The sequence below is a fragment of the Chenopodium quinoa genome, unplaced genomic scaffold (assembly GCF_001683475.1).
Source record: "Chenopodium quinoa cultivar QQ74 unplaced genomic scaffold, ASM168347v1, whole genome shotgun sequence".
NCBI classification, from domain to species: domain Eukaryota; kingdom Viridiplantae; phylum Streptophyta; class Magnoliopsida; order Caryophyllales; family Amaranthaceae; genus Chenopodium; species Chenopodium quinoa.
Genome location: NW_018743332.1, coordinates 114,927 through 187,015, shown reverse-complemented (window position 1 = coordinate 187,015; position 72,089 = coordinate 114,927). Strand labels below are relative to the sequence as shown.

At 36.1% G+C, this 72,089-nt stretch overlaps 2 protein-coding genes across 2 annotated transcripts; one reads left to right on the top strand and one right to left on the bottom strand.

Moving 5' to 3' along the window:
• Positions 1–32,080: 32,080 nt before the first annotated feature.
• Positions 32,081–36,447, bottom strand: LOC110737959 (multiple organellar RNA editing factor 1, mitochondrial-like). The gene is made up of 6 exons (XM_021918303.1): positions 36,244–36,447; positions 35,924–36,190; positions 34,293–34,390; positions 34,153–34,218; positions 33,182–33,957; positions 32,081–32,373 (listed from the first exon to the last, which is right to left on the bottom strand). The coding sequence occupies exons 1-6, from the start codon at positions 36,297–36,299 to the stop codon at positions 32,359–32,361; spliced, it is 1,278 nt and encodes a 425-aa protein (XP_021773995.1). The 5' UTR covers positions 36,300–36,447; the 3' UTR covers positions 32,081–32,358.
• Positions 36,448–52,118: 15,671 nt separating this feature from the next.
• LOC110737949 lies at positions 52,119–54,329 on the top strand. Its single transcript, XM_021918295.1, has 4 exons — positions 52,119–52,419; positions 52,633–53,301; positions 53,521–53,856; positions 53,959–54,329. The coding sequence occupies exons 1-4, from the start codon at positions 52,119–52,121 to the stop codon at positions 54,327–54,329; spliced, it is 1,677 nt and encodes a 558-aa protein (XP_021773987.1).
• Positions 54,330–72,089: the final 17,760 nt, after the last annotated feature.

The following is a 72,089-nucleotide window of genomic DNA, read 5'->3' as shown; positions in this document are numbered from 1 at the left end:
TTAAATGAGAAAAAAATGTTTGTTGCTCTAAGTGGTGTCTTTCTAGAAAGTAACACATTTTCAAAATGACAAGTGGGAGGAAAATGAACTCGATAACCATCGAGATTAGCAACAAACTAGAACTGAGAATCTCGAAATACCTTAAAAGGGATTCGTAAGAATTCTTGATCAAGAATACTCAAAAGGACTTTACAAGTGCCTTAAAAGAGAATTCATTACTCACAAAACTTTTGAAAAGTTGGAGTAAGATCAAGACAGTCAAAGGGATTTGGAAGCGCCTTGAAACTCAGTGTTTGATGCAATAACCCCGCATAGGTATAGAATTCACCAGAGGCTTGGATTGAATCCTATAAATTTTCTATTAGGTTAGAAATAAACCTAAGACTTACAAGAATACCATTTACTATTAGATAGTAAGGGAATAATGTCTTGTAAGATAGCTACAACAAATCCAAATTCCAAATAATTGTTAGAGGCCAGAAGATCCGAAATAGACTCCATGTTTGAAAATCATGTTTAAAACTTGATTAATTTGCATGAAGGGTGAAAGACCCATCGATTGCAACTAAGCTTTCAGGAGAAAACTAACAAATGTGGAAATGTATATGCGTACATAGCTAGATTGGTTGAAAAGGATATAATTAAATTCACGGAGTTGATTTTAATAAAAAACTACTCACCAATCGGAATGCTCAAATCTTTTTGTGGTTATTCTAGCAAAATTGCATATATGAAATATGGCAAAATAGATACCAAAACCGCCTTCCTAAAATGGGATTTTGGAAGTGACTATGAAAATAGTCTAAGAGTTTTTAAAATCTAAATAATGCTAGATTTGAAAGCAAGCTCAAGAAATCCATTATGGGATTGAAGGAGGCATTGCATAAAGGAATTGGAACATATTTTCTCATAAAGTGAATAATAGGATTGACTTATGAAGAAACATAAAAATTCTTATGAACAAGAAGTTTAGCGGGAGCTAGAGTCAATCTTGTAAGGTCCAACAAGAAGTTTACGAACTCTGTTGTAAATTAACTATCAAATTTTAAATTCTTAGATTTGAAAGTATTTTCGACAATGGACCAAGCAAAAGACGATACTTAGTACATATTGGGTATAAAGATCTATTGTATAGACTTAATAAAATATTTGAACGTGTAAAGGAATTACCGTATTAAACATGAATTGTAGAACTTTGAAAGACTTTTGACCTATATGTATAAAACTAATTAAATGTTTGAACTAAGTATGAGCTAGGCTAGATACTAAGTCAAACAAGAAAGACTCTAGCAGAAACTTTCAACCATATCACACATCAAACAGTTTAGCAAGACTCTGTGAAACTGGATGAGCTAAAACGTAACGTGGGTTGAAAAGGTTGAGAATCATTCTACAATTAAATCCATCATGTTCGCTACGATATGGAATCGTCACACAACTTACTTGCTTAGATCATGTGAAGTATGTATATAGTACTAATCAACCTAAATCTATGTAACAGATCGTTAGATTATGGCGAAGAACATCAAAAGTACTTGGATAAGTAACAGGATGAGTTCTTGACATGTGGAAACAAATACAATTTGAGAGTTGATGTCTTAAGCACAAACCCTAACAAGGAAGCCTTTTATAAGCACGAGCTAACAATAAGTCGTGGCTTGAGAATGGTAACATGGACGTGCATCCATGTGTAATGTGCGGGAATTTAAAGTAAATTTCCATGATCACAAGTGATTAGGGTATCCCAAATCATTGTGAGTCGCTTGGAGTGAAACCCAAGCAAAGCATCATTAGGAAGTCTACTAAAATATATGTTGAGAATATTATTGCCTTAAAGGCAATAATAAAGAAAATGTTTTATGGAAAGTTCGTTGTTGAACGTTAATATTGTAGGTTGTCAAGTTGAAAATATCAATCATGAAAATGAGTGGGAGCCATCACTTGAACAATAAAACCTAAATCACCTATAACCCATGTCTTATTATGAAAGTGATCATTAGCAAAGTAATTATAACTAAACCTATGCAATAAATGAACGACAACATTCACAATTGCACGAAAGAAATCAAGCATATTAGATATTAGTGTGATTTCTATAAATGTTTTATAAAGAGTGTTACTCTTACACCATTCGGAAAAACCATTTATCATAAGATGAACCATTCATTGGAGTAATTTAAAATTTCATGCAACTTTATCACTCCATTTGCTATTTAATTATGGTTTAGGATTTAATAATGAGTCCATTCAATTACGAGAATATTGAAAATAGGGTATCAAGACCAGTCTTGATAAGGAAATACCTATTAAGTGAACGTTGAATATTATAATCGAAAATTATCGCTAATCAAGGTCATTAAAACGATGGACGATTAATGACCGCTTGAGATTAGTGTGTAGTTTGATTTGTAGCACCGTTTCTTATGCTACAAGGACATGATTGTCATAAATCATTTTCATAGGTATTGATTTAAAACCATACTGGATCGACCTATGAGAATATTTTATGATATTAAAAATCGTCATAAGTATACTTCTCCTTATGGCTATCGGAACCTATTTCCTCAACCACGAGTATTGTGAGTTCTCTTGTTTGAGTACTAGTCCACTTTGATGTTGTCAAATGTCTTCCGTAATATGGGATTATAATGGCAACACTCCGATGGCTAGGTCCTCTCAATAAGAGAAGCAACATTACAAGAGTGGGAATGTCCCCCTACTAAAATAGGGAAGATGTCTTTGTTGTTTACAAAGCCTCTCGAAGAGTGAGACTATAAAATGCATGGCCGTGCTCGGATGGATTTTAGAAATCATCTATTTATTGACAGTCGGACTCGAGATCGAGAAAAACTTCTGGACATAATAAGAATGACAAATAAATCTTACCTTATAGTTCATGAAGAGACATTAAGTGACATAGGAAAAAGGCTATACACTAAATGTGCACTTGTTCGGAAGGACAAGTGGGAGATTGAAAGGAATGGTGTCCTTCAAACAAGTGTAAATTCCAATAGAGGGTTTGGAATTATTAGAAAGCTAATTATTCAATAAGATCAAGTGATCGGAATGCCTGGGTGAAGGTAGTTTCCGATCAGTAATATTAATGTATAATTAATATTACAGCTTAATCTTACTGAACCCTTCGGGTCACACCCAAGCAACTAACGAACCAAAGAGACAATTTAATTTGGAAGGAATTAATGACTCACCCGAGTAATTAATATTTAGACTTCGTAAATTCGAGCTTGGAGCTTCGAAACCAAGCGTCGGAAGTCGAGTCGAAAAAGATAAAAAGTCGAGACGAGAAAAACTAATGAATCAACGTAATGAAAAAAATACCCCTAGCACCGGAAAGCCGAGTGCTAGGGGCATGGCCGAGCTAGAAACCCGCACCAAGTGCGGGGCTTGCTAGCAAGTTGCGGTTAGCATCCCGCACTTTGTGCGAGGGCTTGCTAGCAGCATCCCACGGCTACAGCAGCCCGCACGCAAGTGCTGGGCCTGCTGGCCGTGGGTGGCAGCAGCCATGGCAGCCCACTTGGGTTGCGTTAGTGCCCAAATGGGGCTGCCATGTAGCGCAAGCAAAGAGGGGAATAAGGTGGTGTGTTGGCCGATTTTTAGAAGGGGAGTGGGGAGCAAGTTTGGTCCCCCCCCCCTTCTCCAAATGGTCCTCACTTTACTTCTTATGTGAGCTTGACACTTGTTGATTTATTAGTAGCTTGATTATTTATTTTATTTTAGATTTAAAATAAAATGAAAAAAATCAAATATCCCACATGGAAAGATTATAGGAATTTTTGTGAGCCTTTGCCTATAAATACCAACCTTGGGTGTTGGGATTCTTCACTTAAGTAAGTGTTGAAAATGGCATCATTGTAATACTCCATATTTTTAATGTATTTTTATATATTATTTATTTATTTTTAAAATACATTTTGGGTCAAACTATTTTAATTATGGAATTTAAATAATACAAGATTTAATTTTTGGATTAATAAGTATTCAATCCGAATATAGTCCATTTTCATAATATACCTAATCATTCTATTTTTACAATTAGGCTACTTATTTTATTATTCAAGACCACAATTTTTATAAAGCCTAAACCTACCCTAAACAACCCTACACTATAAATACTCATTGAATCCCCAAAATTTTACCACCGAAAGGTCAAATGGTCAAGGTAAACAACTTTCCCCTTTTCTTTTTCTCTTTTTCCATTCTTTTTCTTTTTTTCCCCTTTCTTTTCCTTTTCTTCTTTGTTTCACGCAGCAGCAGCTAGGACCACCGCCGCTGCCACCACCCTGCTGCTCCACCGCAGCCGTCCGATGGCGCCGCTATAGTCTCCAGCCGGCAGCGTCAGGCCGCCAGCCACCCCCATTGGCTTGGTTCCTTTCTTCCTCCTCGTTTTCCTATTTTTTATTTATTAGTTTAGTTTTGATTTTTATTGGTTATTAATTTAGTATCAAATCATGTTTTAATTGATTTAAAGATATAATTTCATATTATTATTATGATTATTATTTTCAGATTTTGAAATGTTTAAAGTTAGGGATTCTAAAATTATTAAAGCCTTGATTTTTGGGGTTCTTTTATAAATTGATTTGGGGGTTTTGAATACCCATTAATTTTGAGTATTACCGAAGTATAAAGATATGATTTTGATGAGTTTTTAAGGGACTTTTAATCAAATAATGTTGCTGGAGTTTTATTTAAAGTAGTAAAATTGCGATTTTAATAAAAGGGTTTAATAACCCATTAAAGAGGGGATTATTTAGGGGATTTTAAATAATTTTTAGATTATTATAAGTTATTTAAAGTGAGTTTAAGTTTCTGGAAATTATGTATACAAGGGTAATTAATTTAGTATTATTGTCCCATTATGTAGGAGACTTGGTTCGGGAATTGTTGTAGTGTGTTTGGCTACTTTAAGGGCTTATTTTGAGGTACGTACGCGTACTCAGAAATTTACTAAGCATGTAGAAACATACTAGGATTTATTTAATTGATTCCAAGCAGTGTCATGCTAGGAATTGGTTGGAATGGTTGAATTGAAATAAGATTAGTGATTGGAATTGGATTGATTGAATTGAGAATGGTTTTGGTGAATTATTTGTGAAGCATGATTGGTTGAAATAAATTATTTAATGGAATTGGTGATATTGAAAAATTGTCATTGAACCATATTTTTATTATTGGCATGTTTAAAGGTTTATTTAATTAAACTAAATATTTAATTTGGTTGGAATATAGAAAAGGAATTTTATTATGGTTCATATAGTTTTATTAATGCTATAAGCATGAGAAAGGATCTATTTAAGTGTCTTTGTACATGAGGATTAAATTATATTTTGGTGCCTTAGTGCACTTAAAGTGTTTCTAACACCGAGGGATAGGATTTATGGCGCAATATGCGTTTTAGGTGTCTTTGACACCGCGGTAGATTTAAAACGGGTTCAACATTAAATATTATGTGGTCACTAACTATTCAAGAATTAAATTGATATATTTGATTGTTTGAATAATTATTGTTGAATGAAATATTACGGTTTGAGAGTCATCACCAAGTTTAATAATCTGTAAACAACGTAAAGTGAAAGAGATTACGCACCAATACTCTTGGAACGTATATACCTTCAATATGAACATATGGGGGGAGTTATGGGGATTTATATTTAACCATAACTTCTACTGGAGTAACAATTTACATTCTTTTTATTATTATTTTTATGCGCAGGAATTTCGCTACCTATGAGTGGTTATTGATGTTGGCACGGTTAGCTCCCGTGTCAGTAACCTCAATTTATTTGGAAGAGGTTAGGGGGAAACCCGTTCGATCTGCAATCAACGCTAAATAAATTATGTAGTTGTCTAGTTGAGAAGTTTTGTGGAAAGTTGTATGCTTTAAAAACAGATGCAACAAGGTGAGTTCTGTGTTGATAAGTAAATGCATGTTAGTGTGTTAATTACGCTTATATACTCAGCTTTGCTGATTGTGTGTCTTGTGTGTTTGTTCACCTTGTCTTTATCTTGGCCCTATGATGACCCATTTTTAATGGAGAGTAGTGGAAATAAGTAGGGAGAAGCTTTTCAAGTGATGAAGCATATTAATGAATAGGCATGAGTGAAAAGCGAATCATGCTAGTTCCCAAAAGTATATGATGTGTTTAATGTTTTAATTATTTATGATATTATTTTGCATGACTAACGCAAAATTTTTGAAGTTGGTTTGGTTTTAATAAGGGCCTACAATGATTCCAAGTTGTAGGATGGTTTTATTTTACTTCGTTTAACTTTGGTTTTGACTTTACTTTCGTTAGTTGACTTTTCAAGTTTACTATTTTTGAATGGTTTTGAAATTAGTCTTCCGTTGTGTGTCTTTGATAGTTACCTTAGCCATTTTCACAGTGGCGGTAATATCTTAGATATTCCTATTTAAAGTTTTAAATAGGGCAAAACAGGTATTTTTAAGAAAGGAATTTCTAGGGTGTTACAAAGTGGTATTAGAGCTTTGGTTGAGATTTTTATTACCACTAAAGCCAAAAATGTATTTTAAAATGTTTTGTTTTAAAACTTGGTCAAGTGTTTATTTAATTAAGCGGTGTTAAACTAAGTTGTTTAAAATTTTATTTTTGTTTTTATTTTAGGAAGGACTAATTTTTTATTTTTATGAAGAACATTCGATTTTTTTTATATTTATTAAGGATGTCTGAAATTATTTTAAGAAAGCCGAAAATTTTTCAGTCTTTTTCGAAGCTTATTTTTGAATTTCTTTTTTTTTTTTTTTAAAAAAAAAAAAAAAAGAGGAGTCAAAAATATTTTTAGTTTGTTGATTTTGCAAGAAAGCAAGGATTAAGGTAAGAACTATGTGTTAAAGCTTTATAAGCATGATGGTGAGCTTGGGTAGGAGAAGAAAGGGCATAAAGGCTAGAATTTAATTTCTTTCCTATGTGCATATTTTTGTATGAGATGTTCAAGCATGTTGTATGAATAAATGGTTATTGATGGAAGCATGCAATATGTGAATTATTATATGTGAGCTATCAAGATTTTATGATTGAACACCGAACTTAAATTTTTGCAAGAACTGTCTTATACTGTTATGGGAAGGGTTTACTATTTGTAGTTCAGCCCATTTTCTTGCAGGATCCCTAAATCTATACCTTGTGAGTTTCTATGATGAGAATTTTTAGGAATGTTAAGGATTTTGAGAGTTCAATTGCTTATGTTAGGATGGTTCGCTTCAATAATAGTCTTATTTGAGATGTATTTTTGAAGAAATCTTGGGATACACATCCTCACATGGGTGTGAGTATTGTGTTTTGGGATAGTTTGTTGTTGTGACACCTTGTCTAGTTATTGAAAATGAGTGCTTGAGTTTTGTGCACTTGTGTATCGAGACACAAAGGTATGAGAATTAATATATTGATACTAATGATTAAAGAGCTTGTAATTGAAGAATTTTGATTCCATATCCATTTTGAGGAATATGTTTTGTCTGTGAGCACCAGTTTGAATTGGAATCGAAATTTACCAGGAGCCCAAGAGAGGTGAGCATAGGAATTGATTAGAGGTGAGTAATGATGAAAGTTATTATATGAGCTGAGGGATACTCAATGCGACTAAATTGAAGTTTGACATTGTAAGCTTAGTGACTTATCATTTCTTATGATTAAAGTTATTTATTTTGGGATGGAGAATTGAGCATATATATTTTAATATATGATTAGAGTTTTGAGAAGTCATGATTTTGTTGGAATATTGAGGACCCTGTTCTGTTGAACCTTGAGAACATTGTCACGTGTTAAACCTTGAGAATTTTGTCACATATTATTTAGGAGTTATGAGTATTTATTCTTTCACCTTGGGATATGAGGATAATTATGTTACTTCAAGGAGTCATTATATTCAGCAATACTATCATTTTGGAGAGAGTTCTTGAATTTATTCACCTACTCTTTTAGAGTTCAACAACCCTTATGATTCGTATTGTTTTTCCAAGTGCTACTCATTTCTTTATTTCCTTTTTGAGTAACAGTTCATTGGATATTTTTATTTTAATTGCTTGTTTAATTATATGAAATATGGTTGTTTATCAATCATGATTTTATGCATTTTAATTATTGGGAATGAGGACAAAAATATTTTACCTCAACCCTTAATTCGAATTAAATAATAATTGTTTCTTAATTAAGTTTATTGGTTGGTGTTAGTTGATTAGAATAAGAGGAAGCTAAGTGTTTCAACCCAAACTTATAGCAACCAGTTTTATCATCAAGAAAGTATGGTGACAAGAAACAATTCCAGTCATGGAAATGATTTGAACAAGGTAGTAAGGCAAACTTGATAGATTGCCAAGGATGATATAACCACCAATAATCCTGTAGTGGATAAAGGTGTAACTAGATAGTGTTAAAGAGTGAACCATCTAAACACCAGAGGGAGATCAACTCCCAAAGTTTTGACGGTTGAGTTAAAGAGCTATGCAAGTTGTTTAAAAACAATTTGTGTCTTGAGAATTTGAGCGTGAATAAAAGTTTGTATGATAAGTACCGGAGAGAGTAGCTTTTTACCATGTTAGTGGGAACGAACAAGTTGTGAATTCATCTGATCTTAATTGGAGACGTTTGAGATAACAAACCCGAAACAAGTTTTACCAGTTTTTCATGCAGATAGAAAGAAAAGATAGTGAGGTTTAATTAAGTAAAAATGAAAAGATTGCTTGCTTTCAAGTAGTACTCCAAGTTAAGATCTTGTAGTTTTCAAGGAAGTGGTGTTGTTGAACGAGTTAAAGGATGGTGAATGAAGAGTTCTAATGGTAATTGTCAAGACATAAAATTTTTGTGAGTTGGATTGATTAGTATAAAGAATGATTAGTTCATGTATTCAATAAAAGAAAGGTAAGACCAACGATGAAGATAAGGGATCAAAGCAAGAAAGAATGTAGGAAAAATGTCAACAATATGGCTAAAGAAGCTTTACAAGAATATTTTGGAAATGAGAAAAAGCAGGAAGGTGGCTTGAGTAACTCTTGAAAGTTAAGGAAATTTGAACTATGAAGATGCAGTATACTTGAAAGTATCGAGAATATTGAACTATGGATATGAAAATGTCATAAAAGAGAAAAGTTTATGACAAGATTTATGAATTTGATTGAGAAGTGTTGATATAAATTGAGTAAAGATTGTATATGAGGTGATTGAAGTTGAAATTATTTAGGGATCACGAGATTTATTCAAGGGATGCTAGAATAAAAATTATGGATTGATTGGAGGAGAATTGTAAGCAAGGAAAATATAAGCAAAGGATATAAAGGTTTAGTGAAGTTGGAGGTATTATATGGACATATTTGCATGTGGGGAAACGATTAATGTTGCATTGTTTAAAAAAGGGGTTGAAAGATATTAACGTAAGTCAGTAAGGAAAGGGTTATATCGCCTTGGGGAGCGCACGTAATTATTAAAGAGGAAGGATTAAAGTGTCTGTATAGTGCCTATAGGGGATTGATCAAAGTGACAGTGAAGAATAATTATCTTTTAATTTAAGTCGACAATTTGTTTGATCAAATGAAAGGAGCAAATATAATTTCGAGGTTAGACTTGAGGATAGGAACTACGAAGAAAGAATATTCGAAAGACGACATTTCAAAATTGGCATTTATGACAAGATTTGGATGATTTGAGTTTTCATTTTGCCTTTTGGGATAATGAATCACCTATAATTTCTACGGACTTATAGAATCCAGTGTTTTCATTGAAGGTATTTTGGTGAATTCTAAGAATGGGAAGGATAGGACGACGTGAACATCTGTAATAAAGTGTATTGATGCTGAGAGAAAAGCGAATGCATGCAATTTTTTCCTAAGTGTGAGTTGTAATTTAGAAAGGACCATTTTGGGAAACTTTGTGATAAGAGGAAATGTTGATGTAGAAGGGATAGAAGCGGTGAATTATGGACTATGTAATAAATTAATTGTTGTTTGAAGTTTTTAAGTTGGATGGATATGGTGTAGAAGATTTTGATATATTAGAAGATTATTGACAAGTGAATGCTCTGGCAAAGAATAATGGAAGTTCATGGAAGTAATAAGTTGGGACTTACTTTTGTATGGATTCATGACTATTTGTGAATGACGTTTAAAGTTTGAGATACACTCTCACACATAAGGATTTATATATGTAACAAGAAATGATTGGAGTTGATAAAGGACCATGGAAGAGACATTCAATATCATTGAAAGGGAAGCAATGTATTGGGTGGATACATTGCTAATAATGATAAAGTTAAGGGGGAATAAGGAAATTAACCTTCCTCGAAAGTGTTGGAAAAGAAAAGTTAAGAAAATGTTGGGGTAACTAGAGTGTGAGACCAACTATATTCGTGGAAATGAAGGAAAAATCAAGTAGAGAATGTGAATTTGATCGAATTTATAAGAGGATATGTCATTTTAATATTCATGGAGATATAAGCTTGAGTATACTTTGTAAGAGTAAGAAGTTGAAGGGAAATATAATGGAAGGAAAGTGAAATACAACCAGGAAAGGACAAGATGCAAAAAGGATTTGATAAAGGTGTATTGAAGTTTTAGAGTGATTGTTTCATTCGGGTTGTGGTGGATAGATTGTCTGAGTCCATAATGTTTAAAAAACCGATGAAGGAGACTTGGAGGATGGAACAACTTGCGAAAGCTTACATCAAATTCGTTGTGAGATTACATGGAGTTCCTGAGAATATTATTTCAAATAAAGATTCCTAGTTTCTTTCAAGATCTTGGAAGGTGTACAGGAGAACTTTGGTAATATATTGAGGACGATTACAACATCCACCCATTGGTATAATAACGAAATAACATTTGACGTGGGAATTTATGCAGAGAATTCAATTTCAGTAAATATGTAACAAAGTCACCATACAAGCCAGCATTGGCATGGCAACATTTTGAGTTTGGTATAGAAAGAACCATTAAAGTTCACTATGTCATGAAACATTAGCGAGAGGATTGTTTTGAACTCCAAACGAGTAATGTTATAGAGAAGCAAGAAAATTATCCATGAATGGATATGAGTGGTGCAAGGGACAAGTGTTATTGATAGTGTAACCCATAAAACAAAGGATAAATTTTGGTAAGAAAGAAAAGACGAGCCAAAGTATATAAACCATGTGTGTTTGTGCAAAATTTGACAAGTGACAATGAAAGCCTTATCATTGGACCTTGGTAAGGTATAAGACATTTTTTCATAAATCATTGTGAAAGAACGTGGATTAAAGGTACGAGTTGCAAATGAAACTTTTGAGTGAAACCAATTTGATCAAGAGAAAGCTAGACAAAATCAAGGTTTTGAATAGCAAAGTTCTTCATACTTTTACTAGAGGATTGGTAAAAGATGGTATACATGGAAATTGCTTATTTTAGTACTCGCAACAAGGAATGTATATAAAGAAGCATCATGATTTTATCAATGATGGAATGAGAAAAAGAACAACATAACTATAGGGTTAAGTTAAGTGGAGTTACGAGGGCGTAACTCGTTTTCTTTAAGGGGGGGTGCGCTTTTTCCCCTAATTTTGGCATTTTAAGTGTTTTTTCCGTCAGTCTTACACTGATTGAGTTGATAAGTTTGATTATTTTACACACTAAGATGTGCAAGTTTATTACCAAGATTGAATCTTACACGTATAGTAGTGTGAGTTTGTTAAATAGTCTAATAGTTTACACATTATTTTGTGTAAGTTTGTTAGTAAAGTTGTTATCTTACACACTAGTTTGTGTAAGTTGGTTAGTAAGTTGGTTACTTTACACACTAGTTTGTGTGTGAATGAATAGATGAGGTAGAAAGTAAGTATCACAAAAGTAAAGAAGCTAAAAATATTAGGAAAAATTGCTAAAAATAATACAACCTTTGGCCCATTCTTTTTTAATAATACAACCTTTGTATTATTTTGTAATAATAAAAACTTTAGGGGGTGTTTATTTTAAACAAGATAAAATCAAATTTTCGGTGGACTTTGAGGTTAGGAAAGGAGACGGATGAGTTTTTGGTGGTGGGGATGAGGATTTGAGGAAGGATGGAATATCCCCTCCCTTCTCCCACCTGATCAAAACTCACCGAAAATTCGATTTTATTTAATGAATACTCCCTAAAGGTTGTATTATTACAAAATAATCAAAAGGTTGTATTATTAAAAAAAAGAATGGGACAAAGGTTGTATTAATTTTAGCAATTTTTCCAAAATATTAAAAAAAATTTCAGAATTTACAAGCACTTATTCGTAATCAAGCGAACTTTTTCTTGTTTTCATACCTAAGTTTCGGGGACGAAACTTCTTTTATGGGGGGTAGACTGTAATACCCCATATTTTTAATGTATTTTTATATACTATTCATTTATTTGTAAAATACATTTTGGGTCAAACTATTATAATTATGGGATTTAAATAATACAAGATTTAATTTTTGGATTAATAAGTATTCAATCCGAATATAGACCATTTTCATAATAAACTCAATCATTCTATTTTCACATTTGGGCTACCTATTCTATTATTCAATTCCAAAATTTTTATAAAACCCAAACTTACCCTAAACAACCCTACACTATAAATACTCATTGAATCCCCAAAATTTTACCACCAAAAGGTCAAATGGTCAAGGTAAACAACTTTCCCCTTTTCTTTTTCTCTTTTTCCTTTCTTTTTCTTTTTTTCCCCTTTCTTTTCATTTTCTTCTTTGTTTTACGCAGCAGCAGCTAGGACCACCGTCGCTGCCACCACCCCGTTGTTGCCGCTGTTCCACCACAGCCGTCTGCCGGCACCGCTGTAGTCTCCGGCCGGCATCGTCAGGCCGCCAGCCACCCCCCTTGGATTGGTTCCTTTCTTCCTCCTCCTTTTCCTATATTTTATTTATTAGTTTAGTTTTGATTTTTATTGGTTTAAAAATTATTAATTTAGTATCAAATCATGTTTTAATTGATTTAAAGATATAATTTCATATTATTATTATGATTATTATTTTCAGATTTTGATATGTTTAAAGTTAGGGTTTTTAAAATTATTGAAGACTTGATTTTTGGGGTTCTTTTATAAATTGATTTTGGGGTTTTGAATACCCATTAATTTTGAGTATTACCCAAGAATAAAGATATGATTTTAATGAGTTTTTAGGGGAGTTTTAATCAAATAATGTTGTTGGAATTTTATTTAAAGTAATAAAATTATGATTTTAATAAAAGGGTTTAATTAACCATTAAAGAGGGGATTATGTAGGGGCTTTTAAATAATTTTTAGATTATTATAAGTTATTTAAAGTGAGTTTTAAGTTGCTGGAAATTATGTATACAAGAGTAATTAATTTAGTATTATTGTCTCTTTATGTAGGACATTTGGTTCGGGAATTGTTGTAGTGTGTTTGGCTACTTTAAGGGCTTATTTTGAGGTACGTACGCATACGCAGACATTTATTAAGCATGTAGAAACATGCTAGGATTTATTTAATTGATTCCAAGTAGTGTCATGTTAGGAATTGATTGGAATGGTTGAATTGAAATGACATTAGTGATTGGAATTGGATTGATTAAATTGAAAATGGTTTTGGTGAATTATTTTTGAAGCATGTCGTTGAAATAAATTATTTAATGGAATTGGTGATATTGGAAAATTGTCATTTGTAGACACCCAAATGTGTCTCCCCAAAACCAAATCTAGTGATGAATACCATTCATGTCATTTGATTATCGAACAAAGTGAAAGTGTGAAAAGTCTAGTGATGAGGATGTTTTTATTAAAATATCTCTTCTTTTTGTTTTTGAAAATATTTCTTTTCTTACCTTATTTATGAAAAACATGCATTACAGTTTAGTTTGGTCTATGATAACGGTCCAATAATGGTGTATTTGGATGAAGCTTGAAAAGACCTTTCCAATGATATATTATAAGCCCAATTTCGATGAAAAATGAGGAAGTTATGGCCAAAATACTAAACTGGGCCTGATTTGGTTTTTATATGCGGCTCAATGATCTAGAGGAGGGCCTATCATTAATTATCATTCGTAAAGCTATTAGGATTGATTATAGTCTTTTAGAATACTCTAGAAGGTTCTCTTAAATCCTAATGGAGTTAGGATTGATAATTATGTTTTAAAGAGGTTGAAATTGAATAAAACTACTCCTTTTGAGAATCCTTGTTTTGTACGAAATGGAATATATTCAGATTTTATTTTTGCGCCTTATAATATTTATCCAAATTTTATATGGTTGGATAGATATTGAAATTATCTTTCCAATTATATATTATAATATTAAATCCGGGCTATAACGAAAAAGATATGAATTAGATATGAAACTCTATCCAAAACTGATACCTTTCCCCTATTTCGTCCATATCTTTTTATCTACAAAACATTTTAATCTGATTCAAATTGGGTTGGAGAGTACACTTCAAGAGCTTTCCAGCAACATATTATACGCCTTATTTGGACTTTCGTATCAAAAGATATGGTAAAAACAAAAATGCATGAAACTGATTATTAGCGCCTGACGCTTAGCATTAGCGCCTGGCGCTAACCTTCAGCCCTTGGCGCCTGACGCTAATCAAGTTCTATTCACGTCAGAACTCTGATTCGATTTTCTATCTTTTTGGCTGATTTTCTCTATAAATAGCCTCTTAAAATTCTGTTTTCAATCATCAATTCTTATTCTTTCTAATTCTCACCAACTCTCATCAAGATTCTCTTGATTACTCTCTCTCTTTTCTTTTCTAAACTAGCTTTTCACAACTATAAAAATTCCGCATTCATTAGATTTAGATACACCTAGCCATATTCGAAGTTGTCTTCGCCCTAGACGTGAAAGGTTTAATTTCTAAGGGTTTGGTCCCAAATCTCTCTTTTAATAATTATTTAATTTAATTGTTTTGTTTATTATTTTTCCTTGAAGTTACTAACGCGTGTATTTTGTTATTAGAAATAGGTACGAGGCACCCAAGTAAGTGCTTTAATTGATTTTATTGATATTATGATATAGAAATCATGTCTAGGTTGTTATTATAATTCCTAGTATCATGTTAGGATGCTTGATGTTTTGAATGACAACAATGATTCCTAGTATTATGTTTAGGGAAAAGGTTATAATATCATATATGATAATTATGTTTCCTGTGATGCTTCCTATTTTCTTTCCTAATATTCATGTTAGTATCATGTTAGGGTTAAAGCTTTGATCTTTATTGTTTTGTGACATGCTAGGGTTTATTATTAATCTTGTTAGTATCATGTCTAGGATCTTGCTATTAATATTATGCTTTATTGTTAACATGATTATTTTAATTATGATAATTATGATAATTATGATTATTATTATTATACTTATTAATATGATGATTGTTGCTTGATATATATTATTGTTATTGCTTGATCACGCCTTTTATGCATGTTTAAAGGGAATTGGTACTTGTAATCACGCTTAATAAGATAATTAATAATCTTGTTTAGGGTTAATATGATTATAATTCAAGTGATCGCCAATAATAGATTTATTTGTGCATTAATATTCAACCAACATAGATTAAACAGGTTTAGGGTTAATCCTATTGATTGCATGTTAGTCAGAAAGCGCACATGAGTACGATCAGAATAAAGTAGAGGCCTATTATTAGGGCTGGTTCAATCTCTTTTAGGTTGGATTTGTACCTTCATCCCCAAACTACCAGTCATGGTTCCAGACCTATTGGAGTTGACGATCTCCTGGATCGTTAAGGGGTGTAACTTTCACCTCGTGAACGGTTTACAAGTTCCTAAAACTTGTTGGCGACTCTTTTGCTCTAGCTTCCTCCCATTTGGACGCCACCGTACTTTAGTGTATGATCACAGTGGGGTTCAAGCTAGGGTTAATGCTTGAAATATTCTCTACAGTTTTTGGCGACTCCGCTGGGGAGGATTTCTATTTTAATTCCTGAAATTAATTTCGGCAATGATTTAGAATGAGTGGATGAGACTCAAAAAATTCTAAGTATTTCATTTGCGTAATTTTGATTAACATTGTTGTCATATGCATAAAAAAGATCTCATTGGAAAGACCATCCTTAATGAGTTAAAAACATAGGATTTTTACACGTAAGAAATTTGAGGAATATCTTTCACAACTAGATTCGAAATAATGCTGCGCAAAACTGAAAAATTTTATCGAGCACAGAAAGTTGTTGAGGCATGTAGGAACTAGCGTCAGGAAACAGAGTCTAGCGCCACTGATTTGACTTTAGCGCCAGGCGACAGCTTCTGTCGCTAGACGCTAAAGCCAAATAGTTGGCGCCGGCCTCTGTTTGCTGGTGCCAAGTTCTTCCAATATCGAGCCAGAAATATGCGTTCTAATTTAGACCAGTTTTTAGCACTGTTTGCTTGATCCTACTTCCTGATTGAGTTTATCTCACTTTTCTGAAAACCCATATGTGTTTTACATATGGACATAACCCTCTGGGAATTCATGCTCCATCTACCTGATTGAACGCTCTGTGCAACAAAGGGTACATCCGAAAATGTTGAATTCACCAAACCATGGAAGCGAGTTTTTGTTTAAATTTGCAGTGTCCCATCCACTCGCGCCAACCCTTCACGGTAAGGCTTCCGCGCGGTGCATCCGGACAATTAACCATGGACCCTCTATTGACACTAGTAGAAAAATTGAAAAAGGCACCGCTCAATGGCCACCAGTTTTTATAAACCGGTGGCAAAAAGAAGTGGAAAATGGGCGGGATTGTGGGGATATATTATTGCCACCGGTTCAAACCGAACCGGTGGTTAAAACATTAATTCCACCGGTTCAAAACAGGTGGCCTTCTTAAAAAAAAAAAAAAAACCGACCCGTCCCTTTATAAACCCCTAACCCTATTCAATCCTCCTAAGCGCCTCTCACTCAGTCTCTCCTCTTTCTCTTTCCTCCTCACTCTCCTCTCTCTTCTCTCCTCTTTCTCTTTCCTCCTCACTTCGTCTCATCCTCACTCTCCTGCGTCGTCTCCGGCTGCTCTCTTATCTCTTGCATCTCACTTATCTCTCCTCCTCTGTTGTTATTGCAGGTTGGTGGGAATGGAGGTGTTAAATTTCATGGTTTTTAAAGTTAAATTCGACCATGAAAGCTCTAGATCTAGAGTTTTCATGGTCGAATTTGACCTTATTAAACCAAATTCAAACTAATTTCGCTTATTACCGGTATGCTTTTTGGATTTTTTTTTTAATTTTTTTTTTGTTTTTAGGTCGTTGTTGTGGTTGCTGTCGTGGTGGGTGTCGTTGTTGTGGTTGCTGTCGTGGTGGGTGTGAGTTTGGGTGACGACTGGTGGCCTGGGGTGTAGGTTTTCTGGATTGTGATTAGTTTCTCAACCTTCAATGACTTAGGTTTTCTACATTTAACCTCCTATCGTTGTCGTGGTTGGTGTAGTTTCTCAAGCAAAAGGTTTTTGTTTAATTTATGATAATTTTGATGTAGAATGTTCTGGATTGAATTTCTTAACTTTGTTTGTTTTGTTTGGATGTGTGTAGATCTGGGTTGAATTTGCCAGTGAATGGAATTTGGAAATTGGCGGATCGAAATATTTGGGCGGATTTTTTTTTTTTTAATTTTGCAGATTTAATTAATTTATTATTTATATTAGGTATATTAATGTAATTTATGTATGTAATTTTGCAGAGTTATGTATATTTATGTAATTTTGTAGATTTAATTTATGTTTGTAATTTTGCAGATTTAATTTATGTATTTTATGTATATTATGTTTAATATTTAAGTGTATACTGATTGTTAGTGAAAAAAATGAAAAAAAAAATTAATTTTTTGGGACAGTATTGCCACCGGTTAACCGGTGGCATTAACCTAGTATTGCCACCGGTTAACCGGTGGAATGACCACTATTACCACCGGTTTTGAACCGGTGGCTTTGCATCAGACCATTGCCACCCCCCAAATGACCACGGGTTCAAAACCGGTGGCAATGGGGGGTTTTGAACCGGTGGCCAATTCATATTTTCGCCTAGTGTGACTAACCCATATCCCGAACTTTAGAGAACTAGAACCATGGTTAGGTTGCAAACTCATTGCATCATATTGTGCCTACTTGACTAATTGCGCATTATTGTTGTGCATACTCTGTGTTTTTCCTAACCGTTTGTTTGACATGTGATTAAGCCTAAATAAACTAATTAATGACTAAATGACTTTTTTTAATTAATTAATTAAAGCTAATAAATATGTCTAAAATCGAGTCATAGTCCCTTTAAGTCAACCCGGTTTTTTATTCCCGTATACTGCACAAGCGTCAACTTGTTTTGGTCATAGCCGAAGTTCTAGGAAGAACTACGAGTCTTACAGCCTATGGATCTGTAGCCCCGAGTTTATATTTAATTTGGAGTTGGTTTCATCCCAATCAGAGTCACAGATCAAAAGTTATGACTAAAATACCACAGTCTGTCAAGTTTAATGCATATACGTGAGGTCTTAACTTAGTCTTTGCTTGAGTATAGTCACATAGTCTAACTACATGGTCTTACAAAAGAGTCTTAATATGTCACCTACACTCATTACAATCATTAGTCTTAGAACACACTTTGAGCATATATCACCATGACCATGTCTTAGGTTCATGCATGAGTCGGTTTTTTCCGTCGTTCGAGTTGAGAGTACATTTTATTCCTAATTTTTTTTCATATCTCTCCATCTACATCATCTTTCTCCATATCACAATATTCATTCTTCCCACCTTCTTCCATCCATGCTTGTTGAATCGAGTTTGAGCCATGTGATTGACAATAATAAAAAAAATTAAAAAAAAAAAAAAGAGTAATGATGAGACAAATCACAAGGCAAGCTTCTCACCAAGATTTCATGTTTTCTTCTTCTGTTTTTCAAACCTTTCCCCAATAAGTCTAGCATAGGCACCTTTTGTCTTCCTTAGATTTATTTCATAGGTTTTTTTTTCCCTTTAATAAAAATGAGCATTTATTTTCTTGCATATGATCATTTCATTACATTAAAAAAATAATAATAAAATAAAATTTCATGTCAAACTAAGCACAAGGTATACCAATGATTTAAGGCACCCCTTGTAGCCACATCATATTGCCTTTCACCTTTCTAATTTACAATCCTTTCTTCATAAACCACTTTGAGCCTCATCTAGCGATAGACCCTTCATTTTTTCAACCCATATCTACCTAACTTTGGGATGGGATTGTGTGCAACTTATGCAATTTTAAAAAAAAAAAAAGCTTGAGTGATTTCAAAAGATCAAAATAAATAAAAAAGAAATAGAAAATAATAAAAGTGTAAAAAAGGGCAAGTGTTCCAATGTCTTTGACATAAACATGTCTTTGATATGAACACGTCTCAGATTGCGTCTCTTATTGAGTGTTCGGTACCGTGCCTGAGAAACATGAATGCCAAGTGAGTGATAGACCGCATGATCGTGATTGCCCACACTTATTAAAATAAAATAAATGCTAAAACAAAATAAAAAGAGCTAAAAAAAGAGAGTAGAAACTCAAGCATAAAAAAATATACAAAGATTCAAAAGCGAGGTTGCACACCTTGGGGGCTTATCGAGGGTCTTGAGCCTTTATCCCCTTCTTCTTCAAGCCTTTAGCCTAACCACGTTACAACCCTTAAAAAGACCTTTTTGAGGTATACATACACTTGTGCGAGGTTCGGCTAGAGCTACGTTCGGCCTGATTCCTAGCGGATACGTAGGCAACCTCGCATTGAGGTGCGGCCGTAATAAAAATGCATTCATATCCACATTCACACACTTACACCATGATCATATCAAGGGATCTCCTATGCTCATCCCTATTCATTTAGAGCTAGACTTGGGGGCTTGATCCTTACATCATTAGCTTGCCTAGCCTAAGAGTCATCACTATTTGACTCTTCTTGAAATAATATCTTTTTTCACACACTTAGCCCTTGCGGCCTAACTTTAGTATCATTTTCACACACCGCACAGATAAATAACCAAATATACTTCCCTTAGGAACCCTTTGTCATGAAATCTTAACACAACGTTGAAGCATGCCTTGTCATGTCAAAATCGCTCATCAATCATCATTGCATCAAAGTATGAAGTGCTTAGCCGCCGCGCCTAAGTTACCCAAATACTTTCATCATTGAGTCAATAATTGAGATAGCCTAGGATGAATTAATCCTTGCACCTTAAGAAATAGTATCAAACAACATTTGACTAAGCTCATTCAACATACACCTTCAAAAACTTCGCTTCTTTCTTTTTGGGTCTTTCTTTTTCGGGAGAAAGTCGGTACCCTCTAAAAAAATGACGGAAAAATTTTGCTTTTTGCATTTTCGAGTCGCACGATCACATTACAATGCACACACGAGTCATGTACACATTGAGTCATGTCGTGTCATATCACCTTGATTTGAGTCTAACACATATGTCAAACACTTTGAGTCGAGTCAACCTCGACTCAATCACAGTGAGTCAAGTTTATACCTTGAGTCGTGTCAAGTCAATGAGTTGAGTCAACGCTAAGCCTTAGGTCAACCCTAAGATAATTAAAGAAATTAGAAAAGTTCTATAGTCAAAAATAAATACAGGTGCAGCAGAATAGGGAAGACCCTACTCCAGCGCCAGACGAAAACATCTGTCGTCTGGCGACAAAGTTTTTAGCTCCTGGCGCTAGATCCCAGCGTCTGGCGACAGAGCCAATTCTTGGCACCAGAGATATTTTAGCAGCGACAGAACGCTCAACCACTTTGAATAGTTATTTCAACCTCTTTCAGCAAATTTTGGGTTCCTTGGTACGCCAATTAGCCCCTATAAGCAATTTGACATAATTAAGTAGTCAGCTTGATTATAATCGCAATAAGTGATCGACCTGACAAAACGTTGTCTCACTTAGCTTAAAGCGCCTAAGTATTGGCTCATCGCAGAGACACCGACGTACTGGTTCATAAATAACAGAGACACCGACATACTGGTTCATAAACAGTAGAGGCACTGACATAATGGTTCACAAGCAGCAAAAGCGCCGACGTACTAGCATAGCGAAAGCAAAGTTCAAGCAAGCTTTAAAGATCGACAAGCGTTGGTCTTCAGAAGTTTTCTTTGGAATATTATCAAACATTTAAAGCTCTTTGTTTAGAGACGCGTGGACATATCATTCAAAAGCTCTTTGTTCAGAGACGCGTGGACATATCATCAAAGCTCTTTTGTTCAGAGACGCGTGGACATATCATCAAAGCTCTTTGTTCAGAGACGCGTGGACATTTCTTTCAAGCTCTTTTGCTCATAAACGCGTGGGCATCCTATTTTCAAGCTCTTTTTTCAGAGACGCATGGACATTTCTTTCAAGCTCTTTTACTCAGAGACGCGTGGGCATATTATTCAAAAGCTCTATTGTTCAGAGATGCGTGGACATATCATTCAAGCTCTTTTTCTCAGAGACGCGTGGGCATCCTATTATCAAGCTCTTTGTTCAGAGACGTGTGGACACATCATTCAGATGTTCATATTAAAAAGAAGCTCTTTGTTCAGAGACGCGTGAACATATCTAAAAAGCTCCAATATTCAGAGACGAGTGAACATCAAAACAACAAGATGGCGTTCCAAAGATTGTGGAAGGTTGTCACAACAACAACAAAGCAGCAACAAATCGGTTACCACCAAAGACGTGTGCTCATTCTCCATCCCTATCAATACTTTGACTTTTGTTTTCACAACTTGCGTTTCTCCAAACTCAGTCAAAGTGGGAGCTTTTGTAGACACCCAAATGTGTCTCCCCAAAACCAAACCTAGTGATGAATACCTTTCATGTCATTTGATTATCGAACAAAGCGAAAGTGTGAAAATTCTAGTGATGAGGATGTTTTTATTAAAATATCTCTTCTTTCTGTTTTTGAAAATATTTCTTTTCTTACCTTATTTATGAAAAACATGCATTCCAGTTTAGTTTGGTTCAGGATGCGGGTCCAATAATAGTGTAGTTGGATGGGGCTTGAAAAGACCTTTCCAACGATATATTATAAGCCCAATTCCGATGAATATGAGGAAGTTATGCCCAAAATACTAAACTGGGCCCGGTTTGGTTTTTATATGCGGCCCAATGATCTAGAGGAGGGCCTATCATTAATTATCATTCCTAAAGCTATTAGGATTGATTATAGTATTTTAGAATAATCTAGAAGGTTCTCTTAAATCCTAATGGAGTTAGGATTGATAATTATGTTTTAAAGAGTTTGAAATTGAATAAAATTACTCCTTTTGAGAATCCTTGTTTTGTACGAAATGGAATATATTCAGATTTTATTTTCTTCCCTCATAATCTTTATCCAAATTTTATATGGTTGGATAGATCTTGAAATTATCTTTCCAATGATATATTATAATATTATATCCGAGCTATAACGAAAAATATATGAATTACATATGAAACTCTATCCAAAACTGATTCCTTTTCACTATTTCGTCCATATCTTTTTATCTACAAAAGATTTTAATCTGATTCAAATTGGGTTGGAAAGTAGATTCAAGAGCTTTCCAGCGACATATTATATACCTTATTTGGACTTTCGGATCAAAAGATATGATAAAAACGAAAACGCGTGAAACTGATTATTAGCGTCTGACGCTAAGTATTAGCGTCTGACGCTAAGTATTAGCGCCTGGCGCTAAGGCTTGGCGCTTGGCGCTGGCGCCTGACACTAATCAAGTTCTATTCACGTCAGAATTTTGATTCAATTTTCTATCTTTTTGGCTGATTTTCTCTATAAATAGCCTCTTAAAATTCTGTTTTCAATCATCAATTCTTATTCTTTCTAATTCTCACCAATTCTCATCAAGATTCTCTTGATTACTCTCTCTCTTCTTTTCTAAACTAGCTTTTCACAAATATAAAAATTCCGCATTCATTAGATTTATTTACACCTAGCCATATTCGAAGTTGCCTTCGCCCTAGACGTGAAAGGTTTAATTTCTAAGGGTTTGGTCCCAAATCTCTCTTTTAATAATTATTTAATTTAATTGTTTTGTTTATTATTTTTCCTTGAAGTTACTAACGCGTGTATTTTGTTATTAGAAAGAGGTACTAGGCATCCAAGTAAGTGCTTTAATTGATTTTATTGATATTATGATATAGAAATCATGTCTAGGTTGTTATTATAATTCCTAGTATCATGTTAGGATGCTTGATGTTTTGAATGACAACAATGATTCCTAGTATTATGTTTAGGGAAAAGGTTATAATATCAAATGTGATAATTATGTTTCTTGTGATGCTTCCTATTTTCTTTCCTAATATTCATGTTAGGGTTAAAGCTTTGATCTTTATTGTTTGGTGACATGCTAGGGTTTGTTATTAATCTTGTTAGTATCATGTCTAGGATCTTGCTATTAATATTATGCTTTATTGTTAACATGATTATTTTAATTATGATAATTATGATAATTATGATTATTATTATTATACTTATTAATATGATGATTGTTGCTTGATATATATTATTGTTATTTCTTGATCACGCCTTTTATGCATGATTAAAGGGAATTGGTACTTGTAATCACGCTTAATAAGATAATTAATAATCTTGTTTAGGGTTAATATGATTATAATTCAAGTGATCGCCAATAATATATTTATTTGTGCATTAATATTCAACCAACATAGATTAAACACGTTTAGGGTTAATCCTATTACTTGCATGTTAGTCAGAAAGCGCACATGAGTACGATCAGAATAAATTAGAGGCCTATTATTAGGGCAGGTTCAATCTCTTTTAGGTTGGATTTGTACCTTCATCCCCGAACTACCAGTCATGGTTCCAGACCTATTGGAGTTGACGATCTCCTGGATCGTTAAGGGGTGTAACCTTCACCTCGTGAACGGTTTACAAGTTCCTAAAACTTGTTGGCGACTCTTTTGCTCTAGCTTCCTTCCCTTTGGACGCCACCGTACTTTAGTGTATGATCACAGTGGGGTTCAAGCTAGGGTTAATGCTTGAAATATTCCCTACATCTTTGAACCATATTTTTATTATTGGCATGTTTGAAGGTTTATTTAATAAAACTAAATGTTTAATTTGGTTTAGAATATTGAAAAGCAATTTTACTATGGTTCATATAGTTTTATTGATGCTATAATCATGAAAAAAAGAGCTATTTAAGTGTCTAAGGACATGAGGATTAAATTATATTTTTGGTTCCTAAGTGCACTTAAGGTTTTTCCAATATCGAGCGATAGGATTTGTGGCACATTATGCGTTTAAGGTGTCTTTGACACCGAGGTAGATTTAAAAAGGGTTCAACATTAAATATTATGTGTTCACTAACTATTCAAGAATTATATTGATATATTTGATTGTTTGAATAATTATTGTACTGTTGAATGAATGATTATGGTTTGAGAGTCATCACCAAGTTTAATAATCTATAAACAACGTAAAGTGAAAGAGATTACGCACCAAAACTCTTAGAACATATATACCTTGAATATGAACATATGGGGGGAGTTATGGAGTTTTATATTTAACCATAAATTCTACTGGAGTACAGGACGCTGTACATTCCTTTTATTGTTATTATGTGTAAGAATTTTGCCACCTATGAGTGGTTATTGATGTTGGCACGGTTAGCTCCCGTGTCGGGAACCTCAGTTTATTTGGGGGAGGTCAGGGGGAAAACCGTTCGATGCGTAATCAATGCTAAATAAATTATGTAGTTTTCTAGATGAGAAGTTTTGTGGAATGTTGTATGCTTGAAAAACAGATGCAACAAGGTAAGTTGTGTGTTGATAGGTAAATGCATGTTAGTATGTTAATTAGGCTTATATACTCAGCTTTGCTGATTGTGTGTTTTTTCACCTTGTCTTTATCTTGGCCTTATGATGACCCATTTTTAATGGAGAGTGTAATGAAAAAAAGTAGAGAGAAGCTTTTCAGGTGATGAAGCATATTCATGAATGGGCATGAGTGAAGAGTGAATCATGCTAGTTCCCATAAGTATATGATGTGTTTAATGCTTTAATTATTTATGATATTATTATGCATGACTAACGCAAAAGTTTTGAAGTTGGTTTGGTTTTAATAAGGGCCTACAATGGTTCCAGGTTGTAGGATGGTTTTATTTTACTTCGTTTGACTTTGGTTTTGACTTTACTTTCGTTGGTTGACTTTTTAAGTTTACTTGTTTTGAATGGTTTTGAAATTAGTCTTTCGATGTGTGTCTTTGATAGTTGCCTTAGCCGTTTTCACGGTGGCGATAATATTTTGTATACTCCTATTTAAAGTTTTAAACAAGGCAAACACAAGTATTTTTTTAAGATAGGAATTTCTAGGGTGTTACAATCACAGTGTGAAAACCTTTGAACACAAATTACTCGGGTTTAGGTCAGGTCTTCCTAACTCCAAGGCAATAGATCTAGTTCGGTGCTTGCGTTACTGGTGGACTTCTTAGGAGGTCCCCGTGAGGACTAAGGGTCTTTCAAAGTAAGAGCTCAATTAAGTGATCGAAGCACGCTACAAAGGTAATAATCTCATACTTAGTCTTGTGTTTATTTTAATAATGCATTATAATTATAATTATTATGAGTTTGGTTTTGGGTCGGGTTTCTTTCCGTGGTGGGTCAGACTCACCGAAACCCAACATAAATTATGTAAGAGTTTGGAATTTTCCAGTTTTTTTTTGTTGAATTAAATTATATTATGCTCTCAGACTATATGATTGGTGGACAGGATTTTAAACAATGTACAATTGCTGTAATTTTTTAATTATTTTGTAGTATATTACGAATTGTCTTTTTGATAAAATGTTCATTTTTTTTAATTTTACCACCAAGAAAAAACACAAAATTTGTTTTTTACCACCAAACTTGTAAAAATTTTATTTTACCACCAACTAAAAATCTAAAAATTATTTTTCACTACCTGTTGTCAAAATAATCATTAAATCAAACGGAATTGAAAAAAATTCTTCGATTTTCATATCAAAAACATGTTATTTGTTTATGGAGTCATTTTGGTCCTTTGAATTCAATTTGAGGTTAGAATTGACTAAAAATTATTGTAAATACCTCATTTTGCCTACTAAAAATACCTCGATTTGCTGACCCACACAAACTAAAACATTTTCGATAATTTTTAGTCAATTCTGACCTCACGTCCGACCTGAAGGACGAAAATGACCCTCGAAACCTCTAAATAACGCGTTTTTGGCATGAATATTGAATAATTCAAAAACCGTTAAATTTAACGGTTCCTTTGATGGCTGGTGGTGAAAAGTAATTTTTTGATTTTTAGTTGGTGGTAAATAAACAATTTTGTGTTTTTTCTTGGTGGTTAAAGTAAAAAAAAAAAACCTTCTTTTATTGATAGTTATTTATTCTCGTTTTGATAGATGTTTATTCATGATATAAATATTTATGGCTATTTACATATAATATATATTATTATTAAATTTTTATATAATGTTCATTTCTACGTACTTTTTCAGATCTTTCTTTAATTCTGTAAAATTTCATCAGTATCTTGAAATATTCATTTTTATTTAGAGAGAATCTTAATTGAATTTGATACATACTCGTACACATTTGTATACATGGTAAAAAAAAATATATTTGCAGTTATTCATTTCAATTTTGAATTTCATTATATACTCATTCTCCTATATTACATACTCATTCTCATATGGATATATGGTCAATCACATTTTAAAAGTTGCTCATATAAATTTCGTGTAAATTTAGTCTATTATAAATGTCATTTTAGATGGACTTTATGTTCATTTGTAGAATGATTAATGTTCAAATTATAATAACTGACCTTAAACTAAAGATAAATTATCAATCTGATTATGGAATCGAAACATCAACTATCAATTTATATTGATTAATTCATTAATAAAAACTGTTATTTAGTGAAGTTTGACTTTGAAATGTAATATGTCGTATATGTTTAATTCAAGTAGAATTCATGTTTAATTATAGAAAGAATAATATTCAAATTATAAATTACTTAAATTATTGATATACTCCTTATCAGTTTGATTTATTATCAAGTAATATTACTTATTTCTGTAATTACAACAGTTCTTTAGTGAATTTCATATAGTAAATTTAAGCTATAGAAAATGTCCATTTTAGATGGAATTCATGTTCATTTGTAGAAGGAATAACCTTCCAATATAAAAGACAAACGATCAATTTTTTGATAAAATTGAAGTATAAATTATTAATTAACATAACTTAATTCTTTAATTAAAACTCTTATTTGTTGAATTTTGGCTAATAAATTAAATCTATCATAAACATTCATTTTAGGTGGAATTTATGTTCATCTACAGTCGTTTTATACTAATATATTTTTAATTGAATTTGATACATGTTTAATTGTTTATTCTCATAATAAAGGATATTCTTTTGAAATTTAATACATCTTCATCTTTACTGATAAATAAAAAGACATTTTTTTAAAACGTCGATGTACCACATAGTCTCTTTTTAATTGTGCCATGTCACCCTTTCAACATTTCATGAGGCCACATCATCACTCAAACAATCTTAACCATTATTCCACGTCACCCAAGAAACCAATATCAATTGGTTAAAAACACAAGGATAAGGAGATTTGAATCCTCAACCTTAAACCAAAGATAACTATTTAACCATCTAAGCCACAGTTATCAACTATGTTTATATATATATATATATATATATATATATATATATATATATATATATATATATATATATATATATATATATATATGCAAACCACAAGGTTTAATTTTTGTAAAAAAAAAAGTGAAAAAAGGTACTCAAAGAATAATTCAATTTTGGTTTGACAACGACAATTTTAATTTTGAAATGCTTTTAATAAGATTAATTGATTGTACGTCTACAATAATAGCAACCTAGGGCAACGCCTGGGCTACTCACTAGTTTTCATATTGAAAGAGATTCGTTTGCAATCTAATACAATATTCATTCTCATACCATTTTTTTTTTAAATCCATATTCATTCTCATACCTAAACATGTTCATTTAGTTTAATACTTGTTCATTCTCAAATTTAAAAGATACGGAATATTTGTTTTTCTTTTATTACTTGTTTGTTGTCGTTCCAAAAAAAACTCAATTAAGTTTTGATAATTGTTCATTCTCGTATTGAAAGATGCTTATTTGACTTTTTAATATTTGTTCAATTTTATGTTGAAAGATGTTCATTTGAATTTTAACATTTGTTCATTCTCATATTTAGTTGTGTTTCTTTATAGCAATGTGTTCAAATTTGTATTTGTAAATGTTTAGTTCATTATCCTGTTTTGTTTATAGTATAGTGTTTTGATTGTTACTAACATTTTCTCTTAGATAATTTATTTGTTATTTTATTACACAGTATAATGAAATAAAAAAGTTGAAGACGATAATGAATATATTAACAAAAAGATATGTATCAAGAAAATCACAGAACATGGGTACAACCATATAACAAGGAGGATGCATGATTCTATATATCTTTTACTTATACTAAATGTATAAATCAAAAGACAACGTTTATTTTGTAAAGCACATATGTGATATGTACATTTTGAAGTTCAAATTTTAAACAATTTTTTTTCAAAGGATAAAAATTTAGCATATTTAAAAGTTAAAAAAGTTCGTTGTGATAAGGGTTAATCAGGGTTACTAAGTTTTATTTAAAAATAAAATAAGTTCTAATAAGGGTTAATAAGTTCATATAAATAAAAATCAGGTCAATAGAGCACACTCTTATCCTATATTGAAAGATATTTTTTTTTATATTTTATATGAAAGGAAAAATTGCAAAAATTCACCTTTTATAACAACTTTTTTTTTGTAAAAAAACACCTTATAAATTATTATTTTTTTTTTGTAAATGCACACCTATTACCACTTTTTTTTTTTTGCGAATTAACACCTTACCCTGATTTCCGTCCTTTGACTTGATTTTCAGTCATTGACTTGCACGTGAGAAGCATGTGTTCAATTCCCCCATTTCTCTTTTTTTCCCATTACCCTTTATTTCTTCAATTCAACTTTCTCTCTCCTACCTTCTTTTCCAACAAAGCCCCAATTACTCACCATTGACAAAGGAAATTCCATTTTTAAGCGTGAATTGCTGCAACTAACCTAATTTTGAGTAAGGTAAGTTGTTGTGATTACTGAAATTTGTTGTACGTATGTTGGGTTTCAAATTTTCATAAATTAGGGTTTGTAATTGAAATTTAGGGTTCTTCGTTTTTTCCCACCAATGATGGAATTAGGAGTAATTTCGAGTGGCCAGTGTACACCAATGCGGTCTTAATGGAGGAAGGGTGTGAGGAGGTGGAATGGGGTTTTTAGGTGGATGGGGATGAATAAACGAGGGTGGAATTTTCAGGGGAGTAGATTTATTAGGTGACATGACATTGGTGAGGGTGGTAGTGAATCGGTGATGGCGGTGAGGTGGTGTTGGTGGTGGTGGTGGTGATGTAGTGGTGGCGGTGGTGAGGTGGTGTTAGTGAGGCAAAAGAGAAAAAAATAGAGGAAGACAGTTTTATGAGATCACGTGACCCACACGTGCGAAGTCAACGTCGAAAAACCAAGTCAAACATCGAAAACCAAGTTAAGGTGTTACTTCGAAAAAAAAAAAAGTGGTTTTAGGTGTTCTTTAATAAGAAAATTTTTATAAGGTTTTTTTCACAAAAAAGGAGTTATTGTAGACACCCAAATGTGTATTCCCAAAAATCTAACCTAGTGATGGATACTTTTCATGTCGCTTGATTATCGAATGAGGTGAAAGTGTGAAAAGTCTTGCGATGCGGTCGTTTTAATAAATATTTTCTTCCTGTTTTTGAAAATCTTCTCTATTTTATGAAAATAGCCAGTCCAATTTAGCTTGATCCATGATAAGGGTCCAATAATAGTGAAGTTGGGTCGAGCTTGTAAAGAGCTTTCCAATGATATATTATAAGCCCAATTCCGATTAATAATGAGGAAGTTATGGTCCAAATACTAAATTCGATCTGAAATGGTTTTATGGCCCAATGATCTAGTGAAGGGCCCATTAATTATTATTCCTAAAATTATTAGGATTAATTATAATCTTCTAGAATAGTCTAGAAGGTTATTTTGAGTTCTAATGGCATTAGAATTGATAATTAATCTTTTTGGAAAAATAATGAATTTGGTTTGAAATAAAACAATTGTTTTAATATGATAAAATCTGATTTGAAATTAATTAAAAAGGAGTTCTAATTGCTTAATCATATTAAGAAGAGGATTCCGTACAAAAGCGCGTTTTATCTTTTAACCATCGCCAAACGACAGAGCCTGTCGCCATGCGTGATCCTTGTCGTTTCGCGCTGGGCTCTATCGTTGGCGATAGGGATCAGTTTTATTCCGATTCAAATTCTATTACTTTTCTATCGATTTTGGACTATTTTCTTATAAATAGGGGTCGTATTTCCCCGTTTTTATGGACCAACAATCAACATTCAATCATCTAATTGTTTCTCTCTCTAAAAGCTAGAAGCTTATTCTTCTCCCTCTTTCTAAGCCTAACCCCTTTTACAAAATTCCGCATACACAAGTTCTAGACACGCCTTGCCAAGTTCGAAATTGTCTTCACCCTAGACGTGAAAGTTTATAATTTCTGAGGGTTTGGTCCCAAATCTCTATCTCAATTAATTATTTAATTTAATTGTTTGATTTAATATTTTCCTTGAAGTTACTAACGCATGTATTTTGTTATTAAAAAGAGATACGAGGCGTCGAAGTAAGTAATTTAATTACTTTGTTATTCTTTTGATATAGAAATCATGCTTATATTATTATTAATTCCTAGTATCATGTTGTGATGCTTTTATTGCTTTCTAGTATTATGTTTAGGTTGCTTTTTATTCTTTCTAATATCATGTTAGAGATAAAGATTTGATTTTATTGTTTAGTGACATGCTACGATTTGTTATTAATCTTGTTAGTATCATGCCTAGGATCTTGCTTGCTAATAATATTATTATGCTTTATTGAATATTATTATTATGATGATGATTTATTATGTTACTTGATATTATTATTGCTTGATCACGCTTTTTATGCATGTTTAAAGTGAATTTATACTTGTAATCACGCTTAATAAGATAATTAATAATCTTGTTTAGGCTAATATGATTATAATTCAAGTGATCGTCAATAATAGATTTATTTGTGCATTAATATTCAACAACATATATTAAACAGGTTTAGGGTTAACCTATTGATTGTATGTTAGTCAGCAAGTGCACATAAATATGAGAAGAATAAAGTAGATGTCTATTTTTAGGGCAGATTCAATCTCTTTTAGGTTGGATTTGTATCTTCATTCCCAAATATTCAATCATAGTTCCAGACCACTATATAGTTAGCGATTTCATGGATCGTGAAGGGGTGTAACCTTCACCCTGTGAACGTCTAATTTCCTTCTCTTTGAACGCCACCATAATTAAGTATATGATCATAGTGGGCTCAAGTGTGGAAATAATGTGGGATACTTAAAATATTCCCTACAATTATAAAAATTGGTTTTTTGCAATTATTCCTATATGGAAAGATATTTTTTCAAACGAAATCTATTAAATTAACTAAACAATAAGATAAATTAATTAAAAAAGGTCTAAAAACAAATTTGAAAAAATATAATAATTTGAATATAGTACATTATATTAACGAGATTGAACATTAATGATACAAGATTGAACATTTACTTAAATAAAAATGAATATGTTACATGAAATCTAAAATATAAAAACTATAAAATGACGTGAAAAAAGGGGGTGCAAGCAATGCTACCTGCATATGGGTGTAGGCAAAAATTTGTACCGCTACTTTTTTTGCAGGTTTGGACATAATATATGATGTTAAGGCCCGGTCTCACCTGAATTTTTTGTCACCTCTAATATTGAGAGGACAAATTTGCTCAACCCTGTTGATTGATTTATCATACCAACACAGTGACACTATTCTCACTTGCATGCTCTAAGAAAAGAAACAAATAACAAACAGAAGAAATCGGCACATTGATGTACATCAACTGAGACCGACAATAATGCATATACATGATCTCCAGGGGTAACAACAGCCTCTATACTAATAAGTGAAACAAAGAGATTTGTTGACACAGAATTATTATAGATGCAAGTCATAATACTTGTAAACTATATAGCTTCAAAGGTGAATAATTCATAGTGCCTTGTACATAACTTTTGCATAATAGCTCAAGGAAGCCATAAAGTGAGATTTTGTTAACTCATTACTGACACAAACTGAAATCCTGTTCATCAAATCCTATCCGATGCAGTTTCTCAACTTCAAAAAGCTTCACAGGCTGCTATGGTGTTGATTATCCGTTCAAAATCTTCTCTGCAAAAAAATGAGAGAAATTGGATACTCTCCGGCCTCAAATAATAACAACATAATCCTATTGAAAACTTGCAGAAAAAAGTTCACCTGTGCTAAACAAAAATCAAATTTTGATAAAGTTTTTCACTATAATTAAGTCGTGAAAAAAGGATAGAAAAGATTCAACAGCCATCACAAAAGGTACTTTGGTAAAATGAATATTACAAGATTAGGATTAAGGGCCTATTTACTGAGCTGGGTTGAACTGAACAGGTCTGAACCACATCCCATGTTCACATCCATTTAGGGTCAGGCTGATACGGGTACAGCTGAGGTAAAAGCTGAGTCGGAACATCACAGCTGAAAGCTGTCCTGATTCCATTTTTATATCGTGTCAGGAAAGGCTGAAAAGCTTAAAATGCATTATTAACTAAGGGCTAAGGCCTTGTTTAGTTCACCTTATTTTTTCTTATTTCAGAAAAAATAAGTTCAGATCAGACTAGAAAAAATAAGTTCAAATCAGATCATCGTTTTATGTGCTATTTTTTATAACTAAATATCTTTAATTTCATAATGAAAAAAATTATGAAAATTACATATGAATAAAATACACATTATTACGAATCTAACAAGATCACACTTGATATATTTTTTCCTTACAGATTATCATACACTTAAAGTCAAAGTTATGTCAAAGCAGACAATAAGATCAGATCAGACCATCAGATAAGCAAAAATAAGGTAAACTAAACATGGCAAGTATCTTGTAAAAAAAAAAAAAAAAAAAAAAAAAAATCATGGCAATTATGACAAATATCACTTACTTGATTAATTCCAGTTTGCATTGCAGGTGAATAGTTCCTAGAGTTCTGTTCATCTGGCGTCTGTGAAAATCTTTGGTTTTCTGCTTGAGATGCATATTCCAGACCATATCTTATACTTGCTCCCTGAGAAGAAGTACCACTGAGTCCTTGACCATATCGTCCAGCCTCACTTTGTTCAAAAGATCCAACCCCATTTTGCCCATCAGCTCCTCTTGCTGGAGGCGGGGGAGCGTAGTTCCTACCATCATTAGGATATTCCATTTGTCCTTGGGGTGTGTAGCCCCCATGGTTACTAGGGTAGTTCCTCATCTGTCCTTGGGGATGGTTATAGCCATGTTCTCCTGGGTAATTGCTGCTTTGTCCATGTGGGACAGGAGTACCATGGTCACTGGGAAAATTTTGCGTCTGATGCTGATGGGTATAGCTATGGTTGTAGTTTCCCTGCTGAGGAGGCACATAAGTGTTTCCACCACCCTGCTGAGGAGGCACATAAGTGTTTCTGCCTCCCTGACGAGGAGGCATGTAAGTGTTTCCACCACCTTGATAACCATCCCTTCCTTGCTCAGGATAATTTGTCCTATTTGGCGGGTAGCCCATCCCTCCCTGACGAGGAGTGTTTTGGCGCTCTAGATTACCACCCTGTGGCATATAGCCTCTCCCTTCTCCAGGCATTGGATTATTCATTGGCCTTTGTTCATTTGGTCTATGTCTCTTTACTCTACCATACTGAACTGGAGGTGGTCTTGGTATGATGGTTCCATTAATGTACTTATCTCCTATAGTAGGGCATTCAAAACAAAACTTCAATAAGGAAGCATAACAATAAGCCGTGCAGGATACACTAAAAGTACAGCTATAGAAACAACAGTGGGATAAACTTGACAAAATATCTGTGAGAAATGACCACAAAAATCCCCAGCTTCAATTTGCTTAAAAGTGACTGCGCATATAGAAGCATAAGTTGCTTTTACCTCCATATTCCTTGTTCACTGGGTCTATGTATGAATCTGGCAATACGAAAATAACTCCAGGCATACCTGCAGAAAAGTTCATCTTTTAAGAAAACATTATAGTTTGGCAATTAAAATAATTTATTTTAGCACAATATTACCCTCAAATTTCTGTGATGTCTCCTCATCCATCTCAGCTTGAAAACCAGTGTAAGTAGTGGTGCTACATGCATACATTCTCTTCTTTGCCTCTTCAACACTGATAATGTTGAGAAAGAACTATATATTAATCCAAGATCAACACATACAACTCTAGTGCTTGATTGAAACAAGCATGATAGAAATAGAACAGGCTAAAATGCTTATTAAGAACAGATTAGGAAGAAGAGGCTGTATTTTATTATAGAGAGAGAGAGAGAGAGAGAGAGAGAGAGAGAGAGAGAGTAAGAGGTCACTAAATTTCTGATCAAATGGACAGTTTAAGTAGGTTACGGGATTCATTACAGTACACTGGAGTGAATTGCAAGAACAAATAGCTAATATGTATTTGTTGTGAGATAATCTTGTTGCAATATAGATGCAATTGTTCCCCTCATACCAAGCACAAGAACTTTTAACCCCACTTTTGTTTTGTTTACCTCAAATCTTACATAAACTAACTTCCGTGGAATCTCTCCCTTAAATTAGTTCCCTAATATCCATTGCTCCAATACAATCATTCTTTGTAAGAATACACACATATTAAGCCTGGCCTATAAAGTTGAGTACAATTTTCATAATAAAGGAATGAACAAAACCAGTGATCCACCTGGCCATCGGGGAAGTCTGAACTAGTTCATAGTCCAAAGAGGGAGAGTTGCTGAGAGAGTTGCTACAATTAGTACTTCCATGTCAAGATAAGACCATGATTCCCCTTTATTGTGCTTTTTCTTATCTATATTTCCAATTTGTGGCTGTAAAATTTGTATAACTAGAATTCAAAATCTATTTGGTTACTGTCATCAATAAACCATAACATTTTGCCAATACCAAGGGTTACTTGTAGCAATAGTCTAATGACAGTAATGCATAATCAGCTTCTCCCCCTCTCCCCCTACCAAAACTCCCTTGCAGCAGACCCTACAACCATAAATCCATAACCACTCTACCTATGGAAACCCAGCCGCCAACATCAAGACACCTCTACTAATAAACCAGTACCATCAAACCTCCCTCCAAATACAACCACACCATAAACCTGCCTAGTCAATCGTCACCACCTCGCCATAGTCACACCACTTACCCTCCTTATCCCGGACCATCTCCATACACCCTAGCTGCCTAGCCAACCGCCCCATCAACATGCCTAGCCAACTGCCACCACCTTGCCATATTCACACCCACTACCCAGCAATTACATACCACCTACAAATTAAACTGACATTTACCAATTACAACTAATTTTTACTAATTGCAACTTCTTCGAATTATTTTTTTTCGATTTTTAATTGAAGTTACTGAATCTTTTCAATTAAAATTGATTTTTTTTTCTTTTTACTTATTTTTTTTTAGTAAGGTGGGAAGAACACAGAACAGGGCATAAACTCTGAAAACGAGAAAATACTTCTCTCAACCAAATGAAGCCTAATTCATTGAACTTATAGTGTTTTTTTTTATAAAAAAAAAAAAAAAAAAAAAAAAAAAAAAAAAAAAAAAAAAACCAATAACCCCTTATTTTCAATCAATTAAACCATGAATAAATTCAAATTCAAAAACAAACAAACAAATAATTCGAGAAGCAAAAAACGAATACCTTCCTACAACTTTAGCCAAAGTTTGAACATAAGTTTCAACCATTTCTTCAGGAGAAGGTCGTTGTTGAGGATCCTTTCCAAAGTCCATAACAATAAGCCAGTGTTTATAATCACAGCCCTCGAACAGAATGGTATCGGGATCGATCATTTCAGCATCGTTGAACGACCTCGCGGAAGAGAGACAGAAGTGGGTAGAGTGGAAGAAACGACGGGAGAATGAAGGGGAGGTGGAAGAGGGTGTAGAAGAGGAGGAAAGGGGGTTTGGAGGAGGAGAGAGGAGAGAGAATTTGAGGTGATTGAGAGGTTTCGATGAGTGGCGAGGAAGGTGGAGGACAGAGAAAGTGCTCGGCGGAGACGAATGGCGTTGAGCGCCATTAGAGGAGGAGGAGGAGAGTTGAGAGTTAGAGAATGAAGGGTTTTAGGGGAAGTGAGAGCTGAGGTTTATGCAATTTTGATGTAGTTCATGGTTTTGTTTACATTAGGGACTGGAGTCTAGAGAGTATGAGTTAATCACTTAATCGTGTTGATGGACAAAAAAAAACGTCGATTAAGGAGCATTTTGGTAATATTTGCAAAAAAAGAAGGGTGATTAGGTAAAATTTGGGAGAAAATATAAATTGATATCCAATATCAACAAAATTTGTTTATATGGCGGTGTGGTCTTTTCCCAAAATAGAGTGAGTCTGGGCGCATAACACCTATGGGCGAGCTATGTAAATAAGAGGGTAAGGAAGTAATTTTCGCTGATTCAATTTTTGATTCTAGAAAAAGCTGACTCTCTAGTGGTACATTATAATGTACCATTATGTACCATCATGCATATATAATGTACCACTAAAATATAATTTGTTTGAGTAGTACGTTTTATGGACTATTACAGGAGTAGTGGTACTTTTTACCATCCTAAAAGTTTCAAATTTTGGAAAAAACTGACTCTTTAATGGTATATAAAAGTACCATTATGCATGTATAGTGTACCACTAAAGTATAAGTTTTTTTAATAGTACTATTTAATTTGTAAAATTGTCATCCTATATGCGCTGAAATCAATAGGCGCTATGCACCAAGACTTAACCCCCAAAATATAGGAGGGACAAATTGGTACTCTCTCATGTTTCTTGGCAATTCTTGTAAGTCGTACCCCTTTTTCAAATATACGGTCGTTAACGAAAGGATGTAACTGCGTGAGTACAAGCCTTAATCTCAAACCCCATATCGCAATTGCACTTATAGTGGTGGTAAAAGGGAGGAATCCAATTTTGTTGTCGCCTAACCGATATATATAGCTTGTAATGAGGATCCATTCCTAATATATACCCATCAAATCATTGCTGGCAAATCGAAGGGAAATGGACTAATGGTGTTGGATTATGCTGGAGACAACATCACCAACAGGTGGTTTGATTTCTTAAAGGTACTTGAACTTATTGAAAATGGAAATTGTGCTCTAATATGGTTGGGATAATTATTTATTGGATTATTGGTTTGAATAATTTATCATATTATATATTTGGATGCATTTAGAAGTGATGCATTTGTCCGATTTGTATGGAGCCGAAATTGTATTTCTACAATTAGGATAACGGATTTATGCATTTTGTCATGAATATAATTTAGATTATGCTTGTGTTCTTTGTATATAATTCTATTAGTATTGAGTTATTTGTTTGAACGAGTAATTACTTAATATACCATTTATTAATAGTTAGATTCGTAAATTGTTGTCTGAATTTACAATGTTTTAAACTTGCACTAGCACTAAGATATGGATGGACGGAGATGTTTAAAGCAGAAGTGGAGCATAGAGTAAGCATTGAAAGGATTCAACTCACGAGCTGAAAATTTGAAATTTTGTTGATGGTCAACCACTGCCACCTGGAATTCAGGGCCGACCCTCTCCCTGTGCAAACAGACCTACTGCACAGTGATATGAAATAACAAACAAAACCCAAGAAAAAGGGAGGAGAAATCAAGTAACAACAAGTTTAAACCAACAAAATAAGGCAAACCTATATCAAAAACACCAAGATAATGAAAATAGGGGTCTTAATCAAAGCCAACACCAAGTAAAGCTAGGATTAAGGTGTAACCACAAAGATTACAAGGTAGCATTCATAAAGAAAGCAAGATAATCACAAAGATTATGGTAGAGAGAGAAAGTCTCTTTGATTACAAAATCAAGCAAAGTTCAACATTAATTTCATTGCAAAAACGTCTTAAAACAAATTAAATAATTTGCACAAGCTGATAGAAAAACGGGAAAGGGTTCGGCCGAACTAAGGGTAAGTTTGGTCGAACTTGTGGGTAGGTTCGGCCGGACCTAGGGATGGTTCGGTCGAACCTTTGGAGTTCGACCACTGCTGCAAAACTGACAAAATCGGGTTTGAAACTGACAAAATGGTTCGGTCGGACATGCTTTGGTTCGGTCGAGTCCCCTGCTCCTCGCGACTGCCTGGACAGCTCAGCTTCAAACGTTCATAATTTCTTCGTTTCTTGCTGATATTTGGCATGACCTGTCGTTGGAAAGCTCTTGAACTCTAGTTTCACCTCCAACTTGAATCACCTAAAAATTCCTTATAACGAAGGAGCTATGGCTGAATGAAGTAGTTGCATCATATATTGATAAGCTTCTTCTCTTTCATCCTCGTTCCCATTGTTTATCTTCAACCATCAATTGTAAAATCAAGACACAAGGATTGTTTTTATTCACCTAAGTCACGTCATAACATAGAGAAGTTACCCAAAAGTAGAATGGAGCCATAAATGCCACCAATTGGAACATATAGTCGCATAACTCGTAGTTTTCAATGATGCTCCCGCATCAAACCCTCTCTCTTGAAAAGGAATTGACCTCAATTCTTAGAGATGACATAAAACTCAAACCAAAACTTAGATAATGACTTCATTATTAAAAGAAATAAATCCTACTTGGCTTCACAGAACACATTCAACTGATGTATCTACCCGGATCAAACACCAAGATGACGAACTTGAGCAAAATGAGGAGTAAAATTAAGTGAACCATTGTGTAGAGCAAGAGGAGAACAATAATATCACCATTCACATTATTGATTCTTTTACCCAAGCACCCACCACAAGCGCAATACGATAACCATGGGGGTTAGCTAACACATGATGATCCAACAAGTAGTGTAGAATCACATTGAAAAATATCATTGAAGGAATATCCAACACCAAATGTGGAACCAATGCAAGATGTACCAATAAACACATCGTAGAACAAAGAATTCCTTTCAAATTATTGTCTTGCAATACTCTTACCAACATGAAAATATGGTAAACAAGAATCTAGCTCAAGATGCTCATAAGAATTCGAAGTCATTGAACAACCACTTTGCTCATTAAAAGAGGCTTTCACAACATCCAACTTAAATTCTTCTTTCAATTCATGCTCTATATAGTAATCATCACAACTCTCATTAACATGAATGTCAAAAACCTCACTAGAAGAACATAAGGAAGGAGTAGGATTATATACCTCACTTAAGAGATTCTCATAAGTCGGAGACAAATAATCATCAACATGAAATGTGGACTTCATGTTTACTTCATTCAAGATCATAATCGGTAATGCCTCTTTGCAATTTGTTGACTCGACATCAAACACTACCTCTTCATCATAGATTGGTGGACCATAGTCTCTCTTATGATCAAGTGGAAAATGTGGTGTAGATATTTCTTCATCCATACTAGGAGCTTCAATTTTGCACATAGCCTCTTCCATCATAATTGGCAAAGGCTTGTGTGTCTCATCCTTTGATGCACAAGGAATTTTGAAAGAAGGTTTAGAATACCCACTAGCACTACTCACCTTATCAAGCTTCTCAAAGTTTAAAGCCTTTTGCACTACATGATCAATACTTCCATGGTCACAAACATCATCTTTTAACCTTAGCTTCCTCTCAAGATAACCAATGTTCCTAGCAATCTTATGTTTTGGGGCCTCTTCAATCCCACTCAAAATAGGAAGATTTTCAAACTCCCTTGTATACTTCTCCACCATCATAGATCATTGATTGAGAGCATTCAACTTAAGAAAAACATCATGCAAATAATCTCTAGGAACAAAAGCTCTACTCATGTGCTTCAATTTATCCCAAGATGTGATTTTTGTTTTTCCATCTTTCTTTCTATGATTCTTTAGTTCTCATACCACAAAGAAGCATGTCTTTTGAGTTAAGGATGGCCAATTTGAAACCTTTTTCATCATTATAACCCTTATATTCAAACACATTCTCCATACTCCTAACCCAATCAAGAAATTCATTAGGATCAAGATTACCTTCAAAGTCCGGAAGTTTCAAAATGGTATCTCGGTCACGGTTGTCCTCATGGTGCCGTTGGTGGTGTTCCCTTCTCCGATGAGGAGAGTGAGAATCATCTTCTCAACTTGGGCTTCTCCTTCTTCTAGGACATCTTCTAGGACATCTTCTATTCTCCAAGACCTCAAGAAGTCTATCAAACTTCCTTTCTAGACCATCCAATCTAGAGTGTTCATTGTAACTTTCATCATCTTCATAATAGTACCTATCACCCATGTTTTAATATAGAAAGCTTGTATCTTTGAGAGAAATTTCAAATTTTTGTGGGAAAAGATGAGATCTTTTGAGAGGGGAAAAGAGAAATTCAAAAAGGTAGGATCTTTCTAGGCTAATAATCTAGGCTCTTGATACCAAATGATATGAAATAACCAACAAAACCCAAGAAAAAGGGAGGAGAAATCAAGTAACAACAAGTTCAAACCAACAAAATAAGGCAAACCTATCTCAAAATCACCAAGATAATGAAAATAGGGGTCTTTATCAAAGCCAACACCAAGTAAAGCTAGGATTAAGGTGTAACCACAAAGATTACAAGGTAGCAATCACAAAGAAAACAAGATAATCACAAAGATTATGGTAGAGAGAGAAAGTCTCTTTGATTACAAAATTAAGCAAAGTTCAACATTAATTTCATTGCAAAAATGTCTTAAAACAAATTAAATAGTTCACACAAGCTGATAGAAAAACGGGAAAAGGTTCGGCCGAACTAAGGGTAAGTTTGGTCGAACTTGTGGGTAGGTTCGGCCAAACCTAGGGATGGTTCGTTCGAACTGTCCTGCTCCTGGTTCGGTCTAACCTTTGGAGTTCGTCCACTGCTGCAAAACTGACAAAATCGGGGGTTTAAAACTGACAAAATGGTTGGGTCGGACATGCTTCGGTTCGGTCGAACTCCCCTGCTCCTCGCGACTACCTGGATAGCTCAACTTCAAACGTTCATAAGTTCTTCGTTTGTAGCTGAAATTTGGCATGTGACCTGTCGTTGGGAAGCTCTTGAACTCTACTTTCACCTCCAACTTGAATCACCTAAAAATTGCTTGTAACGAAGGAGATATGGCTGAATAAAGTAGTTGCATCATATATTGATAAGCTTCTTCCCTCTCATCCTCGTTCCCATTGTTTATCTTCAACCATCAATTGTAAAATCAAGACACAAGTATTGTTTTTATTCACCTAAGTCACGTCATAACATAGAGAAGTTACCCAAAAGTAGAATGGAGCCATAAATGCCACCAATTGGAACATATAGTCGCACAACTCGTAGTTTTCAATAATGCTCCCGCATCACACAGGGCCCCCAATTTTATGGGGCCAATTTTCACTTAGAGCCTAACCTAAAAAAAAGTAATAAAAAAAAAAAAACTAAAGTTAGCCATCTCGTTATCTTCGCAAGATTGACTGGGTATTCTTCACAATCAATCTACTTTTCGAATTCCAATCTACTTTTCGAATTCCAATCTACTTTCCAATCAATCTACCTTCCATTTTCAATATCATCAAACTTTCCAAATTCCAATCTCCATTTTAATTTCACTACTTTTAATATGAAATTTTCATCCCTTTTTCTATTCCATATCTGATTCAATACTAAATTCTCATTAACCTTCTTATTTTACCCAAAAATAATTAGCAATTATCTCACTTTCCTCTTCCAATTTTCAATGGAAGAATTAATTTTTCAGTCTTTACCATTACTTCTCTTGATTTTCGTTTATTATCAAACATTCAAACGACTACTTTTTTTTACCATTTATAAATTTCCAAACAATTTCAGAATTTTCTACGACTCCTACTCAAAATTATTTTTGGGAGAAAATAAATACGATTTATACATTGTTTGATGAGATTTGATCTTTCTGTTTTGGAATTTTGGTTCTGGAGTTGTGATAAGTGACATTTATGTCACTCTTAGGGAGTAGTTTTAGAGTTATTTTTGTGTTTATTTTCCCTTTTATTCTCTTGTTTTCTTTTTAATAAAGTTTCTAGTTTATTTCTTAGTTTTAGTATGTTTTAATTTAATTTCTTTATTTAATTGGTTTCTAGTTTATTTTCATATTTTATTTGCTTTCGATTTATTTAATTTTGTTCCTTTTATTTGTTACTTTCATAGTGTTTATTAGTTTTATGTTTATTTTGTTATTTATTTGATTTTATTTACTTGTACAGTTTTATTTATTTTTTATTAGCTTAGTGTTAATTCTTTTATTTTCTATTTTATTTTATTTATTTCCGTTTTATTTATTTTATTCTTTGTCCCAATCCTCTCCTCAATCTTGCTCATGTTTGTAGGCGTGTTTGAGGTTCAAGGCATATGCTACAATATCCAAATGGAGTGAGTTTCGGGTTTGAGATAAGGGCATAAAAAACAGCCCTACTACTTACTGCTGGCCCATATCCTACACCCCACATTTCACCTTACCCTTCACCACACAAATCAGCAGCATCTCCACCTTCAGCCACCCTTAACACCATTCCCCGACTCCATCAGTCTCCCTCACTCAACAGAGCAGCCACTATCAGCCCTCCAATTCTCCTTCACCCACAATCAACCACCAAACTGCAGCCACTCCAGCTCCCACGCAACTGCACCACTGCAACAATCAACCAACACCCCATAACAGCCACCAACCTTTCCCCTGCTCCCTCACGCAACCACCAATTAACCTCCTCCATCCATCCTTCGCGCAGCAACGCCACCAAAACAGCAACCCTTCACCACATCTGACCTGCAATACAAACCGCCTACACCACCGTCAACAATCAGCACCAGCCCGCGCCGGCAATACCAGAACAACCTTTCAATTTCAGCCACCCAATCTCCGCATCCACCACAATTACTCAACCCTTCAATCAAGCGCCCAAAATCAGAGCAAATAGCAAATCAATCGGGTTTGAGCAAACCGTTGAGGGTTCGGTCAAAATGCAAAAAAATGTCAAAACAATCAGAAACTTTTGAGGTTTTGTAATTTGAAGAGGTGTGGTCAAACTCACCCATGGTTCGACCGAACCAACCCTGTAGTTCGGCCACACCAACACATGTTTCGATTGAACCATTTCACGAGATTCGCACGTGGTTGTTAATGAAGATCGAACGGTGGTGTTTGCTTGATGCCGATTTTCAATGATGATGAGCGGTGGTGATTTGATGATGATGGTCGTTAGTTTGATTTGGTGAGATGCAAAGCATGGGATTAAAACCCCATTTTAGCGCAGCTTAATTCGAAAAGAAGAAGAGGAAGTAGGGGTCTGATGTTTTTGGGGGATTTGTGGGTTTATTTTTATTTCATTTTCTTTTCTTTATTTCTTTCCCTTTTCTTATTTCTTTATTTATTTTATTTTTCCTATTATTTTATTAGGTTTGTATATATACCCATTTTTTGGGGGTAATTAAAAGGAGGAAAACAATTATCAATTATTCAACTCTCTAATTAGTTTTAGGAGAGTTTCTCTCTCTAGGTTTAGGTTAGGATTAGGGTAGTTTAGAGAGAGAAAGTAAGGGTTTCACCATTGTTGAGTTTGGATTTTGAAGTAGAAATTAATCATCTTTTCTATAGACTTTCATCTTCAATCAATGAGAATCTCTAACTCTCTCTTCTCTATTTTTATTGCTTTCTTTTGATTATTATTTTAGTTGTTGGTATTGCTTGTTAATCATGTTTATTCTTGATTATTTATTAATTAATCTTGTTATTAGCATGATTAGTGAGTAATTTTTCCATTAAGGGGATGGTTGTGGTGTAGTTGGATCTTGAGCATGTTCTAGGGTTTAGAATTGATTTATTTGTGATTAAAGTCTTTATATGCTTGATATTCTTTAATCTTCTTGCAAGTGCACATTGTTGGTTGATTAAAGGTGAATCTTTGCTAACAAGGAACGAAAGTTGACTTAGTTAAGGTTTAATACTATCGATTGTTATTTAATAGTACCTCTTAGTATATGGTTCTAATGTGGAAACATAGAGGCTATGTTAGGAGAAGCCAATTGACCTCGGAAGGCAGCTAGATTGGATCCTTTATTTCGATATTCGTGCATGTTTAGTTCATAATTAATTCAATTTCTATGCCTTATAATACAAGAAAATAACCTTTTCGTAGCGATTATTTTAACCTTTAGTATCGATTGTAATTGCAACAAAAAGCTTTCCCAACGAATGGTCATTCGATACAATATCCCCCGTTGCCTTAGCCTTTAGTAGTGGTTTTCAATATCGCTGGGGTTGGCCTCAATAATTGATACGAAAAATTACATCCAGTCGTGGTGATTATTGTAGTGATTACAATCGCTATAAATGTTTAACTCATTTTCTTCAAAAAAAAAACATGCGTATGAAGAAGAAATCCAAACTTGATTGAAGAAGCAATGTTGAATTACAAATCAAATCCAAGAATTACAATCTCTACTTTCTCTCTAGTTTCTCTCTCTAAAAACAAAGCAAATGAAATATTATCTAAAAGTTAGCTTTCAAAAATATTTACAAGAGTATTTATAGACAAATAAGAAAAACTGATCGGCCGCGCCTTCTCCAAGAAGATCCCGCGTGCGCGGAGAAATGGGTACGAAACCCATAACTAACTCCGCGAGCAATCTGGGCAAGACCCGCGTCCGCGGGTACTGTAGCCCGCTCCCGTAGCTCAGGGCGCGGCAATTGCCCTGTACCAAGTGAAGACAGGGGGGCCGCGATCTCTCTATCTGGAGCGGTCTCTCTAGATTCTCTACGCCCGCGGCTAGACCGCAGCTAGGGCGTGGAGAGTTCCTGCCCAAAATCACCAAAGTGATGCACTTAACCCGAGCCTGCGGCCCTCAGGATCTGCGCCTGCGGCAAAGAGAAGAAGCAGAGCGCCCTCTCTGAGCCCTCTCCAAGAGGCTTAAATCTCCTTTGCTTAGCTCTTCTTTCTCCTCTTGATTCCTTTGCGAAGCTAAGTCCTAAAGCACCTACAAAAGAAACCTAAGAGAGAAAATAAAAGAGAAAAAGAGCAATATAAAAGAGAAACACAAATAAAACTACATAAGGGAACGTAAAACACGAAAAAAAGAAGAAATAGAGAAACTAAAGGACAAATGACCAAAATGATAAAAGAAAAGAATGAAAAATAAAGTGAAAACATCCTAAAACACTACCCTATGAGTTCCATAAATGACACTCATCAAATTCCCCCAAGATAGACTTTTGCTCGTCACGAGCAAAGCAAAATCTAAAAGGAATAAGGAGGGTTTATTTAGAAAAGAAAAGGGGAGAAGAAGAATATACACTAAGACTCACTAACATAGGAATCACGGTTGTTTTTAGCTACAACAAGCCCTTTAAACCCTAAAGTCGCCTATGAGGACGAGTGAGGTCTCGTAAGGGTTTCCTAAGAGTTTAACCCACAACTCTTTGAAATAAAATGAGGCAAAATCATTTAAAAAGAAAAGAAAGTAAAACAAAAATTCAAACAAATAGCTCTTGACAACGACTTTCACAAACGGTCAATTGCAAATGCATGAACACTTTTCTATATGAAATGGGTATGCATGCTTCAAGATATTCACGGTTGATTGAAACATAAGGTATGGTAAGTGTAGAGAACTAATGAGGCGCAATCCACTTTCATCCCAAGCAATCTAGCCGCGTTCTCCATATGGTTTCAAATCTTCCCTTAGTAAGCGCTTATATGGTTCCTCGAAGGAACCAGAGAAAGAGTAGAATTTGAGGGTTTCTCGACATCTTGACCTTGCATCCCTTGTCCTTAGGCTTTAACTCATAATGCCCTCCCTCGGTATATGACTCAACTACTAGGTCGAAAGGACTTTCCCAAAGGTTGTAACGTAAGGGCAAAAGGTTAGGGGTAGGCTAAAATTTTTAAAATTTGGTGGTACACCTAGGTTATGAAGCAAATATTGGCCAAACCTCGACACCAAAACCGAGAAGTCACCAAACAAAAACAAACTAACACCCCCAAGCTTATTCAAATCTATATACACAAGCATATATACAAAAAGCGTAAACGCTTCTCCCCCAAGCTAAAAGGAAGCATTGTCCTCAATGCTTGAAAAGGAAAAGAAATTACATCAAAATATTTTTGGATTTTCTCATTTTTACTACTAATTCACCTTGTCTTTTTTTTTTGTGTATTTTTTGTATTTTCAATTCTTTCAAAGCAATTGTCCATGCCTATTTAACTTGGGACGACTTTTACAAATTTGCAATTGCATTGTCCTTGCCTTTTGTTTTACTTTGGACGGCTTTTAATTTATTCACTTACCATTATTCACACAAATATCGCGATATAAACTTGCTTTCAAGAGAACCAAATACCTAAAATTCTTCACCACAAACTCCAACAATAATGATCAATTGCTTCACAAAAACCAAGAATGGAAACGAAAATGAAACAAAAGGCTCAAGAACTAAAGATGTGGCTTGAAAAGAAGGGAAAAGGCTCAAATGGTTAGCAAGAAAGCAAATGTAAACCCAAAGAACTAAAAAGAAAGAAAAAATTTAGAAATGAAAAATTACCACCCTGAAAAGATGCCTTTGTCCTCCCTAGTTGGTTTGGTCTCGTGTTTGAGAATTATGAGTCAAGATTCAAGATTAGGTATGAAAAGGTGATGAGTGTCATTTATGGCACTCATAGGGTAGTCTTTTAGGATGATTTCATCTTCCTTTTTATGCTTTCTTATCTTATTTTTGGTCCTTTTTCCTTTAATTCCTTTCTTTCTTTCTTTCCTTGTGTTTTTTCGTGTTTTCTTCGTGTTTTCCTTTTATTTGGTTCTTTTTCCATTTTATTTCTTTTCGTTGTTTGTTTTTGTAGGTACCTAGGATTTTTCTCTGCAAGGGAATCAAGATGGGCTATATTGACTAAGCAAGGAGGAAATAATCGGCTTGGAGAGGGCATCAAGCCCTGCCAGTCTACCACGGGCGCAGGTACTGAAGGCCGCGGGCGCGGGCTCTTATGGACCAAATTGGCAGATTTCGACCAGGAACTCTCTGCGGTCTGGCCGTGGGCTTGCCACGGGCGCGGGTAGTTTGGAGAGCCCGCTCGTACGAGAGAGACCGCGGCCCTCTGATCACCCTTTGGGAGCAGGGGATTCGCCGCGCTTTTGCCGCGGGCGCGGGTGCTTCTGCCGCAGGCGCGGGCTAGAAGACCCGCGGGCGCGGGTGTTGCCCAGAAAGCCCGCGGAGTTTTTAATGGGTTCCGTACCCATTTTTCCGCGGGCGCGGGGTTTATTAGAGAGGGCGCGGGAATCCCGTTTTTCTTCTTTGCCTATAAATACACTTGTAATTCCTTTTTAAAGATAACTTTTAGATAATTTTCATTAGCTTAATTTTAGAGAGAGAAGTTCTTGGTATTGGATTTGTATTTCAACATTGGATCAATTGAGCTTGGATTTCTTCATTTTCAATCATTAATGTTAGTAAGATTTTCTTCTTCTAGTTCATCTCTTACTTGATTGATTTAGTTTCATCTTTGATTGTTTGTATTGCTTGGATTTGAATTGGATATTGTAGTTGATATTGCTTTCTCTTAATTTTGATTTAGAATGATGATCAATGCTAATTCTAGTGATTTTTTCTTGAGTTACACCATGATTAGTGAGTAGATTAGTTGCTAGGGAGAAGGGAAAGCATGCTTGATTGATAATTTGTGCTAGTTGATGATGTTTGATTGATTGAATTGTTGCAATTAAATTGGTTGACATAGTTTTGCATGTGATTAATTAGATTAGGAATGATCAACCTATAAGATTAATCTAGATTGCATTGCATTTCTTAATGACACGACCCATCAATTTTAGAATTGCTTTAATTGATTAAGTTTGATTGTGAATTTCCTTGATTAGCCATTCATAGTGACCCCTAGTTTGGCCTCTAGGAGATAGCTCTTGAACTCTCTTGATTGCTACTATTGTTTGTCCTTTGCAAAGCTTGAATCAAACGAAGAAATTGTCGATTAGCACGATTATTGAATTAGCATGTGGAACCAATATCCCTAGCATTTAGCTTATTGAATTACTTGATTAGTCTAATTTTGCTATCATAACACCAACCATTTTCTCACTTCAATATCCGAAATAGCTTGATTTAGGCTAAATATAACACCAACTAACTCCTTTGGGTTCGACCCTATATTTACCTATACTTGTTTTAGGTTGGTTTAGTATTTTATAAATAGTGTTTAATTTTGGGATAGGCAATTAACGACTAGTTTATTCCTCTATCAAAATGGCGCCGTTGCCGGGGAGTGAAATTCGTGCTTAGATTTAGTTGTTGAGTCTATTTCATTTTAATTAAAAAAAAATACAAAAAGATTTTGTTTCTTAAGGCTACATTTGTAGCCGTGCTACTAATATTTTCATTGAAGTTTTGCATGCATAGAGCTCGTGATCAATCCATTGTGCCTTTTGACCCGGAAATCGAAAGGACACTTTCAAGGAGAAGAATTTCTAGTCGATCCTTTAAGTTTAGTTCTTCAAGAGAAGAAGGATTTGAAGAGGAACTAGGAATGGGAGATCAACCAAGAGTTGCTTTGAAAGAATTGGGAATTCCCGGTGCGTACAAGTTTGAGAGTGGAATTGCTCCACCTACAACACCGGCGAATGACTTCGAAATTAGGCCGGCTATGATCGCTTTGATCGAAAGGAGACAATATAGCGGAGCTAAGAATGAGAGTCCTTTGAACCATCTCAAGGAGTTCGAAAAGTATTGCAACACTATCAAAGTGAACGGAGTTTCTCAAGAATTCATCCGGCTAAAGTTGTTTCCATTTTCTCTCATAGGCCGAGCCTTGGAGTGGTTGGATAAGGAGGTAAAGCCAAATTCCCTTCGAACATGGGACGAAGTCACCAAGGAATTCTTGTCCCGATTCTACCCATAAAAGAAAACAGCGGAGGCTAGAGCTTTGATTCAAGGGTTCAAGCAAAGACCTTATGAAAGCCTCTACGAAGCATGGGAGAGGTATAAAGAGTACCAATGGGAATGTCCCCACCACGGAATTCCAACCTATCAAGTCATTCAAATTTTCTATGGTGGCCTAAGTCCTCAAGGCAAATCATGCCTTGATGGGGGTGCCGGAAGTCCCATAATGAATCGGACGGAAGAGGAAGTGGTGGACATTATAGAGGACGTGGTTAAGTACTATAGAGATTGGCAAGATGGTGAAAGGGATTCAACTAGCAAGAGTAGCTCTTTGGTGTACTCTATAGACCATCTAAATGCGATCAACAAATTATCCTCACAAATGACAAACTTGGGGAAAGAAATGATCGCGATCAAGGCCAAGTTAGAAGGCTCATTTTCTTCTCAAGCTTCGAATTCTCACTCCCAATTTAAGGGGAGAGGTACCTTTTCTAACTCTCAACCCCCTCCCTCTTCAAATAACATGCCTAGTGGTTGCTTGTTTTGTGATGCATGTGGATCCTATGATCATGACTCTTGTAATTGCCCTCATGCTTCTCCGGAATGTGGTGATGATTTTGATAATAGTGAGAGTGAGCATTTGAATTATGTGTCAAATAATAATGTGAAAAGGTTTGATAATCAAAGAGGTCAATGGAATAGGAATTACCAAAACCAAGGTAATTTTGACAACTATAACCAAGGTGGTGGTTATAGGAACCAAGGGAACCAAAGTTCTTGTGGCAATATAACAATCAAGGTTATAGTAGTCAAAATCAAAACCAAAAAATTATGGTAATCAAAAACAAATCTATGGAAATCATAACCAAGGTAGTGGAAACCATAATCAAGGTTATGGTCAAAATCAAAATAGGGGTAATTGGAACAATCAAGGTAGGGGCAATTTTCAAAATAATTCTCAAAGAGGTCCCCCACCCGGATTTGTTCCAAAGACTCAAGGTGAAAATTCCTATTCACAATCTTCTTCTTCTAGGACCAATTTGGAGGAAATAATTGAAAATCAAACCAAGTTGTTGAACACATATATGGCCGTTAGTGACAAGAAGTTCAATTAAATGATGACCCACAACAAAATGCTCGAAAACCAAATTTCTCAACTTGCTAGTGCTTTTAAAGACCAAGAAAGCCCTTCTTCTTTACCTTCCCAAGGCCTAGATCCCAAGAAACCCGTGAATGCTATTGTTACAAGGAGTGGTAAGGTTCTTGAGGAGAGATTGCCAAGGAGGAGTGATAACAAGGAGGTCCCCAAGGAAGTTTTGGTTGAGAATGAGGGAAGTAGAGCATCTTTAGATGAGGTTTTGGTTGAGACACCAAGAGAGGTGAAAGTAGAGAAAGAGATTGTGAAACCCAAGCTCCCTTATCTCCAAAAATTCATGAGATACAAGTTGGATGAGCAATTTGGGAGATTTATTGATATGCTCAAACAACTTCACCTTTCTCTACCTTTCACCGATGTGATCAACCAAATGCCTAATTATGCCAAATTCCTCAAAGACATTTTTAGCGGAAAGAGGACTTGTGATGTTGTGGAGACAATCAATTTGACTGAAAATTGTAGTGCAATCATCATGAACAAAATGCCACCCAAGTTGAAAGGCCCTGGAAACTTTTCCATCCCTTGTTCTATTAACAAGATGCAATTTGATAATGCCTTATGTGACTTAGGAGCTAGTGTAAGATTAATTCCATATTTGGTTTCTCAAAGACTTGATCTAGGGGAACTCTTACCTTCTAACATTACCTTGCAACTAGCCTATAGGTCAATCAAGTTTCCAAAAGGTAAAGTGGAAGATGTTCCATTGAGGGTTGGGAAGTTTGTGTTCCCGGTGGATTTTGTTGTTTTAGAAATGGATGAAGATGCTACCATTCCAATTATTCTAGGTAGACCCTTTCTTGCTACCTCGGGTGCTATGATATATGTAAAGTGTGCAAAGATTTCCCTTAAGGTAGGAGATGAGGTCATAGAATTCGATTTGAATGAAAGCATGAAATATCCAAGTTCTTCTCTTGAAAATTGCATGATGATTGACTCTCTTGATCATGTTGTGTCTTCCATGCATGAGCACTTGCTCACCTCTAACGATGCTCTTGAGAATGTTTTGTTGAACAAAGACAAGCTAGGTGTACCGTGCAAGGAGGTAGCGTTATATGAGGAATTGCTTAATGGAAGCATGGAGGAAGTGGATGAACAATTGTGCTTGAAGATATCAAGCCATGAAGCTTTGCAAGCGGCCGCAACAAAAGAAGGTAAAGGTGTGCCTATGGTAGAGCTCAAACCTCTACTATCGCACCTTAGGTATGACTTCTTAGGCCCAAATTCCACTTACCCCGTAATTGTTAGTGCATCCTTGAGCGAGTGCCAAGCTCAAGCGTTATGTTGTGTCTTGAGAAAGCACCAAGGTGCTTTGGGCTATACTATCGATGATCTTAAAGGTATAAGCCCCGCTTTGTGTACGCACCACATAACGCTTGAGGAAGGCACCCTTCCTTCTATTGAACGACAAATAAAGCTACTTCCTCAAATGGGAGAGGTGGTGAAAAAAGAGATCACCAAGCTCTTGGATGCGAGAATCATATTCCCCATCTCAAGCTCTAGGTGGGTTTCTCCCGTTCATGTCATTCCTAAGAAGGGGGATATCACGGTAGTCAAGAATGAGAGTGGTGAGCTCATTCCAACTAGAACGGTCACCGGTTAGAGGATGTGTATAGACTATAGAAGTCTAAATACATCCACCAAAAAGGATCACTTTCCCCTTCCATTAATTGATCAAATGTTAGATAGACTAACAAGGCACAAGTTCTATTGCTTCCTTGATGGCTATTCGGGATTTTTCCAAATTCCAATCCACCCCGAAGATCAAGAGAAGACAACATTTACATGCCCCTATGGGACCTTTGCCTATAGGAGAATTCCCTTTGGCCTTTGTAATGCCCCCGCAACTTTCCAAAGGTGCATGATGAGCATTTTTGGAGACATGTTGGAGGAAGAAATGGAGGTATTTATGGATGATTTCTCCGTAGGTGGGGTTTCATTTGAAGAGTGCCTAGTTAATCTTGAGAAATGTTTGGCTCGGTGTGTAAAGGTTAATCTTGTCTTGAATTGGGAGAAATGCCATTTCATGGTGGAGGAAGGGATAGTGCTTGGTTATAAGATCTCTCATAAAGGAATAGAGGTGGATAAGGCCAAAATTGAGGTTATTGATAAGCTTCCACCTCCGGTGAATGTCAAGGGAGTGAGATCATTTTTGGGTCATGCAGGTTTATATAGAAGATTCATCAAGGATTTCTCACTCATTGCCAAGCCCCTTAATGATCTTCTTCAAAAAGATGTTGAGTTCGTTTTTGATGATATATGCTTGGAAGCGTTTAATAGATTGAAGAAGGCCCTAATCTCTACCCCCATTGTTCAAGCCCCAAGATGGGATTTACCCTTTGAATTGATGTGTGATGCTAGTGATTGGGCAATTTGAGGTGTTTTGGGACAACGTGTGGACAAGAAGCTTTATGTGATTTACTATATGTCCAAGACACTAAATGGGGCCCAAAAGAATTACACAACAATGGAAAAAGAATTCTTGGCCATTGTTCACTCTTTCGAGAAATTCCGGTGTTATTTGTTGGGTTCCAAGACCATTGTCTTCACGGATCATGCGGCTCTCAAGTATCTCTTTGCCAAGAAAGAGTCCAAGCCAAGGTTGATTCGTTGGGTGCTTGAATTACAAAATTTTGAAATAGAGATTAGGGATAAGAAGGGTGCGGAAAATGTTGTGGCGGACCATCTTTCTTACCTTGAGGGTGATCAAATTCATGATGATGGTCTACCAATTGAAGATAGAATGCTTGATCATGTCTTGTATGCCATTAAGGTTAAGGATCTCCCATGGTATGCCGACTTGGTGAACTTTCTAGCATGTGGGGAGTTTCCACCTTCTTTCTCCAAGAACCAAAAGAAGAAGCTTAAGAGGGAGGCAAGACATTACTTGTGGGATGAACCAATCTTGTATAAACGCGAGGTGGATGGCTTGCTTTGGCGTTGTGTCCCAAATGAAGAGGTGCCAAGTGTTCTAAATATGTGCCATTCAGATCCAAGTGGCGGTCATATGGGCGTTTCAAAAACCGCCACTAAGGTTCTTCAATGTGGTTTGTGGTGGCCGCATCTCTTCAAAGATTTGTGGGGATTTGTAAAGTCATGCGACCGATGTCAAAGGGTTGGGAATATCTTCAAGAGGAATGAGATGCCTCAACAGCCTATTCTTGAGTTAGAGGTGTTTGATGTTTGGGGAATTGACTTCATGGGACCATTCCCATCTTCATATGGTAATCAATTCATACTTGTGGCTGTGGACTATGTTTCTAAAGGGGTTGAGGCCATTGCCTCTCCTACTAATGACCACAAAGTAGTGTTGAAGTTGTTCACTAAAATCATCTTCCCAAGGTTTGGCGTGCCTAAGGCTATGATAAGCGATAACGGATCTCATTTTGTTCACAACGCCTTCCAAAAGATGTTGAGGAAACATGGAGTGCATCAACGATTCGGCCTCCCATATCATCCTCAATCGAGTGGCCAAGTCAAGGTCTCTAATCGTCAAATAAAGCTCATTCTTGAGAAGACGGTTGCAAGGAATAGAAAGGATTGGTCGGACAAGTTAGATGATGCTCTTTGGGCATATAGGACGGCTTTCAAGACACCTATTGGTACCACTCCATATCGTCTTGTCTATGGCAAGTCTTTCCATCTCCCGGTGGAGCTTGAACACCGTGCTATATGAGCAATCAAAAAGATAAACTTTGATTTAGAAAGTGCGGGGGAGAAAAGGTGGTTGGATCTTCATGAGCTAGAGGAGCTTAGACTTGATGCTTATGACTGTGCTAGCACCTACAAAGCTTGTTCCAAAGAAGCTCATGATAAGCTTATTGAGAAGAAGGAGTTTTTTGTGGGTGATAAAGTCCTCCTCTACCACTCGAGAATGAAGTTATTTCCCGGAAAGCTCATGTCAAAATGGAGTGGTCCTTTCTTGGTGAAAGATGTTTTTGCTAATGGCACCGTGGAGATTTCTCCTTTGGATTCCTCATCTTCTTTCTTGGTTAACGGTCATCGGCTTAAAAATATTTTGATGGAGTGTTTGTTGGTCTTATTCATAAAAATGATTCTTTTCAAACCACCTTGAGTGGGGTGGTAAACGTCAAGCTAACGACGTTAAACCAAAGCGCTTATGGGAGGCAACCCAGATTCTCACCTTTACTCTCTTTTCCTTCCTTTCTTTTATTTTTTGGTTTTTTGTTGATTTTTTTTGCTCTTACCCTTCCTTGTGTTTTTGGTTTGTTTTGTAGGGTGCCTTCATTCATCATATATGGAATAAATGTGTTTGTTGAGGGTGATAAGAGGTTTTAGAGTGTAGGGGACAGGGCACCCAGCGGGCTTGGAGAGGCCTTGGGTGCCCTTGCTTTCAACAAGTGGAAATCGGATCAGTAGCTCTCCGCGGGCTCTCCGCGGGCGCGGGTGCAATAGAGAGAGCGCAAGGTAAATTCAGAGAGGGCGCGGCTCATTTTCTCAAATTTGGATCAGAAACTCTCCGCGATCTCTCTGCGGGCGCGACAGTATTGGAGCGGGCACGGGAGAATTAGAGAGGGCGAGACCCTGGTCAGGTATGAAATTTCCGGATTTTTCTAGAAACTCTCTGCAGTTGCCCCGCGGTCTCTCTGTAGGCGCGGCAGTATTGGAGCGGGAGCGGCTTTGTCGAGAGAAGGCGCGGGGATCTGGGCTTTTAGTAGCCCGGTTCCTCTCTCTTTCTCTCTCTTCTCTTATTTTCCCTTTCACTCTTAATTTTCCCCATTCTCTCTCTTCCTCCTCTCAAACCCTAACCCCCAAATCATCTCTTTCACTCAATTTTACTCAAATTCACCCTTGTTTTCTCTTAAATTTCCATCCAAACTTCCTTTATACTCCATTTTCATCAAGTTTGCTCTTCTTTCTCGTGGTTTTCTTCCGGAATTTCGAGTCTACTCGGTTTTGTGCTTAATTTGAGTCTTTAATATTGGTATACTTCTCACCTTTGTTTTATTTTTGTCAATTTCAATTGATTTTTATGCATTGGTTGTGAGTGGCCTTGATTAAGCCTGAGTATGATGTTTTTGGTTGTTTGAATGGTGGTTTTGGAATTATTTTGGATGTTTTTGTGCTTCTTTTTGTGATAGATTGTTAATATTTTTGGTTGTTGTTGGATTTTTGGTTGTTTGTTGCTTGTAACAGGTACTTTGTAGTTTGTGGTGGTTTTGGGTGGTCTTGTGAACGGAGGTTTGTTCAGTTTGGTGGTAGTGTTGAATTTGGGTGTTTTTTTTTTTTTTTTTTTTTTTTTTTTTTGTGATTCATTGTGTTGGTTGAGCTTGAAAATATGGATTTGTTGAGGAGAGTTAAGAGTAGCAAGAGAAATTCAAACCAATCCCCCGGCCAATCCTCTCGTGGCCAACCTTCAAACACCGAACCCCCTCAAAACCAAACTACTCAAGATAATGCCCCACCTCCTCCTTTACCCGCTCTCAAATTTCATAACCGGGCTAAACACAACCCTATCTATAATTAAATGAAATCCCGGAAATTTAGACCGTCCCGCAACTATTTTCCCGAAGATATGGAAAAATTGGGTGTTGATGCCGATCTTAACATTTTGCTCCGTAATCTTGGTTTGGTTGAGTTTGTAAAGTCACCCCCCCGAACTTATTTGGAACCATGCATTGAATTTTTCTCCACCTTGGAGTTTAATATGACGGGGGATACCGACTATATCATCTCTTTTCAACTTTTCAATTCCAAGCATACCATGAACCTTGCGGAATTCAACAAAGCCCTTGGTTTCAACCCAAATACCGACATCTTTGAGCCCTTGGTTGCCCTTCACAAGACCGAATACAATGAGGTTGATTGGTGGAGAGCCATATCTATGAAGAAGTCGTTTGAATCTAAGGAATCGCTTGCTAGCGAGATCATTCACCCGGCTCTTCGTATTCTCCATCGGATTCTTGGGTATACAGTGTTTAGTAAGCAATATCTTGGGAAGCTTTCGAGGGAGTAGATCTTGGCGCTTTGGATGGCTACAAGGCCGGATTTAGGGCCAAAGTTGAATTTTGGGTATCTTTTCATAAAATGTTGTAAGTTGATCACCAATGGGAAGAAGACGGGTGAGATTCATTGTGGTGGTATGATTACTAGATTGATGCATTATTTCAAGTAAGAGCGTTTCTTGGGATCTTGCACTCCGATTGGAAAGAGTGAAGACATGTATTTGGATATGAAGAAACTTAACACCTTGCGCTTCATTTCTAAGACTAAGGGAAATGGTGGGTACTCTTGGCTAGTGCGTAATGTGCACCATTGTAGGCTCCCGAACCTAGTTGCCACCTTAATCACTCGAGAGGCTAGGATTGTTTGGAGGATTCCCGAGGATGACGGGAGGGTTGAGAATGTTATGGAGGAGGATGTTGGTGATGAGGACGATGATGATGATGATGATGGGCATGATGGTGAAGGTGAAGAAGGAGAAGGTGGTGAAGAAGAAGAAGATAATAAGAGCAACAACAACAACAACCGCAACAAAGAGGAAGAAGAAGACAACAACATCACTAACAAGACAACCAAAGAGATGCATATCTCCGTGAGATGGAGGCTATGCGTGAGCATATGGAGCGCATGCAATTGAGCATGCAAGGTATGTATTCAAACCATCAAACTTTGTCTTTTCAAACTAGCGCCCTATATGACGCTAGTGTGCGTAGGGGGGAGGTCACTCCTCTAGTGAACTACCCTTATGTGCCGCCCCAACAAGGGCCGGTGCCATCTTGGGGTGGTGACAACCTCCCCACGTACCCATATTGGCCCGGGGTTGTGAACCCCGATGAGCCAAGGCATGACTTCCCAGATGAGCCGGTCATTATGACTACCGGGTCTCGAGGGGGAGTGATTATCGGGGTGACCCCGACTACTACTATGTTCACCCCACTCACCCCGAGCTCTGTATGCAACCGGAGCCTTTTAGCCAATTATCCACATCTCAACTTGACCTTTTTAAGGGTCGCTATGGATTCCCTCCCGGTTATACCGGAGGTTGGGATGTGGATTATGGTGGTGCCGACCCTAGTGGCCAATAGTTTCCCCCTTGGTTGTTTGATTCCCTTTTTTTCCTCCCTTTTACCTTTGCATGTTTTTAGGCATCGCGGTCGATGCCCTTATATTGTACGGGGGGAATCAATTAGGATGTTTTTGGGGAGGCACCTTGGACTCTTGGGGATGTGTTTGAAAGGGCTTTGATGGATTTCTTTTGCTTCTCTCTTGGTAGTCTCGTTGGTTTGTTGTTTATCTTGTTGTCTTGGTTTTTGATGATGATGTTTTGTGGTCACTTCTATCGATGATGATGATGGTTTCTCTGGTTCTTTGTACATAGTTTTTGCGTAAGTTTACTTTTGTTTGGAAGTTACTAACAATTTCATTTTGTATATAGTCCTTTTCTTTTCTTTTTCTCACCTTGCTCATAGCCACTGCTTTGGTCTTCGAAGTTTCTTAGAGGAGGTCGTTCTTGCTCCTTTATTATTGCAGCATAGCTTGGACGCTTGGTGAGGCGTTTCTTGTTTTATCTCTTTACTTTTCTACCTTTACTCTTCTTGGTTGCTTAGATTAGGATTACTTTTAGGAGAGTTAAACGGTTCGAGGATATATGATTATAACACCTAGTGTGTTTTGGGTCTTTGGCGATGTGGCCATTTGACCGCTTGTTTGTCGATTGGGAAATACGTGTTATGATTGCATCTTTGTCCTTTTATTTGTTCTCCTACTTTTCCTTTATATTGGTTTTCCATATTTTCTTTTCTTTTCTTTTCTTTTCTTTTCTCTTCTTTTTGTACTTGGTTTTGTACATAGCTTTTTGAGGCTTTATTTTTCCACTCTTTCATTTTTTTTTGACTTGGATTTGTAAACAATGGACTTTTTCTTTTGGATAATAACCTTCCTAGATGGTCATGGTATGCTGGGTTTGAGAATACGTTTGGTTGATTCTAGGATAAAGCATGCTAGGGTAGTTTTCTAGAACTAGGGGGATCATGAAGCCGGATTCTACTTGTTTGTGGCATGTTGGTAGTTGCTCCCTATCTTCGATTTGACAACCTTAGTGAGTTTTTGCTACAACCATGTGAGATTCATACTTTTTCAAGCTTTCATCATATTCTTGCATGAGCGGCATGGATCCTTGAATTTCGCAAACTTAATCTTGAATCTTAACGTATGATTCCTAAGACCGAGACCGAACCACCTAGGGAGGACAAAGGCATCTTTTCGAGGAGGTATTTTTCCTTTTTCTAGGATAGTTTCCTTATTTTTACTTTTGGGTTTAGGGATACATTTGCCTACTTGCTAGCCCTTTGAACTTTTTTCCCTTCTTTTCAAACCACATGTTTAGAATTCTTGAGCCTTTTGTTTCATTTTCTTTTTCTCTTGGTTTTTGTGAAGCAATGGTCAATGTTGGAAGATTGTGGTGTATAAGTTTGGATTTTGATTCAAATTGGTGAACAAGGTTGAGTTGTTTATATTTGGAGAATAATGGCAAATGACTAAGTAAAAGCCATCCTAAATAAAACGGCAAGGACTAATGCTTTGATAAGGTAAAAAAAATTCAAAAAAAAAATTCAAAAAAATTAAAATAAAATCAGAAAAAAAACCCATAAAAATTCAAGTGTCTTTCTCCCTTTTATGCATTGAGGACAATCCTCCTTTTAGCTTGGGGGGAAAGCGTTTGCGCTTTTTGTTCTTATGATTGTAGATTGTTGCTTTGAATAAGCTTGAGGGTGTTAATATGTTTTTGTTTGGTGATTACTCGATTTTGGTGTTAAGATTTGGCCAATCTTTGCTTCACAATTTAGGTTAACCACCAAATTTTAAATTTAGCCTACCTTAACCCTTTTTGCCTTACGTTACAACCTTTGGGAAGACCTTTTGACCTAGGGGTTGAGTCATTCATCGGTGGAGGGAATCATGGGTTATAGCCTAAGGAAAGGGGATGCAAAGTCAAGATGTCGAGTAAGCCAAAAATTCGATCTTTTTCCGGTTCCTTCGTGGAATCTATGAGACGCTCACTAAGGGGAGATATGAGATTAGTAGGGGGAACGCGATAAGATCGTTTGGGATGAAAGTGGAGTGTGACAACTAGTTCCTATGCTTAGCATATTTATGTTTCAATCAACCTTAGGTATCTTATAATGTGCATACCATTACTTACTTTAGAAAGGTTGTTATTCATTTGAACTATAGTCACTTTGTAAAATCCATTTCACAAAGTATTTTATTTTTATTTTGTTTTTCATTATTTGCTCTATATTCTTGTATTTTGCCTCATTTTTCCTTCTTTTGTTTGTTTAATAAGAGTTATAAGTTATCTCTAGGAAACCTTTACGAGAGCATCACTCGTTCTCTAGAGCGATCTAGGGGTTTAAATGGCTTGTCTTTTGTTGCTAAAATTGACCGTGAATCCTACGAAAGTGAGTTAGTGTATATTCTCACCTCTTTCTTTTTCTTTTCTTATTTTGAATAACCCTTCTTTTTCCTTTTTAGCCTTTGTTTTGCTCGGGACGAGAAAAAGTCTAGCTTGGGGGAATTTGATGAGTGTCATTTATGGCACTCATAGGGTAGTCTTTTAGGATGATTTCATCTTCCTTTTTATGCTTTCTTATCTTATTTTTGGTCCTTTTTCCTTTAATTCCTTTCTTTCTTTCTTTCCTTGTGTTTTTCGTGTTTTCTTCGTGTTTTCCTTTTATTTGGTTCTTTTTCCCTTTTATTCCTTTTCGTTGTTTTTTTTGTAGGTACCTAGGATTTGTCTCTGCAAGGGAATCAAGATGGGCTATATTGACTAAGCAAGGAGGAAATAATCGGATTGGAGAGGGCTCAGAGAGGGCATGGAGAGGGCATCAAGCCCTGCCAGTCTACCATGGGCGCGGGTACTGAAGGCCGCGGGCGCGGGCTCTTATGCACCAAATTGGCATATTTCGACCAGGAACTCTCGGCGGTCTGGCCGCGGGCTTGCCGCGGGTAGTTTGGAGAGCCCGCTCGTACCAAAGAGACCGCGGCCCTCTGATCACCCTTTGGGAGCAGGGGATTCGCCGCGCTTTTGCCGCGGGCGCGGGTGCTTTTGCCGCGGGCGCGGGCTAGAAGACCCGCGGGCGTGGGTGTTGCCCTGAAAGCCCGCAGAGTTTTTAATGGGTTCCGTACCCATTTTTCCGCGGGTGCGGGGTTTATTGGAGAGGGCGCGGGAATCCCGTTTTTCTTCTTTGCCTATAATTACACTTGTAATTCCTTTTTGAAGATAACTTTTAGATAATTTTCATTAGCTTAATTTTAGAGAGAGAAGTTCTTGGTATTGGATTTGTATTTCAAAATTGGATCAATTGAGCTTGGATTTCTTCATTTTTAATCATTAATGTTAGTAAGATTTTCTTCTTCTAGTTCATCTCTTACTTGATTGATTTAGTTTCATCTTTGATTGTTTGTATTGCTTGGATTTGAATTGGATATTGTAGTTGATATTGCTTTCTCTTGATTTTGATTTAGAATGATGATCAATGCTAATTCTAGTGATTTTTTCTTGAGTTACACCATGATTAGTGAGTAGATTAGTTGCTAGGGAGAAGGGGAAGCATGCTTGATTGATAATTTGTGCTAGTTGATGATGTTTGATTGATTGAATTGTTGCAATTAAATTGGTTGACATAGTTTTTCATGTGATTAATTAGATTAGGAATGATCAACCTATAAGATTAATCTAGATTGCATTGCATTTCTTAATGACATGACCCATCAATTTGAAAATTGCTTTAATTGATTGAGTTTGATTGTGAATTTCCTTAATTAGCCATTCATAGTGACCCCTAGTTTGGCCTCTAGGAGATAGCTCTTGAACTTTCTTGATTGCTAATATTGTTTGTCCTTTGCAAAGCTTGAATCAAACGAAGAAATTGTCGATTAGCACGATTATTTAATTAGCATGTGGAACCACTATCCCTAGCATTTAGCTTATTGAATTACTTGATTAGTCTAATTTTTCTATCATAACACCAACCATTTTCTCACTTTAATATCCGAAATAGCTTGATTTAGGCTAAAGATAACACCAACTAACTCCTTTGGGTTCGACCCTATACTTACCTATACTTTTTTTAGGTTGGTTTAGGATTTTATAAATAGTGTTTGATTTTGGGATAGGCAATTAACGACTAGTTTATTCCTCTATCAAAAGGTCAAGGATCCATGCCGCACAATCAAAACATGATGAAGGCTTGAAAAAGAAAAATCCTCACAAGGTTGTAGGAAAAACTCACTAAAGGTGTCTAATCCACCAAAGGAAGCAACTCCGTCTTACCACAAACCAAAAGAATCCGGCTTCAAGGCCCTAAAAGGTCTAAACCGCTACCTTAGCATACCCTATCCTAGAGTCAACCGCAAATACTCTCAAAGCATGCACACCAATAAAACATAGGAAAGCATACATGCAAAGGAAAAATTCCGACTTGTAGAATGTCCAAAGAAAAGAGCTAAACAAGCCAAAAGAAAAAGAATAGCCTCAAAAATGTTTTATTTCTTATTTGACATAAAGAAGAGATCTAAAAAAATCAAAATAAAAAGAGAAAAGCTCAAGAATGCAAGCAACCACAAGTAATACCCAATCGTCAAACAAGTGGTCATTCGGCAACAACACCAATGACCCTAAACACGCTAGGTCTTACAAATCAAACATCCTCGAACCATTCAACTCATTCTAAAGCTAATCCTACACTAAGCATCCAAGAAAAGAAAAAGAAGAGATATAGAAAGATCTCACCGGGTGACAGGCTCAAGTCGTATTCACCTAATAAAAAATAAACCTAAATCCACTAACTATGTAGATAGGGAAGAAGGGTCGAACCACAGGGAAACAAGTCAATTTACTCCTAATTAATTAAATGTAATCTATATTATCAAGTAACAATTTATTGTAAAAAGGTAATTAAATACTAAAAGTAAGAGTTGGAAGGGAATAAAAAGGGTATAAATCAATGAAGGGAAACCTAGGGCATAGGTTCACTAATAAACAATATTCCAGGGCAAATCATAATAAGCAATCATCAAGCATCAATTAATCAGATTATAAAGGGCTTTCGCTACGTATTATAATCACAGAGTTAATTTACCGGTATTAAATCTCATCTGTCGAATCTCAACTTAACCATTTATAAATTAGTCCGCCTATTGAAACTAAGCCTAAACATCAATTCTCATCTATCGAATCTTGAATTAATATTGCTAAACTCATACAATTAAATCTGGCCAAACCTAATTGCATAGCATTAAATCAATCAATAGGATATTAATCAAGCATTGATAATAAACAATCACAAATTACCCCTTTATCTTATTTATTAGATCCCCATAAACCCTAGAAATAAATCTACTCAAGCATAATTAAATCTAACCTAAACAAATCAATAAAACAAGACATAATGAAAGAATTAAATATAATAACTAAAATTAAAAGAGAAGAAATGGTTACCAAAAGAAATCAGGATTAAGGAATGGAGTTAAGAACAAAGTTGAGAGAGTTTAAGAGAGAGAAAATATTGTAAGTTGGGAGAGAAAATCTAAAACGAGAAGGTAATCCCCCTTACGTACCAAAAAATCGTACTTAAACATCCCTAAAACAAATCTTAAACGAAAACTAATCAGGTCTCTAAAAAAACACGCGCCAGATCGGGCCCGCTTTTTTTTCTTCGCCCTTCCTGGGGCGCCGCGCCCGATCGAGGCTACGCTCACCCGATCGGGCGCGCCTTCTTGGTGCTGCTTCTTTGTGCGCGCCCGCCCGATCGGGCGTAAGCTTGCCCGATCGGGCTCGGCTTCTTCTTCAAGGCTTGGACTTCGATTGGGCTCGATTCTTCAGCCCAATCCGGATTTCCTCCTCGGGTCTTGAATACTCTATCCATATGCCCCCGTATCACATTCCGAGCCCTTAATCACCGGTTTGAACCGATCGTGGGCTTCAAAAACGGTCGTGTCCTCCTAATGCTCGTAGTTGCTTCGTGAAAAACCCGGAAAACGCTCCAAATGGGCAATTTCCTACAAAACTCAAGAAAAACTACCAAAACATTAGAAAACACAAATTAGTAATAAAAGTGGCTCTAAAGAGCCAAAAACACTACTATTTATGACCACGGGACGGGGGTAAAACACTATATAAATTGGACATATCAAACTCCCCCAAGCCAAACCTTTGCTTGTCCCTAAGCAAAGAGCTCATCAACGAACATATAAAATATGCTTCATCCCAAATAAACAAAATCAAGTACAACGATTCAAGGAAAATCTAATGAACATGCTTTAATGTCAATCAATCTCATTCATCTAATCATCCTTCCTCCTCAACAATTGTCAAGTAGAGCAGACCACATGAGCATATAGAATTCAAGACTAGTGCTCACACACTCAACTCTCATTTATGTGGCGAGTAAAAGATGTACTCGATCGCTCTCCAACCAACCCCTTTATTCGTGAACAATTCCCTCCCAACTCACACTCTCGTGTGTTTAAAACAATGAACGCTCAACCTACTAGTCCACTCGAAATATGTCAAATGATAACTTGCATTGATAAACAACACTTTCACATTCATACAACTCTTATACACAAAGGTCGGAAGGTCTTTAAAGCTTGTAATGTAAGGCTAGGGTAAAGGGTAGGATAAATTTAGGAAAATGTGAGAGTAAAGCCATGCTTAAGGGAGCCATATCCTAATAAAACCCAAGGTCACAACAAGTGATGACTAAAACATCTCCAATCACAACTCAACTCCACAAATATTCACCAAACAATCATATACACAACATAAACCCAACACTTACATATTCACTCACAAAATATGATAATATGAAATAGAGTGAATTAAAACAAACTTTGAACTACTTATTCTTTTTTCTTTCTTTTTTTTCAAACTTGAACCTTTTTTTTCTTTTTTTTTTTCTTGAGCAACCTTCAAATAGAACATTTGAAACAACTTTATTTTTTTCTTTGCTCTTTTTTTTTTCTTTTTACCTCATATTGGAAATTTTCAACTTTGAAACACAAAACATCCATATTTTCCAATCAAAATATCAAAAACCAATCTCTCTTCTTTTATTCCCATATTGTGCAAATGATATGCACACCACAACTCCCTCACCTCACCAACTAATTGCTCCCCCAAGCCAAGCTTGGAACTAGTAACCAATGGGGCTCATATAGGCTTGTAATGTGGATAAATAAACAATAAAAGAACACAAGAAAAAACATGTGTAACAAGAAGGGAACAAATGTATCTAATATCGTCTGAAGGCTACCTAAGAGAACAAATGCCTTCTTCCTCCTCAATGTGCATAATATTGAGTCATACAAACATTACTAATAGTTGCAAACCAATACTCAAATTCCTTGACATACCAGGAACTATCACACATTCCTAACCAAATCAACTAGTCAAGCCCTATATTCACAAATAGTTGGAAAAATTGACGCATGTTTAGGAATCCAAACAATTAAACTTCAAATCATGATCAACAAATTCACAAAGCTCATTATAATGTACCAAGAATCAAAACAATATTTTCTAAGTATGGGACACAGGGAAGCATGATTTACAATTCATTGGAACGTATTTTTGAATTTTTTTTTTCAATTTTTTTGTATTTTTCATAGAGGAAAGCAATAAAAACTACACTAGAAAGAAATAAAAACTATACTAGAAAAGCAATAAATAGAGAAAAGAGAGAAAGAGTTACCATATATACAAAAAATCTCCCCCCAAGCCAAATCAAGAAATGCCCTCATTGACTTGGGAGGGTAGCTAGGAGAAGCTACTCCTCATCATCATCCATCCTCTCGTAGCCTCCTCCATAACTCGAGCCAGCACCACCCTGGCTCGTTCCAGCACCACCGTAGCTCGAACCACCTGCAAAGTAGTTAGGGTCTACATTTCCCCCCATACCCCCAAAAGGAGCATCACCCCCATATCCATCGACTGAAGAGTAGTCCACATATGTACCAAAAGCTCCGGGGGTGGAATACCCTCCTTGGGGGTATTGGAACCAGTCGGGAACTAATGCCTCGGGGGGAATAGCCCCTTGGCGTGCATAGTCATCGTACATGGGGTATAAAACCCTCCCGAGGTTCCTCTCTACGTCACCTACCCGCCTATCCAAAGTGCCTGACCTAGAGTCTAGGTTTTGCACCGTGCCCTCTACTCTCCCTTGCCCCCTCTCAATACGGTCAAGTTGGCTCCGAAAAGCTGAAAAGTCATAAGGGGCATGGGGGTCAATGTTATAATCGACGGAGGAGGTGGGCATGCCATACGTGAAGGGTTAGGGTGGTGGTTGGTAGTGTGGTGAATGGTGTTGGGGGAATGGTCGGGTTGTGGTGGAGGGTGAGGTTCTTGAACCTCACCTAGACCGTTTATCTCAAAAGTGTAAGAAGGCTTCCCCTTCTCAAATTTGGTCAAGACGGGGTTGGGTAGCGTAAATGATTGGTCTCTCCTACCCGATTCCCGGTGGACTATCCACCAAGTCTCACCGCCCATAGGTTGCACCCAGTTTAAGCCCCCTAAGTAAGCTAGGTCCATGAGGGTTGAACCCTCTACTTTATTATGCCCGGTTAGGTTCCATCCTAGGTGTTTAACAGCAATATGGGTCACCAACCCCCCAAAGTAGATAGGCGCCCTAGACCTACCCGATTCGGCCGCATTGGCCGCCCTTTGAAAGTGTTGGGCTATCCTATGTGGTATGTTTAATTTCTCAGCGTTAGGAATCAAATAGGAAGCCAACAATTCAATTTCATCCTTCCTAACGTTTGCCGGTTCATGCCTCCTAAAGATTGTGAGGCCGGAAAACCTTTGCCAAAACTTTGGGACGGGATGTTGAATCCACGTCCCTTTGGCGTGTTGGAGGTTAAGCAAACCCTCCCCGGTGAGTCTCTTGTAGACCACGGCAATGTGGTCTTGGGAGGGTTCGATAGGTTTGTCAGATTTAAGCTCAAATAATTTACCAAATTCTTATAGAGTTAATCGCACATCATTGTTTAGAAATCGGAATCTTACATGAGTGATTAAAGCATTCATTTTAATAACAGTGAAACTAGAAATAAATTCTAATGTCAAATAATCGTAAGTATCATGTTGCATTTGGAAGAAACCACTCATTCCTACACCCTTAAACAATTTCTCTACGGGTTTATCAAGACCTAGCCTAGACAATGTAGGATGATGAACGAAACGAGTAGAGATTACCTGCCTCTCGATGAGGTTGAGCATCCTAGCCCGTTGCTCCATTGAGGTGATAACAACCTCCTCCCATCTCGATATTTGAAGCTCCGGTCGACCGTTGGTTATTGTTGCCTCGAACTTTCACCCCTTTGTTGTCTAGATCGTTTGGAAGCCAATTGTAGTAAAAAATTTGGGTATTGAAGCTTTCTCTCTCTACGGGTTTTAAGAAATTTTGAGAGAAAGTGGAGAAAGTTGGTGGAAAATGTAGAGGAAGGTGTGAGGATTAAGAATATGTAAAAAAAAATTGGGTTTTTATGGATGAATTTTAGAAGATCTTGAAAAGTAAGTGAGTTTGGAGGTTTGAAAATGGAGGTTTTAGAGAGAGAAAATGTGAATAAAGAAGAAGAAGTAAGAAAGAAAGAAAAAGAAAAGAAAGGGGGAGAAAGAGATTATAATGCCCGGATTATTTAGGCGCGCCCGATCGGGAAAATCACCTAATAAAAAATAAACCTAAATCCACTAACTATGTAGATAGGGAAGAAGGGTCGAACCACAGGGAAACAAGTCAATTTACTCCTAATTAATTAAATGCAATCTAAATTATCAAGTAACAATTTATTGTAAAAAGGTAATTAAATACTAAAAGTAAGAGTAGGAAGGGAATAAAAAGGGTATAAATCAATGAAGGGAAACATAGGGCATACGTTCACTAATAAACAATATTCCAGGGCAAATCATAATTAGCAATCATCAAGCATCAATTAATCAGATTATAAAGGGCTTTCGCTACGTATTATAATCACAGAATTAATTTACCGGTATTAAATCTCATCTGTCGAATCTCGACTTAACCATTTATAAATTAGTCCGCCTATTGAAACTAAGCCTAAACATCAATTCTCATCTGTCGAATCTCTAATTAATATTGCTAAACTCATACAATTAAATCTGGCCAAACCTAATTGCATAACATTAAATCAATCAATAGGATATTAATCAAGCATTGATAATCAACAATCACAAATTACCCCTTTATCTTATTTATTAGATCCCCATAAACCCTAGAAATAAATCTACTCAAGCATAACTAAATCTAACCTAAACAAATCAATAAAACAAGACATAATGAAAGAATTAAATATAATAACTAAAATTAAAAGAGAAGAAATTGTTACCAAAAGAAATCTGGATTAAGAAATGGAGTTAAGAACAAAGTTGAGAGAGATTAAGAGAGAGAAAATATTGTAAGTAGAGAGAGAAAATCTAAAATGAGAAGGTAATCCCCCTTACGTACCAAAAAATCGTACTTAAACATCCCTAAAACAAATCTTAAACGAAAACTAATCAGGTCTCTAAAAAAACACGCGCCAGATCGGGCTCGCTTTTTTTTCTTCGCCCTTCCTGGGGCGCCGCGCCCGATCGAGCCTACGCTCACCCGATCGGGCGCGCCCTCTTGGTGCTGCTTCTTTGTGCGCGCCCGCCCGATCAGGCGTAAGCTTGCCCGATCGGGTTCGGCTTCTTCTTCGAGGCTTGGACTTCGATTGGGCTCGATTCTTCAGCCCAATCCGGATTTCCTCTTCCGGTCTTGAATACTCTATCCATATGCCCCAGTATCACATACCGAGCCCTTAATCACCGGTTCTAACCGGTCTTGGGCTTCAAAAAGGTCATGTCCTCCTAATGCTCGTAGTTGCTTCGTGAAAAATCCGAAAACTGCTCCAAATGTGCAATTTCCTACAAAACTCAAGCAAAACTACAAAAACACTAGAAAACACAAATTATTAATAAAAGTGGGTCTAAAGAGCCAAAAACACTACTAATTATGACCACGGGACGGGGGGTAAAACACTATATAAATTGGACATATCACCGGGCGCCAAAGCTATGCTACATAATCAAGGTGAAAGAGCACCTTACAAATTGTTGAAATCCAAAGCATAAGCAATAGAGAAAGATGAGAAAATAAGAACTATATACAAACAAAATTGTTAGTAACTTCCAAACAAAATAAAAGAAGAAAAGAAAGAAAATAAAACTATGAAAATAAAGAAAAAGCAAGTAGTAATAGCAATAGGAATAATGTCCAATGAGACATCAGACCGAAACAGTAACAGGAAACAAGATATCGGATAATCATCAACTGGAATCATCATAACAGAGATACAGAGAAACTCATCAGACAACGATCAGCGAATCAAACATCAAGGCCAATAGCCGGGCAGAGAAATCAACAAAAGCATAACATCATCATCATAAAACCAAAGGACTCAGAGATCGATACCAAAAGCTTACGAGACCAGGAATGAACTACAAAAGCAAGGGGGGAAACAACGAAGCACAACAACAAACGACATAGAACACCCCCAATCTTAAAATGGGCCACCCCCCAACTCTAAACCTAAGGACGTATAGGCAATAGAGAAATATCATATAAAGCACATAGGAAAGGGGGGGCATGGTAGTATCATTTCGCACTATGGTAAGGGGTAGAATTTGAACTCCCCTCATCGGTCTCCATCAAATGACTAGAGCTTGCCATCTTGCTCACCTCCATGGGAGCCTTACCCCTTAATCGACTTTCCCTCCTAATTCTATCAACCTCAAAATAATGAGACCAATCATCTAAGACCGGCTCACTTGACCTACCCCACCTACCAAAAGTCTCAGGGTCCGAAAAAGGCGAAGGATTAGCAGGATCATAAGCATAATCGCAACCATCGGGCCTCCATAGTTGTAAGTGCTCGGGGTAGTGCCTATGATAGAAATAGGGTGAATATGGGGGCCCTCCTAATAAGGGTAACAAGGTCTAGGACCCACAGTACGATCAAAAGGCTCCCATTGAGGGACAGGTCCTTGTTGGACCGGGAGATAGGGGTAGTTGAGATAAGGTTGGATCTCCCCTCCGAACATGCAAATCATATAATTTATACATATGGTAGTCATAACCAAGAGAAAGGGGTTGCATAGAAGGGATGGAGTACAACATGTTGGCAATAGAATCAAGCTTGGCATGAATGGTTGACATATCAAAAGTAGAAGGAGTAGGAGAGAGGGAAAGAATAGGTGTACCTCCCGGTTCAACCAGGGGAAGAGAATGAGCATTTAATGAGAAAGCATTGGTTGAACGACCTCTCGTACAATTTGTCCTTCGTCGGATAGAAGGATTAATATCTCGCACCGGGGGCCTCTAAGACAAGGAATCTCTCTCCTCGGGCCGGGTAGTTGCCTCCTTGCATGGGATGAAGAACCATTCCTTAAACCGAAAAACTTTTCAAATGAGAACATCATCCTTCCTAGTTCGATCGAGAAACTTTTGATTCATATGGGTGGAGATGTTGAGGAAATGAGAGGGAGACTTTTCTCAAGGATCAATAATCGGGGGAAGCTTATCTATAAAAGTCTTGTAGTCATCATTAATGCAAAGACCTAGGATAGAAATCATCCCACCCAATTGGATACACCCCGATAGGCAAACTCCATCACGAATATCCAAGAATCGAGTAATCAAAGGCCCTGTGAAACCCACCGACTCAATCTCAAAGTCTTTTTGGTCGGCTATCTACAACCAACAAAGCTCCTCACGGGAGATATCTCCAAAAGATTCCTTGGAGCAAAGAGCATACGTGAGGATTCGGTTGAAGTACCGCATAGCCGGATGAATCATGGAAGCGGATTTGGAAGTTTGAGGGTCATACTTTCCTTCCTCCGAGATACTCCTCCACCAACGTTGTTCATCATATCCATGATCACTTGTCATTCTACTATGTACCAAATAGATATAATGATCCGCATCCTCGGCCCAAGGAAACATGAAATATGAACATAGTTGAGCATCCGTCAATGAGTGATCATTGTTAAAGATTTGGAAAGTAAAAATCTTTGAGTAATTTGCACCCGGTTCTTGGACAACTTCAAGAGAAGAAAGGAATTCATAATTCGCCCTAATATAAGTAGGGGCAATCAAATCCAAAAACTATAAAAGATCAAGGCCCTCTGCAAGAAGGCAAACATCCTTATCAATCCCTAGAAACTTGGTTGTTGCTTGATTGTAGAATCTCGTTGGTCTAAGCTTCCTCTTGGATAGACGCTTGAAACAATCCCAATGTGATTCTTTTGAAAATTCAATGCCATAAGTTTCTTCAACCTCGGGTGGAGGTGGAACAACATGCCTATGCTTGCTTGAACTTGACCTAGCTCGCTTCTTATGACGGAGTGTGGCCATCTACAAGGTTTCAAGACTTAAATTAGCATAAGTATTTGTTCAAGAATCAAGCACAAAATGAAATAATCTCACAATAGAAGCAAGAGATGGTAACAAATGAACAATGCCATTATTATAAAATCATGAATTTGAAACAAATAAGCATGGATTAAAGGCAAAATTGAACATAAGAGACAAAATCTTGAGTCAAATTGAGCAAAATAATATCAAGCATTGAATTATCAAAGATATAAAACCATCATAAAGAATACCCATGAGAGAGAAAATAGCCAACAATGGCTATTCAAGAATTCAATCAAAGTTTACACATTTATCATGAAGAAGCTTCCATTCAACACTCAATGATATTATTCAACACAAATTTCAAGTGAAAATAACTAACCATAGAGTTCCACCATGAAAGCAAAACAAGGGTTTCAAGCTTGAACAAAGAGGAAGAAGATGACTAGAAAATAAGGAACCATACCTCAATGAAGTCTTAAAATGCTTGTAAAATGCCCAAAATGAAGATGTAAGAACAAGTAGAACTCTCAAAAACAAGCTCCAAACCTCAACATAAAACTTCAAATATTTGAAAAAGTCCTAATTTTTTATTGAATTGGGGTAGAAAATCTGAAATATTTGGGATTGAAATTTGAAAAATTGATGTGGAAATTATAATTAATGTTGAAATAATAGCAAAAGAGATGAAATAGGTTTGATTTTGCAAGAGAGGGTATAGGGTTTTAGGAGGGAAAAATGATAGAAATGAAAGAGTAGGGTGCGTTTAGGGGTTATAAGGGCTACCAGCTGGTGCGTGCGCGTAACAGAAGGTCGCGCCCACTCCCGAAATCTCCGCGCCTGTGGCATCTAACCCACGGCCAGACCGCGAGGAATTCCTGGTCGGATTTGGAGATTTTTGAGATGCAGACACCCGCGCCCGCGGGTAGTCTTTGTGGTGCGTGCGCGCAGCCTGGTGCGTGCGCGCAGCCTGGTGCGTGCGCACCACATGCAATTTGGGAAGGCTCTAAAAGGAGAAACACCCTTAATGATGCTTTCGTGTTTGCATTCTCACCGTCCCTATCAAATGTCATGATCAAGCACTCAAAAATTTCATAAGAAACAATCCAAAATATGTTTGAACATAAATAAACATCGATGGGAATGCAAACACAAGAACATATACCCTCAACGAACCCTTTCCTCTAAGCTTAACCAAACCTCATGAAATCTTGAAGTAGCACCACAATTGTTGGAAATTTTCTCCGAACCAATCTCATGGTACCTAGGATCAAGAGAACAAACAAAAATAAAGAGAAATAAGAAAAGTTCTCAAAGGAGGAAGTATAGAAAATTGTAAAATCAAAGAAAAAATTAGAAAACCGGGTTGCCTCCACCAATTAAGGTGGTTGTCGGAGAATTAATGAGTGAACGAAACC

Excerpts from the sequence above, each read along its gene's own strand:
- LOC110737959 (XM_021918303.1), bottom strand. The coding sequence starts at position 36,299 with ATGGCGCTCAACGCCATTCGTCTCCGCCGAGCACTTTCTCTGTCCTCC. Across the intron at positions 36,191-36,243 it reads TCTCTGTCCTCCACCTTCCT|TCCAAACCCCCTTTCCTCCT; the intron begins CGCCACTCATCG and ends CCTCTCTCCTCC. Across the intron at positions 34,219-34,292 it reads GACATCACAGAAATTTGAGG|GTATGCCTGGAGTTATTTTC; the intron begins GTAATATTGTGC and ends ACTTTTCTGCAG.
- LOC110737949 (XM_021918295.1), top strand. The coding sequence starts at position 52,119 with ATGAGCATTTTTGGAGACATGTTGGAGGAAGAAATGGAGGTATTTATG. Across the intron at positions 53,302-53,520 it reads CACTAAGGTTCTTCAATGTG|GGGTTGAGGCCATTGCCTCT; the intron begins GTTTGTGGTGGC and ends ATGTTTCTAAAG. Across the intron at positions 53,857-53,958 it reads GGCTTTCAAGACACCTATTG|AAAGTGCGGGGGAGAAAAGG; the intron begins GTACCACTCCAT and ends ACTTTGATTTAG.